Below are 72,089 nucleotides of genomic sequence, written 5' to 3'. Positions count from 1 at the left end.
AATGGATCCTATCACTACAATGGTTGGCTAACCCATGGGATTGGATGGGGTTAGGCTGGACTGATGGATCCCTAAAATGAGACTCAATTCTGTTAAGCTATGATAGCTGAAGTAAATCTCGAATAGTACTTGTTCTATGGAAAAGAATCAATGGCTGTGCCTCTTGACAACAAGGAAAAAAGCATTGGTCTCTATGATCCAAGTGCAAGTCTCTTCCAAGTTTCCTTGATTGGACCATGTGACTTACAGGCTTGGTCGGATCAGTTTGGTTAGTTAAGGCTCTTGACTACGTTAGTATAGATTTTCCTGGAGAAATCGCCCGTGCTTTCTGGGCGAGGGAAGTTTTTCCGGGTTTGGTTTTGGAAGAACCGAGGGATTAGTCTCTTGTCTGGATATCCGTGGGCAAGGCCCCGAGAGTGAGAGGCTCTGCCCTACACATGAAGTGCTACTTCCATTGCTAGCACCCCCAAATTCGTTGCACGGAGGGGGCAAGGATCTTTCAGCTTGAGTGAAACATTAGAGTGGGTAACATGAAGAGCAAAGTTATCTATGCTAAATCTCCACTATAGAGCATGCTCAGCTCTCTCAAACAAGATCGACAGTGTCTCCTCCACTCACGATCAGTGGCCCACCACATTTATTTATAGCGATCCAAGTGCGAGAACCTTCTAAGGTGGTTGAATCTTCCCTTTCCAACTTTGTTTCCATATCCCATTGAGGCTATCTTCACATGCTTGCTATTCTGCTTTATGTACAGTCCCAAGACGATGGCCTTGCCCTTCTCATATTGTTCCCATGTACGTGCTAAATTTGTCTTTCTTGCTTCCTCTTGGTGATCAAGAGTATTCCGGTGACCAGCTCCTTCTGCAAACTCCTTGCTCCTGTCACCCTTGATGTGTCGCTTTCATCAATCGGGGTGGGGTCACTAAGGTGTTAAACACCTTAGTTAAACCCTTTAAAAGATTTTGTATAATACCTTTATATACATGATAAAAAAACTACCTTGCTACCAATATTAGCCAATAAAAATATTAATCATGCCTTAATGCTACCCAAACTCAGCCATCACCAAAAACTTACCACATTAGGAAAAGTCCCAAAAATAGCCTTTGTGATGATAAATTCCTGAAATGATGAACCATTGCACCCAGTCTTCTCAAGCAGCCATTGTCAGAGTTTGCTAACCCTAGGTATCATTACCAAGGTTGCTACCATTGGGTTCAAAACATATCAATCATAGAGAGCTCTTGAAAAGGTGCATCATCATTTCTTAATCTATGATGTTCACCCACACAATGCATCAAGAACAATTCTATAAGTATACAAAATATAATGATGTACGTCAAGATACAACCTCCTCTATTTTGAAGAACAAACCAACCATTATTTCATGACACAAAAACACTAGGGTTCTATACATATATACATGTTTTTTTAGTTTATTTTTTCAGCCTCACAACGTCCTCACACAAACACAAGAGGTAAAGGACCTTGTGTCTCAATTTTGGACTACTGAGATGCATGTGTCCTCTCAATAAGAAAGACATATGTTCTCAAAGGATGGGGAGAAATACTTTTGTGTGGTATCTGGTTCATCTTATTAGTGAGCTGCCCACAGGTTTGTGTTCATGCTTTGTGAACTAGTTTAGTCATGATTCAACTTATTCTCGATGACTTCTTTTCAATGTTAATCACACTGGGTCACTATCTATTAACCTAAACATACTACCTTGTATGAGAGAGAGAGAGAAGAAGACAAAGAAAACATGCAAGGGTAGATTCAAAGAATAGCATTTAGCCAACCCTAACGAGGGTGAACTCCTCTATGTGAGGCCGCTAGGGGCTCACTCCACCACCACTTGTGTCACCCAAGTAGAGATTCACAAGCTAGGTAAAGAGAAAAGAACAAGGGAGCTATGGAAAGCTCTACCTCCACTCAATGCCAATGTGCACGCAAGAGGGATCTCGAGAGAAAGACAAGAGAAGGGAGAGGATAAGAGAAGCTATATTAAAACCATCCCCTCCATGCATACACAACAATAAAAGAAGTCATCGTTCACAACACAAGCATGCAACCATAGTCTCAAGAGAGTGAGAGAGAGATTTTATCAATAATAGCGCTTTGCGCGGTTATAAAAGGATGTTACAAGAAGCGTGACCATGCTTGAAAAATGATGTTAACTAGAGTGGTTAACATACCCCCTAGGTCCGTCCTTAGAGTGGATCTAATGGTAGTAGATCAAGTACATCCGAAAAAAGTTGCATTGGGAGGAGGTAGGATTTGGGGGGGCTCGATGGAAGGCACAGTAACTCGTCCAGAAGGTTGTCTCCACACATGTATCCACTGGATGTGCTCATAGTAGCCAAATAGATGCTTCCGTGTTGGGCCCTTGTTGATGTTGAAGGCCAAGCCTTGAGTGCCTTCAACCATGGTAATGGCTCCAATCTAGGAAGGTCTCCAACAGTGTGATGATCATATTGAAGAATCTGATTGTGGCAACCACACTGAGATCTAGCGCTTGCTCATATCTGTTGATGAACTCACATTAGGGAAATTATGAGCTCATTTTGGGGCCCTCTAAGGAGTTTCATGCTCTTTCTCTCTCTATAAATTGGGGCCACAGTGAAATTTGAGCACATCATTTCTAAAATTTTTGGAGCTGGAAGATTTAGAATGTACTCTTCAAGATCTTTCCAATGGTATATAACATGATGGGGTTCTAACATAGGATAGTGAAGCTTTCCAAAAAGCGGTTTCAAAAGTGATGATGTGGCATGTAAGGTTACATTTCAGCATCTTAAATCTTGTTTCTAGTGTATCTTGAGCATTACTACTTGATAGTTGTCAGAGATTGTATATTTGAAATCTACTCATCATAAGCTTCTCAATGATATGTCACACAGAGGGGATCTGAAATAAGATTGATAGGGCTCACCATGGCCCCACTTTTTAGAGAGAGAAAGAGTATGAAACTCCTTAGAGAGACCCAAAATAAGCTCACAATTTCCCTAATGTGTAGGCACTTGAGCATGTTGGCTTTGGTGCACGGGTTCTATGGCATTCGAGGAGCAAACCATGAAAAATTGTAAAGCAGTTTTGGGTTCTTGGCCTGCTCCTCATGGAACAGATTTCATGCCCATCAGTGATGGATCCACAGATACTCAGGGTTGATCCTGAGTTAGCACGGTGCCTTATAATATTGGTCACCCAGATATAAGGTTTGAGGAGGAATGGACGTCGCCAGGCTGGCTTCTCACCCATGAGATCAAACGTGATGGGACGAGCAGTGGTGGGTGGCTTATGGTAGCCCATAGCACTGTCAAGTTGGGTGCTTCCGGCCGCAATGCTTGGCATTGAGGTAGGGTCGTAGGATATTTAGGTCCATGCAATTAGTGACTCTGGTGATGGGTGCCACTTGGAGTTGTGGAGACCGAGTAGGATTCGTATGGCTTGCTTGAACTCCATGTAATCAAGTGGATCACACCAATTGAGAGGGTTGAGTGGAGGGATGATTTCCTCCTGTTCTTGTGGTGGTGGTGGTGGGATTTCTCCTTCTTCCAAGGGTGGGGGGGGAGGGGATTTTGGGTGGTGGTTGTGACTAGGGTGAAGGGGTGGCTGATGTTGAGGTGATGGTGGTGAGGCTTGAGGTAAGTAATGGGGGAGGCCTGGCAGATGTTGAGGGTAAAGTAGTGATGGTATTAGCTACGACTAAGTTGAGGGTTAAAGTGGTAGGTGAGAGAAGAGTTGGTGAGGGAGGTGGAGTGGGGAGATGGGGGGGTGTAAAGGATTGTGAGGGGAAGATAGTTAGTGTTATGGTGCCGGGTTGGGGTGGGGGTGGTTATGTGTTTGTTCTGGGGTTAGAGGAGATGGGAGGAGGAGGCTAATGGGGGGCAGATGAAGATGGATGGTTGTGTGCTTGTGCTGGGGTTAGAGGAACAGGGAGGAGGCTAATGGAGGGGGGAGATGAAGATGGGGCTTGGGGAGGTTGCCATCATTGTTGTTGTTGTTGTTGTTGTTGTTGATGTCATCCGAGTCAGAGTCATCAAGGCATTTGGAGTGGAAAAAGGCTTTGGCTCTATGGCTTCATCGGGGGTGAACTCCATTGGGTAGGCCACATCCGAGTCATCAAACTGCATGATACATGTGGCATGGGTAACCTCCATCTGCAAAAAACAACGTTGATATAGGATTAGGCCTTCTACTTAGTATGGTTGAAGCTCATAGCGCCTAAGGGATTTGTAAGAATCATATACAACTTCCCAACTTGTGTGGTGTAGGAATCATATACAACTTCCCAACATGTGTGGTGTAGGAATCGTAGGCCTTGAGCAGTCTTGGGGAAGGAATAAGGGTAAGGGCAGAGCCCATCTAGTACTATGAGGTCTACGGGCTCGGGTTGTTTAGTTGGCTAGTAGTATCGAAGGAGATGGGCATAGCTGATAAGGGTGTCTTAGAGAGGATGGACTGGGAAGTCAAAAAGGATGGAAGGGTGGGTGAAAGAAAATTTCCCTTGAAAGAAGAGGGCGGCTAGGAGGGAGATGCTGTGTGGCCTGGGAGTTTGGTTAGAATATAAGAAGAGGTGGGTTGGGAGAGTGGTTCATCGTGAAATATGTCATGTTGTAGTAGGTTAAGGTGGATGGTATAGAAATTTCGCTCAAGGATTTGTGAGGGGTTTTACGGAGGGATGTCTAGGACGGGAAGCTCCATAGCTATGTCCATCAATGCGTCGACCTTTCTTTTGACCGCACTAGGGGGATAGGGCCAGAGGGAGTGGCTGGGTGTTGGGTTGCATGTGCCTTCAGTGGCTTCCAATTGCACTATTTCTGATGAAGAGTCTCATGTGCAACCTCATGGTGGTGCTGGAAGTCAATGTTCATTTTGTTGAGGCTTTCTTTGGCCTGTGTTTCTCTTTGGAGGATATCTTGTGTTACGGCCTAGGTGAGGGAGAGTTCATTGAGGGCCCACTGCTCGGCCTCCTATGCTACCTATAGCTGGCTTTGGAGCTCTAAAAGGGAGGATAGGGTGCTTGCAAGTACTTTATCTTTGTCATCCACCAGGGCTTGTTGGAGGTGGATATTATTGAGGGTGGCAGCATAGAGAGCCTCTACATTTTGTTTTTCATGTGCCATCGCAAGCAACATCTATTCCTCTACCACTGTTGCTATCTCTTGTTTTGTCGATAGACACAATTGGTTATTTGAGTGATAAGTTCACGGGCCATGTGGGAGAAACCTTGGGGGCAAAGTCTGGCACTTCCCCATGTGATGCACGGACTTTCCACCACCGGTGGCATCCCTTGGGATGGATGACATGTGGTCTAATAAGACATGGTGTGAGCCCTTCCGCATTGTAATAGTGAAGTCAAACTCCATCAAGATCAGTAACCATCTGGTGATCTTCCTGTTGTGCAAGTCTTGTTTACCAGATATAGAAGAGCTTGATGGTCTGCAAAGAAGATAAATTTGGTCGCTTGAAGATAATGGTAAAACTTCTTAAGTATGTAAACCATGGCCAACCGTTCCCTCTCAGTTGTGGTATAATTTTGTTCTGCCTTGTTTAGTTGGCCGGCGATTGGCAAAGCTGATGGGGAAATCCATCTTATGTTCATTGGGTTGGGCCAGCACACAGCAAAGGCAGAGGCATCGATGTGGACATGAAAGATGATGTCCCAGTTGGGGGACCTCACAATAGGAGTACCAAGGCTTTCTTTAGGGTGGTATAAGCCTGCTGGCATTCCTCTGTCCACTCGAGTCCGTAAAGGGAGCAAGCTATATCTGCATATATGAAAATGAAAAACTGATAATAGCCAACATGTCCCATGAAGCACTGGACTCCCTTAAAGTTGGTTGGTGGGGGCAGCTCAAGAATGAGCTGGACCTTGGTATCATCAGTATATTCCTTGTTTTTGGAGACAATGTGTCCCAAGATATCTCCATGCCTAACATAGGGCCAACATTTGAGAGGGTTTAATTAAGTACGGTATAGCTTGCATCTTTCTAGAACCTTCTGTAAACATTCGCTGTGTGCTTTCCACATGGAATGAAAGGTCATCCCATAAAGACCTCAAGAAATTTCCAAAGATATTCCTTGTAGTCCATGCACATTAGATGTTGGGAGGTGCCGAGGGCATTGGTCATCCCAAAAGGCATGACATGGTATGCATAAGTTCCCCATTCAGTAGTAGCAAAGAAAGTTTTGTGTTGATCCTTGGGGTCGATCAATACCTAATTGTTGTAGCCAGAGAATCCATCCAAGAAGTTGTAGGCTTCCTTTCTTAGCGACTCGTTTGAGCATGTGCTCTGTGAAGGGTAAGGGATAGTGATCCTGTATAGTGGCGACATTGACCTTTTCGAGGTCCATGCACACTCGTACCTTTCTTTTTGGGTAGTATCACTATGGGTGATACCCATTTGTGTGCTCAATTTCATAGATGAATCGAACACTGATGAGTGGATAGATTTCTTCCTAGACCATCTTGGAGTACTTTGGATTCATAGGGTAAGACTTTGCTTGACCGGTCTCACTCCATCGACCATAGGAATGGTGTGTTTGACTACTTCGGGAGGTACACCCTTCATATCTGTATACTTCGAGGCAAAGCAATCCTAGAATTCAGTGAGTAGAGCGATGAATGCCATGCAGTCCCTTCCTCGATCAGAGGTCATCCCCAATGTATATTGGCCTGGGGTCTTTGCCTGAGCCTACCACGTTAATCTCCTTCACCTTGGCTAGACCATCATACGAGGTCCCTGGGGCTGGTCACTGTGTGACCTTTGGGTTGAGTCATATTGCACAAATCTATCAGCCATCATCTTGATGCCTTTTGAAGTGTTTAGGTACTTTTTTAGTCTCTTCTTCCCTATAATTTTCTTCTTCTATCAAATTTTGGGCTTCCTTTTCTACTAATGCTAACTTCTTGTTGCATCCTTTGTGTGTAGAGTGGAAAATCTTTTTGGGTTCGGGTTGGGGGGTCAATGGGTTCCATTGGCTTGGGGGTGGTCATGTGGACTAGGAGGAAGTTATTGGTGAGCTCCTTTTGCCAGATTTGGCTGAAGTGTTCATGTGCTTCAACCACCCATACGTATTTAAGCTAGTGGGTGTCTGAATCGGTAGGGAATACATAGCACTCTTGGCCAAGGAATCCATCGGGTTTACAAGTTCTATGTGAGCGTGTTCCTCCGTGATGGTTCCGCATTATTGGCCTTTTATGGTTCATGAGTGGCGACATTAGGCAAGTGTGTAGTGCTAAGCATGTAGAGAGACATAATATCCTACCTCTCACAAACCTAGTTCTCATGCACTTTGGAAGTATGTCCAAGGTAGCAAGGATATGCATCCAATTTTTAGAGTCCTCTGGCTCTGGAAGAGGTGCACATTCTTTGCTATCCTTTTCCTCATCTATTGTTTTATGGCACGTTTAACAGAGGTGGACTGTAGTGGATCGAGTAGTTGTTACTGAGTCTTTTGCAAAGGGTCTGGTTGCTCATGGGATGAACCTTCCACGTGCATAGGTTAATCTTTCCTCCGAATGTAGATGTGATCGGTATCCGTGTCAAGGATCATTTTTTTCCCTCATGAAGGGTCATCCAAGCATGCAGTCATATGAAACTGGCTGCCATCTGAAGTTCATTCACCACAAAGGTGTGACGGAAGGTGGTCTGAAGGATATTTTTTTTAAATCCTTCAAAAGACTAATGGGTCTAGCGGTGGCTCAATCTAGCGAGTTTAACCAATAAGATTGTGTGATCCATGGTGGCTGGTGCCCCCCATTTTTCCCAGCATTATTTGGTGACAATGCTCACTTCTGTCCCCCCATCCAAGATTGCAGTGATCTGGAAGTCGTCAAAGTTTATTGTTGGTAATGTAACATTGAGTTCATCACCTTCAAAATATTGTCCAAGTTTATTGACTTGAACTATGGGGGTGCCAGTGATCTCATGGGGTCCAATGAGTTCATCTTCCTCAATCTCATTAGAGATATCTAGCTCCACAAACTCCTTCATGCTCTCCATCCAATCTTTTAAATCCCTCCATAAGCTAGGGCTACCTTGAAGAAAGGTGACAATGGGATCTAGATCTGAGAAGAGAGGAAGGAAGAGAGACCCGCTATGTCTCTGGTATCATATGTTGTTCCTTGAGGAAGGTCCCCTTGGCTTGTTCTCAAGCTCTTATTTGTATAGAGAATTTGGATTAGGACCACTGTGTCTGTTCTTTTTAAAATGGTCATCCCCCAGGTTTTGGAGATATTCAGCTACTCAGTTTCTGTGGTTGTGTGTTTTGGCCTTTTAGGGGGTGTGCTCTAGGAGCTCTATATTATATACCTGAGTCTCTTCAGTAGGTCGCATGTTGGAGACTAAGGGGCATGGATCTAGGTAATATATTGGAGGCTCATCTTCTATCTGAGCTTTGGCAGTCCCTGACCAATTCTTCGGCACCTTTCCTTTTCCTTGATGGGATTAGGGGTATTCAGCTAGATTTTTAGGGAGATGGTTAGGGTCAATTGGCTCCTTGGCACGGGTGGCTGAAGGTAGCAGATTTTCCTCTTCTGGGTGGTTGTGCCATCTTCCGAACCACTTCTAATAACTACCTAGCTATCGCCTTTGTAGATTTTTATGGTTTTCTATCACGAGACGAGCGTCTAGTTGCACGCACTTGTTCCAAGACATTCTTTGAAGATAAAACCTTTGCATATCCCTAGTTTTTCAAGGTCAATGCCTCTATTGCAGCGTGAACTGTGGCTCTTTGTCTATTTTGCAATCTTGTCACTATGTTGAGAGGGACCGTATGGATGAAGCCATCTCTTACACTCAGCAAGTTAATGCTAGTGCTAGGATTAGCTTCATGAGCATTTCTTGTTTCCCCTGGTCTCAACGCGAAAAATCCTTATACATGTGGTCTATCCCCCCACATCCAACACATAAAGGGGTTAATGCGGAAGCACCTACAGATGTACTTGCCATCCCTTTGTTTATTGGACACTTAGCTACTTGGTGAGGTTTTACACAATGGCAACATTGCATGGGTGGTCATTTAGCCATAGTATTCATGTCCGTCCTCCTCATGGAATTGGGGCACTAAGTATACAGGGAACATTTGGTTGCCCTCCATCACATAGTGGTTTAAAATCTAGGAGGGTGGATTGTTTGGCTCCAAAGGCTCATAAGTGGGATCTTCAGCAGCTTCCCCCCCATCCCCTTCTTTGAATTTTTTTGTCAGGGTTAGCTGCTGACGAACAGGTGTGACTCGTGTTAATGGGGGTTGAGGTGGGAGTACTTGGGGTGGTAAGGGCATCTCTGGTACCCTAAGGATTCCTCTTTAGGCCACTTCCTGGCTTGCGTTGTGAAGCAAAGGTGCTAGCAAGGCCAGCTTTGGGTTTGCTTGGAAGGGCTTGAGGTAGAGCTTAGGATTGAGCATCCCTTTGCTGATAACAGTTTGTGATTTCATGATTGCCCCATATTTGGTAGTATGTGCAGTAGAGATTGGGACGGGGTCGTAGATGTGGATACTCCGTGCTAGTATGGTTAGCTTGACAAATCGGGCACCAAACTAACTCCCTCTTAGGGTACAGATGGGGTTGACCAACCCAATCCTCACCTTGGTTGGTCCTCCAGTGTTGTGTCATTTGCTACATTAATGCAGCAAGGCCTGCTATTTGACTTGTTGTCCCGAGGTGGACACCTTTCTTTTCCTCTCAGATATAATGCTAGTGGTTTTGAATGAGGTTTCATATGTACCCTTGTGGAGTTCTCGAGAATGCGTTCCCTTGAAGTTATCCTCAAAGTCCATCGCACTCCTACAGCATTTGTTGAAGGAGGTATGGGCCAAGGCATACAAAGAATTATATAGGGAGCATGTCATATAGGCCTTCCAAAAATCTCCCAATTAGCCTTTCATTAGAGAACTTGTCCTTGGCACTACAACGAGAGTGGAGATATCTTACCCTATTGATGTAATCCTGGATGGTTTCACCATTCTTTTGTTTAACATTGTGTAACTGGTCAACAAGACTCATTTGGTCCCTTGATGAGAATATCCAACCTTTAAGGCCTCTTTCAAGGCTTCAAATGTGGCCTTATCGTATGTCTTCAAAGACCTACCGTTGGCCGGCTTTGCCATCTAGGGGGAGGCCAAAGGCACTCACCTTGATTTGGTCATCCACATAGCCGAAGGCTTTGCAGATTTGATTAAACATCTATAATTGTGGTATGTGGTCTCCAGTCCAATTAAACTTAGTGATTAGTTTAGAGATGTTAGTGGGTTTGTTCTACTCTTGTCTCGTCCCTTGTACTGGTTAAGATGGCACTGGGGTGATGCCAACAGCTACCCCCTCTCTCCCTGTGGGATGTGGCTTGTCTGACTGTACATTTCCCAGGATAAAATTTTAGAGCCTCAAAGCAAGGCTTCTTTGTGAATGGTTAGGGGAGGTAGGGTCTTGCTCTAGTCCTCCTCTCTCTAGGTCAAGAGTAACTTTTCCTATGCTGGGATGATCTTCACTTACACTCTGCTATTAAACACTAGCATCATTTGGCTCCAAGCTTTGTTGTGAGATTGATGGGTCTGACCTTATGAGTGGGGGAGTGTTAGGAGAGTTTATATCGTCAAGAATAGAGGGTTGTTTTTCACCAATTTTCTTGAGCATAGGTGCATGAATGTGTGTAATAGCAGTGCTAGACCCCCCTGTGAATAGTATTTTTTTTAAAAAAGGAATGGTATGGTCGTATGCTTTCAAGATGGTATGGGCACACGCTTTGTTGAAGACACGGGTGTATGCTTCAAAAGGAACAAGCATGGTAGAGATGACATGGGCATACACTTCCCAGAAGACACGGACATGGCTATAGGAAGGAATGGACATGTGCTTATGAAAGATGAAGGAATGGGCGTACGCTCCAGAAGGTACGGGTATGGCAAAGTTGCCACACACAGGCGTGGCAGAGCAGATGGTACGGGTGTATGCTTGATGTGGGAAGGGAAGAAGGAATGGACGTAGCAAAAAAGAAGGTACGGGCATGGAAAAGTTTCCACCGGAACATATGATACATGCATATGATTTAAACGGTATGGTTGTACGCTTCTAGTTTACAGAGATTCTTAATGATGCAGGTGCTGACAGTAGCCACCAACCGACATTCCCTGACAGTGCAGTTGTACCCCTTGTTTAATGCTCTTTATGCCCAATTGATGGAGGTTATTCCCTTTTAAATTCCTTATATCTCAAAAGATATCAAAAGATTGCTTTAGAGAAGGGTACAGGCATGGTAAAGTTGCCATAGTTGTGGCACTGGGAAGGGTACGGTTCTCAAAAACCCTTACAAAGTAAAAATTTTTCCTACTCTCCTCCTTAGATTTGTGTTGATTTAGGTGCTTCCCAAATGTTTTTTTAAGTCTTTGTTTTAATGGGGGGTTAGAGCTAGCCCCTAGCTACCTAGAATTCCTAAGAAATCCTAATTAATTGAGATTAACTATATGATTAAGCTATTTGTGTAAACTTAAAAAATGTTGAACAAAAATAAAAAATTGCATGAATCTCAAGAGAAAAATCAATCACCTACTCGTGTCTCCCGCATCCGAAGACTTCGATACTCCAATGCTCCACTGATCTCCATAGCTCCGTAAACAAAATCAAGAAACAAGCAACAAGCTCATACAACATGCAACAGCCGATGGATTTACACTCCAACCAGGGCAATGTGAAGGCTCTAGCAAAATGAAGTGTATGGAGGACCTTAAGCCAAATGCTTATCCCCGCGGTAGCGGCGCTAAATATGTTAACCTAAACATACTACCTTGCACAAGAGAGGGAGACAAGAAGAGAATGAAACCATGCAAGGGTCGATTCGGAGAATAGCATTTAGCCAACCCTAATGAGGGTTAACTCCCCTATGTGAGGCTGCTAGGGGCTCACTCCACCACCACTTGTGTCACACACACCCAGCTAGAGATTCATAATCTAGGTAAAGATCAAAGCAGAAGGGAGCTATGGAAATCTCTACCTCCACTCAATGCCAATGTGCATGCAAGAGAGATCATGATAGAAATACAAAATAAGGGAGAGGAGAAGAGAAGCTAGATTAACACCATCCCCTCCATGCATACACAACAATCAAGCAAACCAACATTCAACACAAGCATACAACTATAAGCTCAAGAGTGTGTGTGTGTGTGTGTGTGTGAGAGAGAGAGAGAGAGAGAGAGAGAGCAAGACTCAATTGAGACAAATGGGATTGTCCCTTTTCATATTCCATAAGATGACTTATATACATGAGCTCACTTTTTACAATGGCTGGCCGCCACCCATTTACAATGGCTGGCCGCCACCCATTTACAATTGGGGGCCCAAAATTGGCTTTCTAGCTCTATGTACATCTAGCTCATTCCCTTGACCGGCATTACACAAGCCGTAAGCTTGGTCATCCCATATATATTTTATCAACAAGCGCTTTTCATAGTATCCTATAAATAGAAGCCTCCCCCCTTTGTAAAAGCTTAATGGTGTTTATGCATTGTTACTCTACTCCTGTCCTGAGCCATCTACATTGAATTTTTTTAATAATTGAATTGTTTTTGGCCTAATCCTCTGAATTGGTGGGTGCCCACTATTGCTTCAAACAAGAGTACAACCCTCAATCCCTCAAGCAAAAGAAGAGCTTACAAGCTCCATGTAAGCTAATTTTCTTACTTTGTTTACGAATTTTAATGAAAAATATATGGTTTTCTTGATTTTTATGTTTTGCAAATGATTGAATTAAATTCAAATGCTATGCCTTTGATGAAAAGGCCACACCCTTCTCTTCTTTACATTCCAAACTTTCTTAATCCTAGAAAGATTAACTAAGTGACTAATTAAACTCTTCCTATTGTTTACTTTCTTGAATTTAGAATATTATGTAGATTAGAGTCTATAATTCTAAATTGGGTTAATTAAGTTAAGTGAAGAAAGATAAAAACTGAGAAATGGTCAGCCATACAAAGGAGGTTATGGCCAAATTTTCCAAAATTTTGTGAAAAGGAAAGTTTGTTTTTATGTTATTCCAAAAGAGTAATTCCCACCATTTTTGCATCTAAAAGAAATATTCTAATTACTCCATGTACATATTCACCTATGAATATGCATGCACTGATATTCTTATTAAAATTTATTTCTATGCATAGAAAGATGTATAATGGATTTTTTTAATTATAAAAGTGTTATTCTTATTAAATTTGATATTCTCTTGAATTCTATGTTTAAATTCTATGAGTATTTGATAAATGAATAATTAAATACTCTAAGAGAGAAATTTCTATCGTTTTATATTCACATGGATCGTAAAGGAAAAAATCAAGAAATCAATCGAGATCGAAATATTTAGATAAATGATTAATTTATTCCTCATTGGAATTCGTAACTAGTTTAGAAATCAGTTAAGTGAATATTCAAAGAAAGAAATTCAGTAAATTGTAACTGAATTATCAAACCTTTTCGAGAAAGATAGTTCAGAAAAAATCTTATCCGACTCGAATCTTGAATATCATACTATGACCAAGACCAAACTCTTTCGTCAGTTTCGAGGAAAGAAGGTTTGACCAGTTTAAAAAAATACACTCAAAACTCCTGCCAAATCTGAAACTAAGTTTGAGACCCTTCGAATTGATCTGTGGATCAATGTTATAGAATTCGAGGAATTCTGGTATGAAATTCAGAATTCCGATCAAGAAGTTTTGGGGATACTGATTCAAGAAATACTCCTTGTATTCAAAAGAAAATCAAACTAAAAACTTGCATAGAAACCCTATTTTCTTAAAGGAATGTCTTACGCCAGAATGCTGGAGGGAGCATTTGGTATATGTTTTTCTAAGCGAAGTTTGGTTGCAACAGCTAGCGGGGAGTGTTCAAAGGACGGCTCATACGGCAAAGCCTGATGAGCCTCGATATGGTTGAAAAATGGTGCGCTTTCGGTACGATGGGCGAGGGCCGCCAACCAAGCGATCCCTGAGTGAAGTGCCAAGACACCTAAGGAGGATCCTGGAGGGTTCTGACCAGGAGATGCACGGGCTCGCGGTGCCTATGACACCCATGCGTATGTCATGGAAGATATGTATGATGGACGAAATGATTATTGTAATCTGTTTACTGGATCTCGTTTGCTGACCAATCTCAACAACGGAGAGTCCAGAGTGATACTGTTTTTTGAGAAACAAGGGATTGGATGGAATTTTTGAGTTATGACATCTGTAACCAATAACTGTTTGTCAATGGATTATTTTATATGTTAAAGTTTTAAAGAGGAGTGTGTGCATATCTGTATTCGAAAGCAAAATTTAAGAAAGGCATTCAATTATGGGTGGGTGAGTAATTGTCTGGTTCTACCGATTCCAATGGTTGAGTGGTGTCTAACCCATGGGCCAGATGGGGTTAGGCTGGAATCAGTGGAGTTTTAATAATTAAATTGAAATACGCTTAGAATTTGAGTACTTAAATAAAAACTTAAAGAATTTCTCAAATGAGTAGATCAATGGCTGTGCTTGACTTTAGTTAGGAAAAAAAGCGTTGATTTCCTCAAATGATTAGATCAATGGATGTGCGTGATTTCGATTAGGAAAAAAGCATTGATTTCTTCAAATTAAGTCAGTGATAGTTTTCCTTCTATATCTGGTTTAATTAGGTGAAGGATAGTTTAGTCTCTTGACCTCGTTAGAAAATTTATTAAGAAAATCAAAAAAGTGGAATCGTCCCTGTTTTTCGAGCAAGGAAAATTTTCCCAGTTTTGGTTTCGGAATGACCACCAGATTAGTCTCGTGTTCGAACATTCGAGGGCGAGGCCCCAAGTGGGAAACCTTGCCCCGCACAAGAGGAAGCTACTTCTGTTTCTAGCAACCGTGAATCCGGTGTGCAGAGGGGGCAGAGGGGTCTCATAGTTGGTACCAGAGCGCTGTTGTAAACTTATGAAACAACAGCAAAAATTGCCTAAAATTTTAAAGTAAATCTGGGAAATAATATTTTCACTTGTTAAGATTATGTTTGAAATGAACTTCATAAATTGAAAACTCATAAATCGAACTGGATTTTTAGATGGATACCCCAAATTTGTCTAGCATTCCTGGACTCTCCTAGAGTCAGGATATGATCGCCTTTGCCTTTGAAAATCTCATCAACTCCGCTACAACCTGAGGAAGCAGAGTGAGACTTACTCGTCACTTTGAGGATCTATACTTTCCTGATCCAATAGAGCGACATCAGCATATGTGGTTATCTGGAGGGCGAAGTATTCGCGTCAATACCAATCAACGATAGAGACTCAGACAGAATATCTCGCTAGCCATGATCTAGCTAGGAGTTATTCATTATGTACAACTCTATAATCACTCACCCCGAAATTTTAGAATTTCTTGTCGTATTTTTAGACTTCTTAGCCACTTTATTCCTAGGAGAAGAACTACAGCACCATTATCAGTGATGAATCGTGTATATCATAGCATGTCTCCATCTTAGTATCGCCTTTTTATGCGTACGCGATTGAGGCGGCGACTTTTAGAGCCAAGACGCTCTATGTATATATCAAAAACTTTTGATAATAAATGATGTTTTGTAAAAGATTCTAAATTGTTTTCGTGGTTGTGAATATTGGTTAATAAAATTATCAGAGTGAATCTTATTTTCAAGAATTATGATGGAATATTTATTTGTTTAAGAAATAAATCTCAAAAATTAAATAGTCATAAATCTGATGACAACAAAATTATCGTTTTATCAGAATCATGAGGCGCGTAGGCTGTGGTAGTAGGCAGCCGGATCCTCTTACCGATGATGAAGAGTTACATCCGGACGTTCGTAAAGCCCTGCACACCGATCCCAACCTGGTCTCTTCAAGGGTGAAGGGGAACAGTTAGGAGAAGTAGTGGAAAAATGGATCGAGGCAATGGAAGAGTATTTTGATGTAACCAGTTATAACGAGAAGAGCAAGATGACTCTCGCCAGATTGTGGAAACGGCTAGGGTCGCATGGAGGAACCATTACGAGATAAACCATCTTGACCAAAATACCCAGACCTGGTCAGATCTTAAAGCTTACCTCAGGAAGAGGTTCTGTCCTCCGGGCTTCCTAGAAACCAGAATGAATGAGTTCTTAGAACTGAAGCAGGATAGCGAGATGATTAAAGAATACCATCAAGCATTTGACCTTCTCTCAAATGTTCTCCACTTTTGGATGAAGAGAGCAGCTGATGGCTAGATTCATTCGAGGGATGAACAAGCCATTGGACACTTTAGTGAAAAATGCCAAACCAGTCTCAATGGCAGAAGCTGTCAGAATGGCAAAGGACTTTGCCAAAGCCTTTGTTGCTAAGGTCCAGCCGAAGCTTGCACCCTCAAACTTTAAAAGGTTCCAAACCTTGGGAAGTGCTTCAAACTTTCCACCCCCAGAGGCAGCAAGGCCCTGATCAGAATCAAGATGCTGGGAAATTCAGAAGTGAAGGAAGACCCTTCCCTCTGAACACTTTCTCAGGAGCCCCACCTCTTTCAAGGATTCAGAGGGATGAGCTTAGAAGTGAGAACATGTATTTTGGGTGTCAGGGTTTCGATCACCAGCTTAAATACTGCCCGGACTCCTGCCATGTCAAGAGGACAGGGAAGTCATGGACCCAAAGTAGTGTAGAGACCAGCCCCTTCGTATCAGTCAAATCAGGCCATCTCACCAAAATAAAGGCAATCCCAGGAGAACTCCAACTCAACCATGTGCCTCTATTCAGAGTAATCTCAGAACTCCCTCCCAGAACTAGGGTAACCAAAGAGAAAGAGTTTCGCCCCAATCTGCAGCAGCCAGAGCAGTTACGATAGCAGTAGTGGAAGAGGAAAGAGGTCAGATTTATGCCGCGATTGAAAACCAAGGGCCAAATTGTCAATTCTCTGTCATCCATTCTCCATCTGAGTGTATAAGGGTAAACCATTTAAGCTTTTGATTGATTCAGGCAATACTCATTCATTTATTTCCCCAGGATGCTTGCGTAAGCTAGTCTTAGAATAGAAATCAGGGAAACCTATGCAAGTTGAATTGGCCAGTGGGAAGATTCTTTTCACCCACCATGAGACAGATCGTATGGATTGGCTCCAAAAAAATCAAGCTGACATTCACTGTCACAATGGAACCATTTCCTTCTATGACCTTCACGGGAACAAAGTTCAAGGAACTGGAATTTTCGGATCCCCAAATCTGCAATTAGTAAAAGCTTCTAGGTTATTGAAAGGACTTAGAAAGAAGCAACTCATTTATGTTGTTAAAATGAATCCAGTAGACACAAAGTTAAAGGCTAAGAACCAAAATGGTTAAGTGAGTATGATGATTTATTCCCAGTAGAGCTAAGTAAGATGCCTTCGATTCGGGAAGTAGATCATGAGATAGAATTGACCCTTGGAGCTCAGCCAGTAGCCCAGCGCATGTACAAAATGCCAGTCTCTGAAGCCATTGAACTCAAGGAGCAGCTTAGGCAGCTTGAAAGATCCCTGTCCCCTCCGTGCAATGAATTCAGGGGTGCTAGCAGCAACAGAAGTAGCACTTCTTGCGTGGGGCAGGGTCCCTCACTCGGGGCCTCGCCCATGGATATCTGGACAAGAGACTAATCCCTCGGTTCTTCCAAAATCAAACCCGGAAAAACTTCCCTTGCCCGGAAAGCAAAGGCGATTCCTCCAGGATATTTTTACTCTAACGTAGTTAAGAGCCTTAACTAACTGAACTGATATGACTGAACCCGTAAGTATCATAGTTAGATCAAGGAAAAGACTTACACTTGGATCATAGAGACCAATGCTTTTTTCCTCATTGAGAGGCACAGCCGTTGATTCTTTTCCGTAGAATAATTTTTATCTGGGATTTACTTCATCTATCATACCATAACAAAATTGAAACTCAAATTTAGGGATCCATCAGCCCAGCCTAACCCCATCTAGTCCCGTGGGTTAGCCAACCACCCCAACCATTGTAGTGATGGGATCCATTTAAGAATTTGGTAAGGTTTTGTCCCAGGTACCAAGGAAGAGAGTTCCTAGGCCCCCTAGCCAGATATTCATGTAAAATTAAAACTAGTCACACCACTTACACACCCAATATGAAATTGCCTTTTTCATAGATTCAGCTATCTTTAAAACAATTATTTAATGAAACTATAATATCAGTGATCATAATGAGGAAAGATGTGATGAGATGAAAATGATGTGATTGGATTAGAATGGGAATACATATGAAATGGATGTGGATTAAATAATGTGGATTGATATGGAACAATATGGAAAGATGAGAGTTCGTTATAGAAACTGTATTTATGACCTCTTTTAAATGACTGTTTTATGTCATTTAAAATGTGGATTGATGTGGAATTACAATGTGGAAAGACGAGAGTTTGTTATAGAAACTATATTTATGACCTGTTTTAAATGACTGTTTTATGTCAAAAATGTTGGGGAAGCCTTTTGACTGTCTTGTGAATGAGGTTTTGGAGACCTATCTGATAAAGTTGCAATAGCTGAGACGGAGAGTCAACTGATGAGGACGTCTTGTGTAGCAAGGTCGGCCGAGGTCTTGACCAACCTCGGTTCGATTTAAATGGTGAGCTTTCAGTACGGTGGATGAGGTGACCTGCGAAGGATCCTAAAGAGGGTGCTGATCATACGGTGCTCGGGCTCTGAGTCGCCGAAGATACCCACACGTACGTCGTGGAAGATATTGGAACAAGGAGTAAGAGTTGTTTAAGATTTTTCCTGATCTATCTTTCTCGAAAAGGTTTGATAATTCAATTACTAATTTACTGAATTTCTTTCTTTGAATATTCACTTAACTGATTTCTAAATTAGTTACGAACTCAAATGAGGAATAGATTAATCATTTATCTGAATATTTCAATCTCGATAGATTTCCTAAATTCTCTTTTTATAATCCGTGTGAATATAAAATGATAGAAATTTCTCTCTTAGAGTACTTAATTATTCATTTATCAAATACTCATAGAATTTAAGAGAATTCTAATTTTGATATAAAAATTCTTTATGCATCTATTTATGCATAAAAATCAACTTTAGTGGGAATCACTCTTTTATTAAAAAAATCCTTTTATGCATCTATTTATGCATAAAATCAAATTTAATATGAATAACACTTTTAAAATAAAAAGAATTTTACTATGCATCTATTTATGCATAAAAATCAATTTTTATAAGAATAATGCTTTTATCATTAAAAAATTTCCTTTATGCATCTTTCTATGCATAAAAATCAAAATTTAATGAGAATAACACTTTTGTAATAAAAAAATTCCTTTATGCATCTTTCTATGCATAAAAATCAAATTTAATGAGAATAACACTTTTGTAATAAAAAAATTCCTTTATGCATCTTTCTATGCATAAAAATCAAATTTAATGAGAACAACACTTTTGTAATAAAAAATTCCTTTATGCATCTTTCTATGCATAAAAATCAAATTTAATGAGAACAACACTTTTGTAATAAAAAAAATCCTTTATGCATCTTTCTATGCATAAAAATCAAATTTAATGAGAACAACACTTTTGTAATAAAACAAATTCCTTTATGTATCTTTCTATGCATAAAAATCAAATTTAATGAGAATAACACTTTTGTAATAAAACATTTTCGGTTATGCATCTTTCTATGCATAAAAATCAAATTTAATGAGAATAACACTTTTGTAATTAAAAAAATTTCCTTTATGCATCTTTCTATCAATAAAAATCAAATTTAATGAGAATAACACCTTTGTAATTAAAAACAGGTTCCCTTATGCATCTTTCTATGCATAAAAATCAAATTTAATGAGAATAACACTTTTGTATTTAAAAAAAAACCTTTATGTATTTTTCTATGCAAATAAAAATCAAATTTAATGAGAATAACACTTTTCTAATTAAAAAAAAATCCTTTATGCATCTTTCTATACATAAAAATTAAATTTAATGAGAATAATACTTTTGTTAAAAAAATCTCCTTTATGCATCTTTCTATGTATAAAGATCAAATTTAATGAGAATAACACTTTGGTAATAAAAAAAAATTCCTTTATGCATCTTTCTATGCATAAAAATCAAATTTAATGAGAATAACAGTTTTGTAATTAAAAAAATCCCTTTATGCATCTTTCTATGCATAAAAATCAAATTTAATAAGAATAACACTTTTGTAATAAAAAAATTCCTTTATGCATCTTTCTATGCATAAAAATCAAATTTAATGAGAATAACACTTTTGTAATAAAAGAATTTCCTTTATGCATCTTTCTATGCATAAAAATCAATTTTAATTGGAATAACACTTTTGTAATAAAAAAATTCCTTTATGCATCTTTCTATGCATAAAAATCAAATTTAATGAGAATAACAGTTTTGTAATTAAAAAAATCCCTTTATGCATCTTTCTATGCATAAAAATCAAATTTAATGAGAATAATAATTTTGTAATAAAAAAATTTCCTTTATGCATCTTTCTATGCATAAAAATCAAATTTAATGAGAATAACACTTTTGTAATAAAAAAATTTCCTTTATGCATCTTTCTATGCATAAAAATCAATTTTAATTGAAATAACACTTTTGTAATAAAAAAAATTCTTTATGCATCTTTCTATGCATAAAAATCAAATTTAATGAGAATAACACTTTTGCAATTTAAAAAATTCCTTTATGCATCTTTCTATGCATAAAAATCAATTTTAATGAGAATAACACTTTTGTAATTAAAAAAATTCCTTTATGCATCTTTCTATGCATAAAAATCAAATTTAATGAGAATAACACTTTTGTAATAAAAAATATCCTTTATGCATAAAAATCAAATTTAATAATTAATATCAGTGATATCCATGCATCTGCATAGGTGAATATGTACATGGAGTAAGTAGAATATTTCTTTTAGATGCAAAAATGGTGGGAATTACTCTTTTGGAATAACATAAAATCAACTTTCTTTTTTCACAAAATTCTAGAAAATTTTACCATAACCTCCTTTGTATGGCTGACCATTTCTCATTTTTATAACTTAAATTAACCCAAATTAGATTTATAGAACTCTAAACTACATAATTTTCTAAATTCAAGAGAGTAAACAATAAGAAGAGTTTTATTAATCCTTTAGTTAATCTTTCTAGGATTGAGAAAGGTTAGAATGTAAAGGGGAGAAGGGGGGTAGCCTTTCTATCAAAGCATAGCATTTGAATTTAATTCAACATTTGTAAAACATAAAAATTAAGAAAACCATAGATTCTTCATTAAACAAGTAAGAAAATTAGCTTACATGGAGCTTGTAAGCTCTCCTTTGGCTTGAGGGATTGAGGGTTCTACTCTTGTTTTAAGCAAGAGTGGCCACCAATTCACTTTGGAGAGGATTAGGCCAAAAATAATTGAATTATTAAAAAATTCAATGTAGATGGCTCAAGACAGGAGCAGAATAACAGTGCATAAACACCATTAAGCTTTTACAAAGGGGGAGGCTTCTATTTATAGGAAAAAGTGAGTCTCTAACCAAGCAAACATATTCTAGAATTTTCCAGATCAGTTTGGTCAATTTTTGACCATTTTTGGGTTAGTTCAGCTTACTTTTTGGATCTAGTTTTGAAACAGGAGAGAGGAGAGATGAAAATATCTCATTCTATTGATTAAGAATTAGGGGTAATGATGAGAAAAATGTGCCTACTTTATGAGGGGAGATCCACACACTGAGGTGTCAAAATTTAGTTTTTTAATTGTTTTCTTTGGTCCTTAGTCCACTCTTTATCTTATGTGAGCATTTACTCATTTTTTGGGGGGGGGGGTTCTTTTATTCTTTAATTTATCTCCTCCCTAAATTTGGATTAATCTTATTGGTCCATAAGAACCTTAATTGGACCATAATCTATTTTTTTTTGAAAATCTGGACCCTTAGGCTAAGGTCCTTTATACCTATTTTCAATTAATTCCAATTGCACATTGGAAAGTTCTTTTTGAATTTTTGTTTCAAGGGAAACCATTTTAGACACTAGGAGGATTTTTATATCTAAAAATATCTCAATTTTGAATTACCTCCCTCTAGACATTTTCTCTCTCTAGGCCATAACAGGGTAAAACACGATCTTTCTTTTATTTCAGAGATGGGAATAATATAAGATCAGAAGGGGAGGTTCTTACACCTGCACACCTCAAAAGTTGGAGGGAGGAGGAATCTTACACAGCTGTTAGAACAACGGTTTGTAAGACCCAGTGTTTCACCTTGGGAAGCGCCAGTTCTCTTTCTGAAAAAGAAGGATGGAAGGTTAAGAATCTGTGTGGATTACAGAGGTCTCAATCAACTGACAGTTAAGAATAAGTATCTTATCCTCAGAATTGATGAGCTTCTGGACAGGCTAAATGGATCCCAGATCTTCACAAAGATAGATATCAAATCAGGGTATTACCAGATCAGGATTAATGATCAAGATATCCAAAACCCTCAATCCCTCAAGCCAAAGGAGAGCTTACAAGCTCCATGTAAGCTAATTTTCTTACTTTGTTTACGAATTTTAATGAAAATTCTATGGTTTTCTTGATTTTTATGTTTTGCAAATGATTAAATTAAATTCAAATGCTATGCCTTTGATAAAAAGGCCACCCCCTTCTCTTCTTTACATTCCAACCTTTCTTAATCCTAGAAAGATTAACTAAGTGATTAATTAAACTCTTCTTATTGTTTACTCTCTTGAATTTAGAAAATTATGTAGATTAGAGTTCTATAATTCTAAATTGGATTAATAATGCTAAGTGAAGAAAGATAAAAATGAGAAATGGTCAGCCATACAAAGGAGGTTATGGCAAAATTTTCTAGAATTTTGTGAAAAAGAAAGTTTGTTTTAATATTATTCCAAAAGAGTAATTCCCACCATTTTTGCATCTAAAAGAAATATTCGAATTACTCCATGTACATATTCACCTATGAATATGCATGGATATCACTGATATTCTTATTAAAATTGATTTCTATGCATAGAAAGATGCATAATGGAATTTTTTTAATTATAAAAGTGTTGTTCTTATTAAATTTGATTTCTATGCATAGAAAGATGCATAAAGGAATTTTTTTAATTATAAAAGTGTTATTCTTATTAAAATTAATTTCTATGCATAAAGAAATTTTTTTCTTATAAAAGTGTTATTCTTATTAAAATTAATTTCTATGCATAGAAAGATGCATAATGGAATTTTTTTAATTATAAAAGTGTTATTCTTGTTAAATTTGATTTCTATGCATAGAAAGATGCATAAAGGAAATTTTTTTATTATAAAAGTGTTATTCTTATTAAATTTGATTTCTATGCATAGAAAGATGCATGAAAGAATTTTTTTTATTACAAAAGTGTTATTCTTATTAAAATTGATTTTATGCATAGAAAGATGCATAAAGGGATTTTTTTATTACAAAAGTGTTATTCTTATTAAAATTGAATTTATGCATAGAAGGATGCATAAAGGATTTTTTTAATTACAAAAGTGTTATTCTTATTAAATTTGATTTTTATGCATAGAAAGATGCATAAAGGAGTTTTTTTATTATAAAAGCGTTATTCTTATAAAAATTGTTTTTTATGCATAAAGAAATTCTTTTTATTTTAAAAGTGTTATTCCTATTAAATTTGATTTTATGCATAAATAGATGCATAAAAGGATTTTTTTATTATAAAAGTGTTATTCCCATTGAAGTTGATTTTTATGCATAAATAGATGCATAATTTTTTTATATATCAAAATTAGAATTCTCTTAAATTCTATGTTTAAATTCTATGAGTATTTGATAAATGAATAATTAAATACTCTAAGAGAGAAATTTCTATCGTTTTATATTCACACAGATTGTAAAAAGAAAATTCAAGAAATCTATTTAGATCGAAATATTCAGATAAATGATTAATTTATTCCTCATTGAAATTCGTAACTAATTTAGAAATCAGTTAAGTAAATACTCAAAGAAAGAAATTCAGTAAAATAGTAACTGAATTATCAAACCTTTTCGAGAAGATAGTTCAGGAAAAATCTTATCCGACTCGAACCTTGAATCAGACTATGACCAAGACCAAACTCTTTCCTCAGTTTCGAGGAAAGAAGGTGTGACTAGTTTAGAAAAATACACTCAAAACTCCCGCCAAATCTGAAACTAAGTTTGAGACCCTTCGAATTGATTTGTGGATCAAGGTTATAGAATTCGGAGAATTTTGGTATGAAATTCAGAATTCCCATCAAGAAGTTTTGGGGATACTGATTCAAGAAATACTCCTTGTATTCAAAAGAAAATCAAATTGAAAACTTGCATAGAAATCCTATTTTCTTAAAGGACTGTCTTATGCCAGAATGCTGGAGGGAGCATTTGGTGTATGCTTTTCTAAGGAAAGTTCGGTTGCAACAGCTGGCAGGGAGTGTTCAAAGGACGGCTAACGCGGCAAAGCCTGCCCAGGTCTTGACCAACCTCGGTATGGTTGAAAAATGGTGCGCTTCCGGTACGATGGGCGAGGGCCGACGAAGCGGTCCCTGAGTGAAGTGTCGGGACACCTAAGGAGGATCCTGGAGGGTTTTGACCAGGAGATGCACGGGCTCGCGGTGCCTATGACACCCATGCGTATGCCATGGAAGATATGTATGATGGAGGAAATGATTATTGTAATCTGTTTACTGGATCTCGATTGCTGACCAGTCTTAACGGAGAGTCCAGAGTGATATTGTTTTTTGAGAAACAAGGGACTGGATGGAATTTTTGAGTTATGACATCTGTAACCAATAACTGTTTATCAATGGATTATTTTATATGTTAAAGTTTTAAAGAGGAGTGTGTGTGTATCTATATTCGAAAGAAAAAGTTAAGAAAGGCATTCAATTATGGGTGGGTGAGTAATTGTTTGGTTCTACCATTTCTAGTGGTTGGTCCATGGACCGAATAGGCTGAAATCAATGGAGTTTTAATAATTAAATTGAAATAATAGGAATACGCTTAGAATTCAAGTAGTTAAATAAAAACTTGAAGAATTTCTCAAATGAGTAGATTAATGGCTGTGCCTGACTTCGGTTAGGAAAAAAAGGTATTGTTTTTCTCAAATGATTAGATCAATGACTGTGCCTGATTTCGGTTAGGAAAAAAGCATTGATTTCTTCAAATTAAGTCAGTGATAGTTTTCCTTCTATCTGGTTTAATAAGGTGAAGGATAGTTTAGTCTCTTGACCCCGTTAGAAAATTCGTTAAGAAAATCAAAAAGGTGGAATCGTCCCCGTTTTTCGGACAAGGAAAATTTTTCCGGTTTCGGTTTCGGAATGACCACCAAATTAGTCTCGTGTCCGGACATTCGAGGGCAAGGCCCCGAGTGGGAAACCTTGCCCCACGCAAGAGGAAGCTACTTCCGCTGCTAGCAATCGGGAATCTGGTGTGCGGAGGGGGCACAGGGGTCTCACATCTGTAACATATCTGCACCCCTCTCTGAGTCTCTCTCTCTCTGTGCATAGTTCTTATAGTAGTATTGTAGTAAGCTACTATTTTGAAGCACTTTACAATGCTTTTCAATAGTATAATAGTTTATATGAGGTTAATTTAGTACAATAGTTTGTATGAGTTTCTTTATAGCTCTTTAACACTTTTGCATCTCTCTCTCTCTCTCTCTCTCTCCCCCCCATTCATTGTACATGTCTTAAATGTTATCTCCTCTAATAATTTTATGTGTATGCCTTCCTATCAAATGTCTGTATCACCTAATTTTTGTCAATGGCAGTTGTGGAAGTTAGGAGTATGACGGCATTTATTTCCTTGTTTGGACATCTTGCAGAGAGTGTAAGGGAGACTATTCGCAATGGTTATGCGGACTATTGCAGAGGAGGATGCAATTGCTGGCAGCGGAATCCATGAGAGATGATGTCTTACGCGATGGCGCTTTATTGAGGCATCTTGAACATGCTTTCTTCCTTCAGCCTGGTGAACGTTGTGAAGTCAATAGGAAACTTGAGCTCTTTGAGCACCCGCGCGTGCAGGTGCTGCTTGAGCTTTCAAAGATTACTAAAGAAAAGGGTTCAGCAGTAAGCAACTTGAGCTCTTTGAGCACCCACGCGCGCGGGTGCTCCTTGTGCTTTCAAAGATTACTAAAGAAAAGTGTTCACCAGTAGGCAACTTGAGCTCTTTGAGCAACCACGCGTGCGGGTGCTCCTTGTTGGGCTGCAGCCACACAGCAGTGCAAGGTCAGTTGTTAATGTGGTACGTATGGGACTTTCTACCTTCTGAGAGCTCAGCAGCTGCTGTCTATAGTGCTCCTACATCTCAGAGCCAACGACCTGGCGCTTCAAATTTCAATGGTTGTTGTTTTGAGGCAGTTGTTGTTGCCAGTTGTCTTGTTGTGCTAGTATTCCCACAAGCTCATCGGTCTTCTACTACAAGCGGACCCTCGATTATGCTCCTTATTGTCAAACCCTCAAGTCGCCCAATAGTAAAAGAAAGTCCTCAGCAAGTATTTTCTAATTTCAACATTAACAATAGTAAAAGCTAATAGTAATATTATTATTATTATTAAAACAAATCTTTTGATTATTAAAAAAAATATAGTTCACATGATTTTGTTGTTGATGGATGTCTTACATTTAAATCTGTCTTTATTTGATGGATGTTTTGCATTTAAAGCTGGCAGTGCCTTTATTTGATTGGTTCTAGCCTTGGCCTTAAGGATTTCTTTAAAGATATAGAGATGTGAATAATAAATGTGCACCCAGAGAGTAAAGAATGACGGGAGGTGGACATCGTGTTTTATTCTTCTTGACAAGAGGATCTCATGAAAATCATTAGACATGCCCGACTTTTTATAAAGTAGTTGTGGCTTGTTTAATGAAAGCAGCGTGGCCCCTACTCTTACCTTTCTCCTCATTTAACATCTACTTGCTTGCAACGTAAGAAGACTGTGGAAATGGAAAATGCTGAGGTTGTTATCTCATGGACTATTGGTGCACAAAACCTTAAGCTCCTACTAAGTGCCTATTTCTTGCAAAGTCAATTACCTCCAAATTTCAAGCTTGTGACATTGAATGCAATGATTCCATTTGGTAGTGAAACTACAGAAGTGGAAGCACCCTCCCTCTTAATGGAATATTGAGGGCCTACAGTATTACTTTTTGGATACTTCATTGTCAAGTAGTTATGTCATGGTACACACTATTATTGTTCTATATGTTGATAGTGAAGAGGATGTTGATCTATGCAATTGCAGAGGGAATTTTAATGATAGTGAGGACACAGAGATAGTTGACCTTGAGAGTACAACAACAATTTATTCAATCTTAAGAAATGACCTGCGACGAGTGATGATCCTATAGGAAACCTCCCTAAGGGGTCAGACGGTGACATTTTGGACTTTGAGAAGGTGGATAAAGATAGACATGTGAATATAGACAGTAGGGTTGATGATCTAAAGAAGAGGAAGGTTAGGAGTGTTTTTCCATGGATATTGGATTTTACAGGTGCCCATCGCTTGAGGAAATTGATTGATAAATCACATGGACCATATCCTGTTTGTAAGTTCCAAGGCAATATAATGGAGACATTTTGTTCAAGCTCCCACCTACGTATAACCAATGTAAAACAATGGATGGCATGGAGTAGAGATTTGATGGTCATATCTGGAATAGGGCCACAAAGAACAAACATATTTATAAATTGGACTATTCGGCTAAGCTATTTCTTGGGTTCACTGGAGTGTCATAGGGTGACATGTAAATACTATTTGAACAATAAGAAGTTCAATGATTCCGAATTTCATGGATATTTGAACAAGTAGGTAAGCAAAGTCACTTCTGACATAAGAGAATAGGACGAGAATAACATGTCATTATTGCAAGAAAGTTGTTAATTGTACCGCAACATGCAATTGTATGATCTACTATGTGCTACCTGAAGATGAAGGCATGACACACTTGGTGGTACACGTGGGCGAGCACAAACATGGGATCTAAAGTGGGACATCAAGAGCTGCTACTAAAAGGATAAGGAAACTTGTCCAGACAATTTTGACGGTGGATAGAGGGAGTGGTCCAGAGAAAATTTAGATGACTGTGGCCCGTCTAGTTTTGGACTTGCTTGTTTTGGATAACAATGGGGCTATGGGAGACACCGAGCTTAGCAATTTCTTGGAAGAGATGATGTTGTTGGTGCAAAATCAAAGGTAAATTCCTTTTTCTCTAAACTTAATTAGAAAAGACTAATGTGACATAAAAGTATAATGGATGTCATATGTATTTTTTTCTCTTGATTGTGGATTGAAGAGCATTGTGGCATGTGAGAAACATAAAGAGCCATTTATTATAGGAGATGGATTTGACTACATTATCCAATTCAAAAGAAATTGTATGTTCCCATTTTTCTATCTCATTACAAAAGAAAGTGTTTTGGATTGATATAAAGAAGAAGGTGCACAAATATGATGGAGAGTAGGTCACCAAGACTAGTGGCCCCTCTTTCTGGTCGAAAAGAACATATGATGGAAAGAAATATCTCAGTGGATGTAGTTTTGTAATCACGATGTAGAGCATACATGGGGTGCGGACAAACTTGTCATCAAGCATCCACCAAAGACGCCATCCAAATGGCTTTTTTTATCTTGGTACTAATGTCACGAAAGGGGAGCTCGCAAAAGCTAGTTTTAACTTGAAAACTACATCATTATCAACATTTTCAGAAGAACTAAGATGACAAAGTGCCCTGCATGTGGGACATAGTGACCATTCCCTTCCATCTTCTAGCAAGAGGAACCAAAAAGTGGAGGCACCTGATATCAAAAAAGAAGCCGAGAAAAGGCTTGTTATAGTCCTGATACTATGAATGCAACACTAGTGGAAGAAAAAACATTATTGGCAAGGAGTCATTAGATTTTTTGCTTGATAACAGAGACAGAGAATGGCTATGATGTGCACATCAAGGCTGAACCTTACTACACGTGTCAATATTTTTAAAGTAGATAGATGGAGCACAAACCATTTCTTAAATGCAAGCATATGTAGTATGTTTACATGAAATCAACACATGATTATTCATCAACCAACTCTCTCGGTTAGTCATGTTGCCTTCATGCTTGATCAACCTCATCTTATCAAACCAACATCAAGCCCATAGGCTAGCTAATTTACAAGTAACTATTTGGCATTTTAGTATGCCCTAAATATATTTATTGGCTTATTTTCCCGATCAAGTTTTGGGGTATTTTAGCTATACATCCCAACATATGTGAAATTTTGAGGGCTAAGTCCTAGTTTATTTATAACATTGCCTTTAATTTACATGGTTGAAAAAACATTTTTTCGAGCAATGATGACAAGTTTAACATTCTTTGTGACTTGACAATTTGCACCATTCTTATTTCTAAGATGAGCTTTAACCATTATTTGTTAAGTGACAACTTTCACTTATTTCATTTCTGATGTGACGAGTTCTAGCCATTATTTGTGAAGTGACAAGTTTTGTATGGTGAGTTGTAAACCTTCAGTATTGCTGGTTATCTATTAACGTGATGGCATGTACACAAGGTAATTTTGTACTTTGAGAATTTAGCACTATTGTCATCTCCTATGGGTGATCATATGTGAAGAAGACACATTATTGAAAAAGCTTGCAATTTTCCCATATTGGGAATAAGAGATCAAAATTAAAAACTCACATTTTTTAAACCCCCCTTGCAGCTCAATGGGCTCTATGATGCAAAATTCTATTTCGATCGTCTATGTGGATACGACAATCGGGAGTAAACAAAACAAGATTCCTCCTACTTGTGTCCACACCTAGCTCTAATTGCATGTCTGAGGAGGATTAATTGAAATGGACCATACACCTAGCTAAAGACGATACTTGGACTACTTCGAACACCATTAGGATTACTAACTTTTTTTAGTAGTTCTTATTAAAGTTAGCAGATATTCTCATCATCATACATAAATTGAAGCATCTAGAGGGATTGAAATTGACCATACATCTACAATCAACTTTGGCTAAGTTTTTGACTTGTTGAAGATCTGTTTTGGATTCTGTGAAAAAAGAGTGTTTTTTGGCATAGCCACAACTTATAAACCAAGAATCTTCAAGAATCCTTGTTAAACAAACTGAATTTAGGGTGCTAGTCCTCCTGACATTAAGGAGCATCCATGCACCTTGTTTGAGCTTGTTCTCACAACTTTCATATACTAGGTACTTTTACCATGTTTTGCTTGACTTGGATTAAATTACTATATTAGTAACCTAATTAGTCTAGGAGAGAGTCAGTAAGTTAATTCCATTTTGATTAGTGTATTGGTAACCTGATTAGTCTGGGAGAGAGTCAATAAGTTAATCCATTCTCATTAGTGTATTGGTAACCTGGTTAGTCTAAGAGAGAGTCAATAAGTTCATCCCATTTTGATCAAGAGTACCTTAGCTTCAAAAAGCACAAAAAGTAGATATTTATAGCTTCTTTATGAAGGTAGACCCCCAGTAGGACTTAGATATTATTGAACCTTAGAAAAGTTCTTGGTCTTTTACGATTAAAACAACTTTTCAAATAGAAAAAGGCTAGGGATCTTGTATTTGAACTATTATGAGTCATACAAGGCACTAGAAAATTACGTGGGTAAATTCTTATGAAATTAGAATTTTTTATTAGGTATTATCTTTTGCCTAAAATAGAGAATTTTTACATTTTCAGCGTTAGGATTTCATTTCGAGACCCAAGCTAATGAATGGACTAATTGTAGATCCATTACTTGCATAAACAAGAAATATGCAACGAGAGTATCTATAATTGATTCTTGAATCTTATGGAATTGAGCTAAGAGGAACCACCTTGTTATTAGATTGCGACTAATAAACTACTTTTGTCCCCCAAAAACAAGTCCTTCTATTAGCTATACGAGAAAACTAGCCAACATATTGAATTGTATGCTCAAAACCTAGAAAATAAAAAAACCGTTAGTGGGGGGAAGATAGTGTGACACAAAGTTGGGGTTTTGACTGCGGTCACTTCTTCTTAGAATCAAAACACACTTGTATGAAACCTCATAGCCTCCTCACCTCCCTTTCTCTCCCTAGGTTAAGATAAAGATAAACACATCAAAGGTGAGATCATAACTCATGGAAGGAAAGATGAAAGGCTTAGGAGAAACAAGAATTTCTGCCAGTCTTGCAGCTCCAAACAAGAGGGCAATTCTTTGTTGGAAGAAAATCTTCCGACTCAGATGTGAACGAGAACATACGGGGAATGTTGGTAAGGTTCATCCGTTTGAATTGGGCAATTTGGATGGAACATATTAAAGTAAAAGAATATAGCAATCACTTACAAGAGGATAAGATACATGGGATTTGCTTTTTGATAAGAGATTAGGAGGAATTAATCATTATTAAGAAGAAATAATGGCCAAAAGTCTATAAAAATAGAGATACACAGAGAATTACAATTTTAAATCGATATAGACTATACAAAATAGGATAACATAGGTACGTAGAGCTTGAAGAGAGCTTCGCGCTTAAATAAAAACTTTCAAAAACGGGCAACCGAGCGAAAAGTTATGAGCATTTTACTACAAGACTATAAAACTGCCAAAATTCGCCTAAAAGTTAGCGACTTTGGGAGAAATTCTGATCATCAATGAAGTAGAGGATTAAGAAATTAGTTACATGAGTGGAAAGAGCATATAAAGAGCTTCCTAGCCATATGATCAATTTTAGAAAACAATACCCGAGTGATGAGTAATTACCAGTTGAAATTTGGATATTAGACCACAAAAACTGCACTTCCCTCTCTTTGCATGAAACCTTAATTTTCACATAGCCTCTTGCCTTTCATCTCCTTCATGATTCAAGCTAGAGGGTAAGGGTTAACACTACTCAGCAGACAATCATAAAGATTTACCTATGGTCCCCAAAGTCTTTCCACATGCTCATTACCACTAAAACCATTGGTACCTCCAAAGGAGGGCGGCAATAAGGCAAGGGCAGAGTGGATTTTCCCAGTTGGAGTCACTCCCAAAAAGGGTGGAAAATGGCGTGTGTGTGGACTTTTGCCCTCTGAGAATGCATGCACAAAGAGGGATTATTATCCTCTACCCTTTCACGATGAGATTTTGGATCAAGTTGCAGGTCATGAGTATTCAGTGTGTGATGGATACTCTGGATACTTTCAAATCCGGATTTGTGATGAAGATCAAAGGAAAACCTCATTTATCACCCCTTGGGGAGTGTATGCCTATAGGGTGATGCTATTTGGCTTGATCAATGCACCAGCAACTTTTCAACGCTTCATGAGTCGTCAGGTATTTGCACCTTACTTGGGAAAGTTTATAAGGGTCTTTTTGGATGATTTTTGCATTTATTCAAGCCGCATGGATTACTTGAGAAAATTGAGGTTGGCCTTGCAAAGTATTGATGATGCAAAAGGGTGTCTTAATCCTAGAAAATACTGCTTGGCACACGAAGGAAGGTGGTTCTCTTGGGACATGTTATCTCAGAAGAAGGCATAGAGATGGATCCTGAGAAGGTGCAAGCAATTGTGGCCCTCCCACCACCTACCAATGTAAGGGAGGTAAGGAGGATTTCGGGAAAAACAAAGTATTACCAACGCTTTGTTGACATGTTCTCTGAGAAGATGTATCCTATAAATCTATTGACAAAGAAGAATGTTTCTTTCCAATGGGGGCCCGATCAAATTCAATCTTTTTGTTTGCTCATGGAATGCATGAGTCAAAGTCCAATTGTGCAGCCTCTTAGGTGGGGGGAGGACTTTTATGTGAACCCAAGTGTCTCATCAAATTCAATGGGTGCTATACTCTTGTAAAAGGGAGAGTGAGGGCGTATGAAACCAGTGTATTATTTAAGCCGACAACTCACTGATGCTGACGAGAGGTATGGTGAAATGGAGAAAGGTGGTTTGTCTCTTGTTTTTGCAGTGAAGAAGTTCAGGTCATACTTGTTACCTCGCCCTTTTTTCTTCCTCACATCTCAACCTTCTTTACAATTCTTGGTCCGCAAACCCAATGTGAGCTTCAAGAATTCTCTTTCTTTTTTATTACACAAAACATCACTAGGGCCTCTCTTCCAAATTTGCTTACAAGGAAGGAAGACGAAGAAGAAACAGGAATAAAGGAAGTAGTATATGAAGATTTGGAGACACCACCAACTGCTTTCACTATGCATTTTGATGGAGCCTTTAACCCTTCCAAGCAATGTGGGACTGGGGGGATAGTTTTATTTGATCGCGGTGAGAAGAAAAAGAGGTATGGGCCAAGGATAGGGAATTTCCAAAGGCTATATCAAATAATGTGGCTGAGTACAATGCATTAATTTGGGGATTAGAAGATTGCATAAAAGATGGAATTAAAGAGGTAGAGGTTAAAGGGGATTCGCAATTGGTCATCCGACAAATGAAAGGAGAATATAAGGCAAGGAGTCCTAATCTCCAAGAATTGTATAAAAGGAAAATGGAGTTAAAAGAAGCTTTTGAGTTTTGTAAATTTGTGCATGTTAACAGGAAGGATAATCAAAAGGTTGATGAATAAAACTTTGGCTTCTTTCAAAGTAGCTATTCTTGCATTAATGGATATAGGATGGCCTGAGCTCCAAGATGTTCAACACTATTTAGATACAGGATACTTCCCTCCTGGATTGAATCCTCAATAGAAGCAAAGGCTTACAAGGAAAGCTCATCCTTACACAATTCTAGGGGATGTTCTTTACAAGCAAGGTAAGGATAAGATTGTTAGGAGGGTAGTGAGCTTGGAAGAATCTAAAAGGATTATGGAATTATGTTATGAAAGTTTAGGTCACTTTGCCTCACCCACAGCACAACTTGGAGGATCCTTAACACAGGTTATTATTGGCCTCGACTCAGCAAGGATGATGTCTATGAGTGGTGCAGAAGCTATCAAGTATGCTAGGCATATGGGCATAAGCAATTGGTTCCCGGACCCTTAAACCCTATCCCAGCATATGGTCCATTTGAAAGGTGGGGATTAGATTTTGTGGGCCCACTTCCTCGTTCCTCACATGGGAAGTATTACATATTGGTGGCCACAGATTATGCAACAAGGTGGGCAGAAGCAAAGGCCATGGTCAATAATAAAGCAGTGGCTGTGGCATCCTTTCTTAGGGAATACATATGTGCGCGATTTGGGTGCCCATTAGAAATCCTTACGGATGGGGGGAGGTCTTTCAGGAATGAGTTGATTGAAGCTTTGGTGTAGAAATTAAAAATAAAGCATGCTATGTCAACTCCGTATTATCCCCAGTGTAATGGTTTAGTAGAAAAAACTAATGGACTACTTTGTGGATCTTTGTCTAAGCTAGTGGATACTATGAAGAGAAAGTGGGATGTACATTTGCAGAGGTCCTATGGGCCTATAGGACAACTCACAAACTCTCTCTTGGTTTCACACCTTTTCAGTTAGTTTATGGAATGGAGGCTATTTTGCCAATAGAATTGGAAATCACAAGCCTTTGCACATCTTTTACACGCTTGAATAATGAAGAAGAAGAACATGCCCAACGCCTAGTACAACTGGAGACCTTGGATGAGAGGCGACTTTAGGCACTTCAAAATTTGGAGGCTGCACAACAACGGCGCAAGGCAAGGCATGACACTCTCACGAAGAAGAAGAAGAAGCCAGAACTCAAGCAAGGAAGCTTAGTCATGAGGTATGATGGCTGTGTGGAGAAATGACTAGATAAGAAGCTTCTTCGACGCTGGGAAGGCTCCGTCAGGATAAAGCAAAAGTTCAAAAATAACACCTATCTTCTAGAGGATGCAAGTGGCTAGGAGGTTCCCAGACGTGCCAATGAGTACCGACTAAAGATATTTTACCCTCGAGCACCCCAAGACAAGCATGGAGGATCTCCTTGGGGGGGGGAGATGTGACACATAAAAAATTGATATCTTTCATTTTCAATTTTGTACATATTTTGATGGTTTCTCAATGGTAATAAGGCGGAAGCTTGTCCAAGAAGATTGCGGTGCCCACAATGGAATAATGGTGTGGTGATGCAGCGGCTTGGTGGCTACCCTGATAACAGCATTCTATCTTCAAATATAATGGTTTTACTTGATTTAGGGTGCACACATTGTAAATGCCACAAGTATGCTTGATAAATACTTTGGTATGGTAGATAGGCTAGTGATGTGGAAAATAAAAGTGGGTCTTCATGCTCACATGGATTTTAATTGTATTATTAAGGCTACAAGTTGGGGAGTGTGGAAGCATGTGGAGGAGTGTGTGTAGGTGCATAATTGGGAAAGATTCTTCTTGAATGCCTACATGGAAGATGAGAATTCCACCATGTGTAAGTGGGATCTCCACCTACATGCCACTTAGACTTAGCTATTATCTCATCACACTTTCAAAGTCAAAAAGTCTTCAATTTAATAATCAATAGAAGACTTAGCCTAAGAGGACAATTGATGGTGACATCTACCCTTATGTCACTGAAGAGTTGAAGATTTTTATGCTGTAATTTTGTAACAATGGAAAAGAAGGTGATTCTCTACCTATAAAAGGAGCCCTCCTCTCCCTTTCAAAAAAATGAATGAAGCCTCCTCAATTGAGCATTTTGTATCATTGCCATTCTCTTATCTTCAAACCCTTATTCAAACACTATCTTTACATGTGAATGTCTCATTTAGCATTAGCTCCTCATGCTTAGCCCAATTTTGGATCTCTTTAATGATTCATGATAAGTGGGATCTCTACTGGAAAAATAAATCCAGCTTCAAGCAAACTAGCTACCTCATTCTTAAGAACCTCTGCTTGCACTACTCCCAAACGCCTTAGCCGGTGTACCACTGGCTTACTTTGGGGCTTGAGATCAATCTTGTGCTCTACTAGGGTAACTTGGCATACTTGTGAGTAGCTGTTTGCAAAAAGGTTAGGAAATCCATCCAACATTTTTAAGTAATTCTCCCTTTCAGTACTTGCTATATGGACTCATCACACGAACAAGTTCATTCTGTTGGTGAAGACTAGTGAGGTCCACATCTCCTTTCTTGAACATGGTTGAAGAAGCTTCCCCTTCCAAGGCTCCATTGTCTTCAGGATCCCCTCGATCCCTTCCCAGGGAAAGACCAAATGCAACTCCCTCCACCTCCCCTTCTACGATGGAATCCTCGGAGCTACCACTTGTCTCCTCTTCATCGGCGGATGACTCTGACTCTGAACTTTCGAAAGTTGAAGGTTCACCTCTTACCACTTTCTTGCGCGACGACTCTTGATGTTGTAGTGGACCTTCTTATTCTCACCTTATAGAATATGATCACCTGTCTTCCACTTTTGAATTGCCTTCACTTGGCGAAGCTATGGCCCACCCAATATCAATTGGTAAGCCCTAGCATCAGGCTTTGTAGGAATGACCTGGTTCCTTCCTTTTGGAAAATTTGATCCAATTGTAATAGTAAAGCATTTGGTGACTCCACTGTCCCAAATCTCTCCTTCATTGCTTTGGTCAACCTTTCCCAATCATTCTTGGACTCCTCTGGCAAAGCCTCATGCCAAGTTAAGGCCACACCCTCCAAGAAATCTGGAAGTATTTCTGCCCTCTCCTTCATAGACCAACCCGTCAAGCGGCATGCTCGGTTAAACTCTCGGGGATAGCTCCCCGGGTCTTCTCTTTCCGATCCTTGGAACACCGAAATGTTGAACATCTTGCACCAAAAGATGAGTAGCAACAACAAAGGAAATTTACTTATTTCAAAATAACTTCTCTTTAATCATGTGGGACCTTGAGGTTAAAAAAGAATAATTCTAAGTAAAACCTGCCTGTCGTCTCCACCAAAAGATGTGACACAAAGTTGGGGTTTTGACTTCGGTCACTTCTTAGAATCAAAACACACTTGTATGAAACCTCACAACCTCCTCACCTCCCTTTCTCTCCCTAGGTTAAGATAAAGATAAACACATCAAAGGTGAGATCATAATTCATGGAAGGAAAGATGAAAGGCTTAGGAGAAGTAAGAATTTCTACCAGTCTTGCAGCTCCAAACAAGAGGGCAATTCCTTGTTGGAAGAAAATCTTCCGACTCAGGATTATGTGAACGAAAACATACGGGGAATGTTGGTAAGGTTATCCGTTCGAATTGGGCGATTTTAACGGAACATCTTAAAGTAAAAGAATATAGCAATCGCTTACAAGAGAATAAGATACATGGGATTTGCTTTTTGATAAGAGATTAGGAGGAATTAATCATTATTAAGAAGAAATTGTTGGAATATATGATCAATGTCATGGTCTAAGGTTAAGGCACACAATGAAATGTAGAAGGACCATGTAATATGAAGAGAATCCAGGTGAATGAAGGGTAAACCCCCACTTGAGATAGGCGAGTTTCAGAAGATGCTCTGGAGGCTATATTCAGGGAGCCATGTGGGGGGAGATGGCCTTGGATGCCCTTGATGATATGTAAGCAGTGATGTCACTCAACCATGTACACCTTGGCTATAAAATGGTGGCCCTCCTAATGAGAAAGACACGAATTTCTATGCTATGTGAAGCTCCTCATCATGCTGTCATTATGTTTCCTTAATCCTTGATTAAGTGCTAGTTAATTATCTTTTTGCTCATGTGACCACCATGGATTATCTTGAACCACCATAGCTCATTTATCATCCCTTGCTCACATTAAGCTTGCATTATCACTCATTATACTTTTCCCAACATGGTATCAGATTATCCTTAGGCATAGTAATTAGCCACGTTGATTAGATTTCTCATTTTTTCAAGCTTTCCATTAAAGCTCCAACTCACCCCCTGCTGGTCTTTTTCTTCATACAAGCTCTATAGTCCATCAAATCACAAGCTTTTTGATTCAAAAGAAAGCTAGCAGCCGGCTCCATCGACGCCTAGCTCCATTTGAGCTCCCATGAACTCCACGCGGCGCAATCAACTCTGCCAGCACGCTTCTGCGCAGCAAAATTCGTCAAATTAGCACCGTACGGTGAATGGTTTGCTAATTCCTCTTGTGAGCGTAACATTGATGCTATGAAGCCCTCACGTGTTGATTTTCATGAGCAATGGTCCACTGTAGCTGCTGTTTGAACTAATTTATCAGTGGTAGTACATGTTGTGTTGCAGAGAAGATTTCCAGAGATTGATGCAGCATCTTGACATGTTTGAGTGCTGAGTTTAAAGCCAACACCTTGGTTTTCACTTGGTTTAAAGCATTTTATGTTTCTCATTTGGGAAGAGCTTCATTCAATTGCTCAAAGCTCACTCTATTTTTGGGGCAGTTTTCTCTCTTTGAATTAATCACCTCCACTAATCATCATGTACTTAATAGTAATTATCTATTGAGATGACATTCTAATATGCATATTGAGTTGAATACCTCTTTGTAGTCATGCCTTCGGATGCGGAATCATCTAATGAAGCTTATATCAAGAAATCATTGAAACCCAAAAGCAAAATTAGAAAACCTAGGATGAAAATCAAGTCTAGGCCCAGTTATTATTACTATGCAAAGGCTTATGGGTTTGGGGAATTCTTGAGTAATATCATGCATCTATATGGTGAAGGGGTATTCTAGCTTTTAATACTTTGAATTGCTTAATTCCAATCATGGAGTCAACTTACATATCATCCTCTTTCATCAAGAAACTCAACGGTCATGACTTCCACACTTGGCAAGTAAAAATGAGGTTCTTACTAATGAAAGAAGGAGTTTGGGGCATAGTCAATGGTACTATACCTAAACCTGCCACACGAGAAGGAGAAGTCTCTTGGCAAACCAAGGATGAGAAAGCATTAGCTCTCATTGCCCTTGGAGTTGAAGATAGTTATATACATTACATTGGTAATGGAACATCTTCACAAATTGCTTGGAATTCACTGGATAAATCCTTTGGTGCTCAAGGCCTCCACAGCAAAATCAGTCTCAAAGTAGACTTTTACAGTCTAGAGTTCAAGGTTGATGAGACACTTGCGTCTCACATCAACACCATGAAGAGCTTGATGGCCCAGCTCGAAGCCATCAATGAACCAGTCAAGGAGAGTGATGCCATAGCCATCCTCCTAAAGTCAATGCCATCCGAGTATGATACACTCATGCCGACCTTAAAGTACATGCAGGATCCCACTTTGGAGGGAATAGAGAGTGTTCTCTTGGAAGAAGAGAAGAAGTTGAAAGGTAGGGCAATTGATCTTGTCTCAACCTAGGCATACCTTGTTCAAAAGCAAGCCGGCAAACCACTCCAATGTACACATTGTGGAAGGACAGGACATCTTGCCAAGAATTGCTACCACAAAGACAAGCCAAAGCGAATGTGCACCAAATGTGGAAAGCCAGGTCACCTCGCCGACAAATGCTACACCAACCAGGCAAATATGGCAAGCACTTCGAATGATTCCGAAGAAGCAATTCAAGCATGTAACAATGTTACTACCTCTTTTGATGAAGCAGTAGATGCAGAATGGGCTTTCTAAAGCCAACAATGTTTATGCTCTCTATTACCCAAATGTTTATGTATGGACACCTCTAACCACCGATGATGTAGGTTATGTGTTATTATGATGCCCACAATATCTCTCAGCAGGCCATGTAGCCCTCAAGGGGGGATTGATGGGGAGTTGGGTCTCCATGACCAACAAATGATGATGATGCCCATGGATATGATGATGATGATGCTATGATGATGATGGGGTATGGGAGAGGAATGTTTTCATGTAGGAATGTTTTCATGTCATGCTATTTTCTTTTCGCAATGTAGAAGCTATGCTCCCTATGAGCAATGCTAATTTCTTTTATGTACTGTAGAGCTATACTCCTTATGAGTTAAGCTTTTTCTTTCATGTAATGTTTGGATCAAGGGAGGGCAATATACCATGCCATGATCAAGGGAGGGTTTTGGAATATATGATCAATGTCATGGTCTAAGGTTAAGGCACACAATGAAATGTAAAAGGACCATGTAATATGAAGAGAATCCAAGTGAATGAAGGGTAAACCCCCACTTGAGATAGGTGAGTTTCAGAAGATGCTCTAGAGGCTATATTCTAGGGAGCCATGTGGGGGGAGATGGCCTTGGATGCCCTTGATGATATGTAAGCAGTGATGTCACTCAACCATGTACACCTTGGCTATACAATGGTGGCCCTCCTAATGAGAAAGACACGAATTTCTATGCTATGTGAAGCTCCTCATCATGCTGTCATTATGTTCCCTTAATCCTTGATTAAGTGCTAGTTAATTATCTTTTTGCTCATGTGACCACCATGGATTATCTTGAACCACCATAGCTCATTTATCATCCCTTGCTCACATTAAGCTTGCATTATCACTCATTATGCTTTTCCCAATAGAAATAATGGCCAAAATTATATAAAAATAGAGATACACAGAGAATTACAGTTTTAAATCCATATAAACTCTACAAAAGAGGATTACATAGGTACATGGAGCTTGAAGAGAGCTTCGTGCCTATATAAAAACTTTCAAAAACGAGCAACCGAGCGAAAAGTTATGAACTACAAGACTATAAAACTACCAAAATTTGCCTAAAAGTTAGCGACTTTGGGAGAAATTATGATCATCAATGAAGTAAAGGATTAAGAAATTAGTTACATGAGTGGAAAGAGCACAATAAAGGGAAATGCAATAATCAACGGTAGATGGTTAAAGAGAATTGAGATAAGTGGAGGAGTTCTTGAGTGGACCTATCGAAGAACATTGCATTGCCAGGTATTGGGTTGGGGGGGGGATTATACTTGTGTTGCCGGTGACACTTGGTCTGATGATTGCAAAATAAAGATTGCTATAAGCTACGTTAGCATTATCGGCGACGACAAAGGTAGGGAAAACACTCTTCTAGGATTGGTGGGTACACAAAGAGAGGTTCCTAGCCATATGATCAATTTTAGAAACCAATATCCAAGTGATGAGTAATTACCGGTTGAAATTTGGGTATAAAGAGCTTCCTAGCCATATGATCAATTTTAGAAACCAATATCCAAGTGATGAGTAATTACCGGTTGAAATTTGGGTATTAGACCACAAAAACTGCACTTCCCTCTCTTTGCATGAAACCTCAATTTTCACATAGCCTCTTACCTTTCATCTCCATCATGATTCAAGCTAGAGGGTAAGGGTTAACATTGCTCAGCAGACAATCGTAAAGATTTACCTATGGTCCCCAAAGTCTTTCCACATGCTCATTACCGCTAAAACCATTGGTACCTCCAAAGGAGGGCGACAATAAGGCAAGGGCTACCTTGAGAAGTCACAGGCCCACCAAGATAATAACTCCTTATCCCACTTATCATGAATCATCAAAGAGGTCCAAAATTGGGTTAAGCATGAGGAGCTAATGCTAAATGAGACATTCACATATAAAGAGAGTGTTTGAATAAGGGTTTGAAGATAAGAGAATGGCAATGACACAAAATGCTCAGTTGAGGAGGCTTCATTCATTTTTTTGAAAGGGAGAGGAGGGCTCCTTTTATAGGTGGAGAATCACCCTCTCTTCCATTGTTACAAATTACAACATAAAAATCTTCAACCCTTCAGTGACATAAGGGTAGATGTCACCATCAATTGTCCTCTTAGGCTAAGTCTTCTATTGATTATTAAATTGAAGACTTTTTGACTTTGAAAGTGTGATGAGATAATAGCCAAGTCTAAGTGGCATCATGTAGGTGGAGATCCCACTTACACATGGCGGAACTCTCCTCTTCCAGAATGCTTCCCAATTATGCACCTACACACACTCCTCCACATGCCTTCCACACTCCCCAACTTGTAGCCTTATGGTGAATATTGTATTAATAATACAATTAAAATCCATGTGATCATGAAGGCCCACTTTTATTTTCCACATCATTAGCCTGTCTACCATACCAAAGTATTTATCAAGAATACTTGTGGCATTTACAATGTGTGCACCCTAAATCAAGTAAAACCATTATATTTGAAGATAGAATGCTGTTATCAGGGTAGCCGCCAAGCCGCCGCATCACCACTTCGTTATGCCATTGTGGGCACCGCAATCTTCTTGGACAAGCTTCCACCTTATTACCATTGAGAAACCATCAAAATATGTACAAAATTGAAAATGAAAGATATCAATTTTTTATGTCACAGTAGTCTTATCGCACTTAGAGGGAACTAACTCATACAAGGGGGGAGAAAAGGGGGACAATTTGATATATAAAAGAAAGGCACACATGCACATCTTAAATTACTTAACGCAATTGTTAACCACTCTAGTTAACATTACTTTTGCATGCATGGCTACACTTATTGTACTCATATTTTGTAACCACGCTAAGCACTAAATGTAAAAGAGGCATGGGATGACCAAGATTACGGCTTGTGTAATGCTGGTCATGAGAAATAGTTGTCTATAGAGCTAGGAAGACTAGTTTTGGGCCCCCAATTATGTAAATGTGCAGTCGACCATTGTAAACTATGAGCACTTGTATATATGAAATTTATGAAATATGAAAAGGGACAATCTCTTTAGTCTCATTTGAGGTTTTTCCTCTTCTCTCTCTCTCTCATTTGAGCTTGTGGATGTATGCTTGCTTGCATGCTTAATTGTTGGTGTGTTCTTGTAGGGATGGTGATGCTCTAACCTCTCTCCCCTCCTTTGCTCTCTACCAAGTCCCTCTTGCATACATGTGGCATGAGGTGAAGGTTAAGCTTTCCATATCTCCCTCCTTCTTACTCTATACCTAGCCATTGAATCTTTACTTGTTTGACACAAGTAGAGGTGGAGTGAGACCCTAGTGGCTTCACATCGAGGAGTTAACCCTTGTTAGGGTTAGCTAAGTGCAACTCTCCGGACACTTGACCCTTGCATGTTGTATCTCTAATCTTCTCTCTCTCTCTCTCTCTCTCTCTCTCTCTCTCTCTCTCTCTCGTGTGCAATGTAGTATGTTGGGATTATCATATTTGGCACCATTGTCGGGGAATGCATTTAGCTTAGGGTCCTCCACTTTGTTCATTTTCTAGAGTCCTTGTTTGGCCTAGTTGGAGTGCAAATCCACTAGTTGGTTGCTTGATTTTGTGCTTGTTTTTTTTTGTTGATGATGATTCCATGGAGCATTGAAGGTTGATCGAGCAATGGAGCATTGAGATCTTCATCAAGCGCGCAGGAGAAGTAAGTGCTCAAACATTGCCCTTGACATTCATGCAACTCTTGATTTTTTGTTCTTATGTAATCTACCTCCAGTTGATAATGTTACACCTTACACCACTGACAATAATGTTTTGGATTACGTGACAGCTGTGCAGAATATGAAGAGTGCATACAACAAGGCAATCCAATGTTAAAGCCAAAGCTTATGTTCAAGGCGCTAATGCAGATTACCCCGTTCGATCCTACCAGCAGACTCTTCCTCTCCCAGAGGCATATTCTGGAGTCACCCCCACACAGCAACATAATGTGCTGTACTCTCTCTGGGTCACTCATCCAGAATTAGAGAATTTACTGGCATTGGCTAGAGAGGGAACATTATGGGCCAATGTCACAAAACACACAAGGATGGCAAACCCCCATGGCAAACCCCCATCTCTCAGACTCTTTGGAAATTTGCCTGGTCACTTTCATGATCAACTATTGTTACAGAAGATGGAGGAGGAAACATCCACCAGTACACACCAAAGGTGGATACACCACCATCCACACGTCTGAAGAGGCACCACAGCTACATGATTTTGGAGTGCAACCTTCATGGAGAAAGGAATTTTTAACAGTAACAGAATATAGTAGCATTTACATGAGTGCACCGCTAACATTACCAGTGGATCCACTCTACATGCCTATCAAGAGGAGGTGGACACTGCTGGAGTTTCAAGCTACAAAAGAAAGGGATTCTCATATCTGCTACAATTTTCCAATATTTAACCCAGCAACATTTTCCACTATTCAAGCACAAAGACAACAACTTCTCAATTGGATCAGAGCTTGGCGAAAAATACCAGATCTTGCAATTGTAGCTACTGTCAGGTTCATGAAATTATTAGTGGTTCTAATAGACCAACCTAGAGAACCTTATGATGGCTATGAGGCTCAGCATCTAAAGTTTAACATGAACCAAGGGCCATGAGGCAGAGGTATAATGCTATATTACCATCATCTAAGATGTCTTCCAAGTTATATGCACATAACATTTGAAGACATGATCGACATCGGGTTCTGGAAGTCCTCACGCCTTGCCATCCAACCCAAGAAAATCGATGGCCTTGCCAGACTTGCTCTCCACAATGCACCTCACAACTAGGCCAAGAACTGGCCCAAAGAGGATTTCTCACGGTACCTTAAATGCCTAACCACCCCCCAAATTGCCCACCTCAACCCCCATTTCCATGAATTGCACTAGTTCGTTAGCTAATCCTGACAAAAATCTTCGAAGAAGAGGATGAGGGGGGAAATTCCAAAAGTTTCTACCTATAAAAACCTTGAGCCAACAAGCCTTCCCTCTCAAATTCTAAGTCACTATGTTATGGAGGGAGACCAAATGTACCCTATGTACTTGGCTGCCCCAATGCCACGAGCCAGAGACATGAATACAATGGCAAAACAACCACCTATGCAGCGCTATCATTGCGTAGGGCCTCACCGAGTGGCTGAGTGTCCTATCAAGAAAGGGATGGCGAGTACCTCTGTAGGTGCTCCCGCATTAATTCCCTTATGCATTGGTGGGTGTGGAATTGACCATATGTATAAAGATTGTTCGCTAAGATCTAGAACAACAAGGAAGGCTTGTGAAGCTAATCCGAGCACTAGCATTAACCTGCTGAGTGTGAGAGATGGACTCATCCGCATAGTCCCTCTCAACATCGTATAACTAGACTACAAAACAAACAAAAAGCCATAGCTCATGCCACATCAGAGGAGGCATCAACCTCACTAGACCAGGGCCAAGCAAATGTTCCTAAAAGCACGAGAAACTAGGCACTCAAGAAAGAAAACTACAAAGATCTCGGCAAGGGAGACTACTCTGTAGTCTTCTAAAGTGGTTCGAAAGATGTCACAACAACACATGCATCAAACTCTTTGTCAAAAGAGAAGATCTGATATGCTTGGCCGCCCGATCCCAAGAACTAATTGATGCTACCCAATTCCCAAAAAAGCTTTCCAAATATCCTAACCTTGTTGAGGACAAAGAAATATTACTGGTAGCCTAAGCATTGGTCAAGTATTGCCAAGCTCAAATAGAAGACGAGCCTCCTACTTCTTACCTTGAGCCTTGTCTATTGATCTCCAATGTGAGACGTGTTCATGAAGCTCAGGTATACTCTAGAGAGCTCCCAAACATGTCACCCCCTCAGAGGCCAACAAAAGTAGCAGCTACCCCCCCACCAAAGAAGACCGGGTAGCAGAATATCTCAAAGATCTAGGGATGAATACCTTAAGACAACGAATAGAGAAATACCTATCCACATTCCATACACACATAAGAGCTTAAGATTAAGTGAGAGAAACCTTCCCCACGGAACAGCCTCTACTCCTAGTAGAGACATTGCTGGTCAATCTTCCTTCCTTTCCTCTCATATCTAGATCCCTATTGACACCTTGCTTCAAGGTAGCCCAAGCTTATGGTGGAAAGATCTAAAAAATTGGATGGAGGGACACCTAGGTGCAGGCATGCAAGAATCCATGGAGCTAGATAGATCTAATGAATTTGAGGAAGCGGAACTTATTATACCCCATGAAATAATTGGCACCCCCACCATTCGAGTCAATAAGCTTGGGAAATACTTTGAAGGAGACTAATTGAATGCAACTTTGCCGATAACCTTCGATGGCCTTCAGGTGTCACAGCAATCCTAGACGGGGAAAGTAGAGTGAGCATTGTTACAAAAACAATGATGGGAAAAATGGGGATCACCTACCATGTGTAAGATTCCTCCCTCGAGCTTTTGAGGTGTACAGGTGTAAGAACCTTCCCTTCTGATCTTATAATTATTGCCCTCTCTGAAATAAAAGAAAGATCCTATTTTAGCCTCTTTTGGCATGGAGAGGGAAAATGTCTAGAGGGAGGTAATTCAATATTGAGATATTTTTGGATATAAAAATCCTCCTAGTGTCTAAAATGGGTTCGCCTGAAATAAAAATTCAAAAAGAACTTTCCAATGTGCAATTGGAATTAATTGAAAATAGATATAAAGGACCTTAGCCTAAGGGTCCAGATTTTCAATGAAAATTAGATTATGGTCCAATTAAGGTTCCTATGGGCCAATAGGATCAATCCAAGTAAGGTTCCTATGGGCCAATAGGATCAATCCAAGTGTAGGGAGGAGATAAATTAAAGAATAAAAGAAAAACCATCGCAAAAATGAGAAAATGCTCACATAAGATGAAGAGTGGACTAAGGACCAAAGAAAAGAATTAAAAAACTGAATTTTGACACCTCAGTGTGGGGATCTCCCCTCATGAAGTAGGCGCCTTTTTCTCATCATTACCCCCAATTTTTAATCAATAAAATGAGATATTTTCATCTCTCCTCTCTCCTGTTTCAAAACTAGATCCAAAAAAATGAGATATTTTCATCTCTCCTGTTTCAAAACTAGATCCAAAAAGTAAGCTGAACTGACCAAAAAATGGTCAAAAATTGACCAAACGGATCTAGAAAATTCTAGAATCAGTTTTCTTGGTTAGAGGCTCACTTTTTCCTATAAATAGAAGCCTCCCTCTTTGTAAAAGCTTAATGGTGTTTATGCACTATTACTCTACTCCTGTCGTCCTGAGCCATCTACAATGAATTTCTTAATAATTCAATTGTTTTTGGCCTAATCCTCTCCAAAGTGAATTGGTTGCCACTATTGCTTTAAACAATAGTAGAACCCTCAATCCCTCAAGCCAAAGGAGAGCTTACAAGCTCCATGTAAGCTAAATTTCTTACTTTGTTTATAAATTTTAATGAAAAATCTATGGTTTTCTTGATTTTTATGAATTGCAGATGATTGAATTAAATTCAAATGCTATGCCTTTGATGAAAAGGCCAGTCCCTTCTCTTCTTTACATTCCAACCCTTCTTAATCCTAGAAAGATTAACTAAGTGATTAATTAAACTCTTCTTATTGTTTACTCTCTTGAATTTAGAAAATTATATAGATTAGAGTTCTATAATTCTAAATTGGGTTAATTAAGTTAATTGTAGAAAGATAAAAATGAGAAATGGTCAGCCATACAAAGAAGGTTATGGAAAAAAATTTTAAAATTTTGTGAAAAGGAAAGTTTGTTTTTATGTTATTCAAAAGAGTAATTCCCACCATTTTTGCATCTAAAAGAAATATTCTAATTACTCCATGTACATATTCACCTATGAATATGCATGGATATCACTGATATTAATTATTAAATTTGATTTCTATGCATAGAAAGATGCATAATGAAATTTTTTATTACAAAAGTGTTATTCTTATTAAATTTGATTTCTATGCATAGAAAGATGCATAATGGAATTTTTTATTACAAAAGTGTTATTCTTATTAAATTTAATTTCTATGCATAGAAAGATGCATAATGGATTTTTTTATTACAAAAGTGTTATTCTTATTAAATTTGATTTCTATGCATAGAAAGATGCATAAAGGATTTTTTTTTATTACAAAAGTGTTATTCTTATTAAATTTGATTTCTATGCATAGAAAGATGCATAATGGACCGTTCTTTGAGTGAGAGGGAGCAATTGCATAAAAACCATTAAAATTAAGCATAAATAGAAATTTATGTAGTTCTTTACTACCATTCATCAATTAACTTCAATAGCATTCAAAAACCATTCCAATTAAGCTTCTCAAGCTTGAGAGGGGTTGAGAAGAGAGAAACATTTATAGAAAAGATCAAAATTCACCATTTACCTTACAAATTGCTTGATTCTTTGTTCACGGTAGAGGCCCCCAACCAATTAATTGTTTGGTGTGCTGATGGAGTCACCAATGGAGATTGAAGAAAGAGGGAAGCTCCAATTTCTTCAATTTGGAGAGAATTTTAGAGAATAGTAAAAATTAGCATTATTTCAGCATAATTTTGGCATAGTATAATTCTCATATTTTTTTTACAAAGACTCAAGTTCTATTTATAGGAGAGGGAGGCTCTAACCAAGACCAACTGATTTCTAGAATTTTCCATATTTCAATTTGGTTGAATTTGGACTAGATTTGGACCTATTTTGGTTCCTTTTTTATTCGGTTTGATCCAAGAGAGAGAGGAGAGATAAAAATATCACATTATTTTTTAGTTTAAAACTCATTCAAGCATGTGAAGTATGCACCTCCTTGAAGGGACTCCCCTTCCTTACATATGTGTCAAAATGAAATGATTATACCCAAAATATCTCATTTTTTTAGTAATACTAATAGTTTTTTACTAATAACCCTTGTACATAGTCAACTCTTCATCTTATGTGAGCATTTACTCATTTTTGGGTATTTTCTTTTACAAATTGGATTTATCTCCTCCCCACACATGGATTGATCTTATTGGCCCATAGGAACCTTAATTTAAAATTTCAAAAAAAATCTTGACCCTCAGGATAATGCCTCTTGGAAATTTTTTTATTACAAAAGTGTTATTCTTATTAAAATTGATTTTTATGCATAGAAAGATGCATAAAGGAATTTTTTATTATAAAAGCGTTATTCTTATAAAAATTGATTTTAATGCATTAATAGATGCATAAAGAAATTCTTTTTATTTTAAAAGTGTTATTCCTATTAAATTTGATTTTATGCATAAATAGATGCATAAAAGGATTTTATTTATAAAAGTGTTATTCCCATTGAAGTTGATTTTTATGCATAAATAGATGCATAAAGAATTTTTATATCAAAATTAGAATTCTCTTAAATTCTATGTTTAAATTCTATGAGTATTTGATAAATGAATAATTAAATACTCTAACAGAGAAATTTCTATCATTTTATATTCACACGAAATTATAAAAAGAAAAATTCACGAAATCTATCAAGATCAAAATATTCAGATAAATGATTAATTTATTCCTCATTGGATTTCGTAACTAATTTAGAAATCAGTTAAGTGAATATTCAAAGAAAGAAATTCAGTAAAATAGTAACTCAATTATCAAACCTTTTCGAGAAAAATAGTTCAGGAGAAATCTTATCCGACTCGAACCTTGAATCAGCAGGCTATGACCAAGACCAACTCTTTCATCAGTTTCGAGGAAAGAAGGTGTGACCAGTTTAGAAAAATATACTCAAAACTCCCTCCAAATCTAAAACTAAGTTTGAGACCCTTCAAATTGATATGTGGATCAAGGTTATAGAATTCGAGGAATTCTAGTATGAAATTCAAAATTTAGATCAAGAAGTTTTGGGGATACTGATTCAAGAGATACTCCTTGTATTCAAAAGAAAATCAAACTGAAAACTTGCATAGAAACCTTGTTTTCTTAAAGGACTGTCTTATGCCAAAATGCTGGAGAGGGAGCAATTGGTATATGTTTTTCTAAGGGACGTTCGGTTGCAATCAGCTCTGCTGGCGGGGAGTGTTCAAAGGAGGATGGCTCATGCGGCCAAGCCTGCCCAGGTCATGACCAACCTCGGTATGGTTGAAAAATGGTGAGCCTCCGCCGATAAGAGGGGCAAGGGCCAACGAAGCGGTCCCTGAGTGAATTAATGGATGGATGGGATGTGATGTGAATAGATATGATGAGATGTGATGTGAATCAGATAGATGTGAAATGAATGAATGTGATGTGATGGATGTGAATGGATGGAGGTGATGTGATGTGAAATGGATAGATGTGATTGAATGAATGAGATGTGATGTCATGTGAATCAAAATGTGAATTAATGATATAGGATGTGAATGGATGATATGTGAATGTGAATTAATGATATAGGATGTGAATGGATGATATGTGATGAAAATGGATGTGAATGTGTATGTGAAGAATGGATGTGGATGATATGTGATGAAAATGGATGTGAATGTGTATGTGAAGAATGGATGTGGATGTGTATGTGAAGAATGGATGTAAATGTGTATGTGAAAGAATGGATGTGAATGTGTATGTGAAGAATGGATGTGGATGATATGTAATGATAATGGATGTGGATGTGTATGTGATGAAAATGGATGTGAATTATGATGTGACATGAATATATGTGGATGTGAAGTGATAGATATGATTGTATGGATAGATGTGGGTAGTCGTACATGTGAATGATTGGATGATGAATGAGATGAGATGTGTATGAATGAGATATGATGTGGATAGATGTGATGTGATGTTATGTGGGTAGAATGTATGTGATGGGATGGTGATGAGAATGAATGTGATGGATATGAATGAATGTGATGTGATGGATGTGAATGGATGGAGGTGATGTGATGTGATGTGAAATGGATGGAGGTGATGTGATGTGAAATGGAAAGATGTGAGTGAATGAGATGTGATGTGAATCGAGATGTGAATGAATGAGATGTGATGTCATGTGAATCGGGATGTGAATGAATGATATGTGATGTGAAATGGATATATGTGAGTGAATGAGATGTGATGTGAATCGAGATGTGAATGAATGAGATGTGATGTCATGTGAATCGAGATGTGAATGATATGGGATGTGAATGGATGAGATGTAATGTGATGTGAATCGGGATGTGAATGAATGAGATGTGAGGTGAAATGGATGTGCTGTGATGTGGATCGGGGTAGATATGAATGGATGAGATGTGAATGAATGTGATGTGCTGAGATGTGGATGGGTAGATGCGAGTGGATGAGATCTGATGAAGATGTGATGAGATAAAAATGATGTGGTTAGATGAGAATAAGAATACATATGAAATGGATGTGGATTAAATAATGTGGATTGATGTGGAACAATGTGGAAAGACGAGAGTTCGTTATAGAAACTGTATTTATGACCTGTTTTTAAATGACCGTTTTATGTCAAGAATGCTGGGGAAGCATTTTGACCATCTTGTGAATGAGTTCATGGAGACCTAATTGGTAAAGTTGCAACAGCTGACGGAGAGTCAACGGAGGACGTCTCGCATAACAAGATCGGCCGAGGTCTTAACCAATTCAAATGGTGAGCTTCCGGTACGATGGATGAGAGACCAAGGAAGCAGCCTATGAGTGAAGCACTAGGTGAACTGCGAACGATCCTAGAGGGTGCCAACCATATGGTGCTCGGGCTCTAGGTCACTGAAGACATCCACACGTGCGTCGAGGAAGATATATTGGATCAAGGAGTAAGAGTTGTTTTCTGAATTCGGGCATGGATCTGGTTGATTGACCTTGTTGGTCCTCAACGGATGAGTCCATGGCACTTTTATATGGATCTATTGGTTGATCTTGCTGATCTTCAATGGAGATTCCATTTTAATTTTTATAAGTGAATATATTGGAGGGTAGTATGAGCTAGGAACTATAAAAACGGCCCTTGAGTGGACAGGTGGTAAGCATTCTAGTTGCCAATGATGCCATAGGTACACCGATGAAGGAAAAATTGGAAATTAGGATTCAACCGGATATTTTGGAGAATAATGATCAGTAATACTATAGTTTCATTAAAATATTGTTTTAAAGATAGCTGAATCTGTGAAAAAGGCAATTTCATATTGGGTGTGTAAGTGGTGTGACTAGTTTTAAGTTTGCATGAATACCCGGCTAGGGGGCCTGGGAACTCTTTTCCCTGGTACCCGAGACAAAACCTAACCAAATTCTTAAATGGATCCCATCACTACAGTGGTTCGCTAACCCACGAGACTGGATCGGGTTAGGCTGGACTGATGGATCCCTAAAATGAGACTCAATTCTGTTATGGTACGATAGATGAAGTAAATCCCAGATAAAAATTGTTCTATAGAAAAGAATCAACGGCTGTGCCTCTCAATGAGAAAAAAAGTGTTGGTCTCTATGATCCAAGTGTAAGTCTTTTCCTTGATTTGACTATGGGACTTACAGGTTCGGTCGCCCGTGCATTAGTTAAGGCTCATGACTACATTAGAGTAAAAATATCCTGGAGGAATTGCTCGTTCTTTCCGGGCGAGGGAAGTTTTTCCGGGTTTGGTTTTGGAAGAACCGAGGGATTAGTCTCTTATCCGGATATACGTGGGCGAGGCCCCGAGTGAGGGACCCTAGCCCATGCAAGATGTGCTACTTCCGCTGCTAGCACCCCAGAATTTGTTGCATGCGGAGGGGACAGGGATCTTTCACCATGGATGACACCACATTTCTAGTCAAACTCGCTAATGGAGACACATCTGGACCCATTGTTCTACTGAAGGATTTAAAGATAAAGATCCTTGGAACCACGTACCGCCACACCTTTGTGGTGATAAACTTTGAAAGTCAACATGTTTCTTATGATTTCATCCTTGGACAACCATACATGAGAGAATCTAAGATGATCCACGGTTGGGATACTGGCCACATTTACATTCGAAGAAAGGATCAAACTCTAAAGATCAATCTACACACGTGGAAGGTACACCCTATGAGTGGCAAACCATTCACAGAGGATTTAGTCACAACAACCCAATCTATTGCAGTCCATCTATTTCAAACGTGGCACAAGACACCCAAAGATGAAAAGGATAGTGAGGAATGTGCACCTCTTTCAGAGCCGAAAGACTCCGAGAATTGGATACATATCCTGGCCACCCTGGACATCCTTCCTAGATGCATCTGCATGAGGTTTGCTATGGCATATGGGTAGGAGATCACATCTCTTTACTTAGCTCAGCATACCTGCCTAGCATTACCACCTAAGAACTGGAACAGGCCATTAGAGAGGAACCATCAAGGGAACAAACGCTCCCACAGGACTCACAAGCGTGATTCCTTGGGCCAGAGTGATGCCTTCCTAGACAATTCAAACACCCACTGGCTGAAGTATGGTGGGGCTGTTGAAGCACATGACCACTTAAATGATATATGGCAAAAGGAGTTCGTCAATAGCTCCCTTTTGGTCCACATGACCACCCCAAAGCCAATAGAACCCATTGAACCCACACCAAAACCAAAAAATCTTTGTCGCTCGACGCGCAAAGACGTAATAAAATGTTAGCGCTATCAGAAAAATAAGCAAAAATAAGCCAAAAGGCTAGTGGAAGAAGAAAGCGCTAAAGCCGAAAGAAACCAAACAGGTGCCCAAACATTTCAAGACCTTTGAGATAGCCGACAAATTCATCCAATATGACTCGGCCCAAAGGTCTCATAATAGAGAAAGTGAGCAAAGAGAAGGAGAGAGTGAGTGAGTGAGCGCAAAGAGAAAGAGCTGTAGGGCAAGTATGGGGCAGCCCATACAGGCTACCCAGCCCTTGGATTGTGGGCAAAAGCTGTGCACACTGAATGGGGCACTTACACATACCGTGTCACGCCCTTTGGGGGCTGACCAATTCCCCCGGCACCTTCCAACGTTTAATATGCACTGCCTACAAGGAATATCTTCAAAAATTCCTAGAGGTATTTATGGATTAGCTTTATCTCAAGTCCTCCTAAAAGGCATACCTTGATTGTTTGCATAAGGTGTTAGAAAGATGCAGGTTGTATCGCATCTCATTGAACCCACTCAAATGTCAAGTGATCCTGGGACACATTGTCTCCAGGCAGGTCTTATGCATTGTTACTCTATTCCACCTAAGCCAAGAACTGTGAATTCTTTAATAATTCACTAGTTTTTGATAACACACTAACTTTAAGGGAGTCTAACGTTTCATGGGACATGTTGGCTACTATCGGGGCGATTCATTTTCATGTACACTGATATCGCTCAACCTCTTTATGGACTCTTGATCATTTTTAAGTGGACGAAGGAATGCCAACAGACCTATACGACCCTCAAGAAAGCCTTGGCAAGTGCTCTAATTCTGAGGTCCCCCAACTAGGACATTATCTTTCATGTCCACATCAATGCCTCCACTTTTGCTGGTGGAACGGTGTGATGGCCCAACCGGGTGAATACAAGATGGATTTCCCCATCAGCTTTGCAAGTCTCCAATTCAATGATGCTTAGAGAAATTATACCACAACCAAAATAGAAGGGTTTGCCATGGTCTACACCGTTAAAAAGTTTTGTCATTATCTTCTAGCGACCAAATTCATTTTCTTTGTAGACCATCAAGCTATTATCTTTCATGTCCACATCAATGCCTCCACTTTTGCTGGTGGATGTGTGCTGGCCCAACCGGGTGAATACAAGATGGATTTCCCCATCAGCTTTGCAAGTCTCCAATTCAATGATGCTTAGAGAAATTATACCACAACCAAAATAGAAGGGTTTGCCATGGTCTACACCGTTAAAAAGTTTTGTCATTATCTTCTAGCGACCAAATTCATTTTCTTTGTAGACCATCAAGATCTTTTGTACCTGGTAAAAACAAGCCATGTACGACAGGAAGAATCACGAGGTGGCTGCTTATATTGCTTGAGATTGACTTCACCATTACAGTGAGGAAAGGCTCATAGCATGTTCTCAATCATAGACCACCTGTCACGGATCCCTAACGGTGAGCCACCCATGGTGGAAATTACATTGGACCCATCAGTCTAGTAGCTAGATACACCCAAGCTAGATATATAATTGTTGCCACAAACTATTGCACTAAGTGGGTCGAAGCTCGAGCTACCCGTAAAGCTGATGCACGATCAACTGCCAAATTCCTTTATGAATCACTCATCACCAGCTTTGGTTGCCCCCTTGAGCTTGTGAGCGATAGTGGGACACATTTCATTAATGTAGTAATCCAATTCCTCTTGCATTCTCGATCGTTCACAGAAAGTCCTCCCCCTACTACCCCCAAGCGAATGGCCAAGCTGAGAGCATGAACAAAGCTTTGTGTGCCATTCTAGAGGCCAGCCACAATGATTGGGAACAAAAGTTTCGGGCAACACTTTGGTCTAATAGAACTTCCTATAAGGTAGCAACCAATGCCACCCCCTTCAGTTTAACCTATGGTACTGAAGCAGTCATGCCAATGGAGTTCTTGGTCCCCGGCTTATGTATCACAGTACAAGAGAAGCTCACAGGAAATGTCTTAGGATGTCGCCTTTTTGAGCTTGAAAAGCTCAACGAAACACGCCTTCTAGCTGTATACACCATGATTGTCCAAAAGCTAAGGCACATAAATAGTGGTTTGATGACTAGCTAAAAGATAAACAAAGGAATGAGGGAAATATGGTCCTCCTATTCAGTACAAAGATGCACAAAAAGAAACTCAAGCTCAGAGGCTTAGGACCCTTCCTAAATAACCCCACAAGGTGTTGTTTGCATCAAGACACTTGATGGTGTCAAAATGGCTGGTTATTTCAACGGTAGTAAACTAAAACACTACTATGGCCCTCTCACTGAATCCACCTTAAGAGCCATCCACTGTAAAAAACAATGCAAAAAGCACCATGAGAATATGAAATAAGCCACCCAAAAAGAGGCCAAAGCAAGGCAAGCCAAGCTTCGGTAGAGACAAATCATGGTTAACATGGCCCACGTGGTCAACCTTGCCAGAAGAAGAATGGGAGGTGAAGCCTGCTCAGTTGTTTTGTTAGGAATGACCACCCCGACAAGCGTCATCCAAAAAGTAGCTCTTGTAGACACAGGGGCTAATTACAATTTAATGGCTCACAAAACTTGCTGTTCCCACATTCCAAGAAGTCATCCCTCCTACACCCCCCACCATCATTCCACCTTCACACCCCCACAAATCCACCCCACTCATCAAGAAGAGGCCACCCATAATTCCAACCACATCATTGCCTCTCACACCCTCCCCACCACCACCACACTCGACACAGCAACCCACTCTAACATCTCCCCAATCACACAAGCTACTAATCCACCATCGAAAATTAACCGCACTAACACTTCTAACCATACTAACATACACACAAGCACGCCTTAGGGTTTTTATCAGGGCACATCTACATTCTGGATCCCCCAACAATCCGATTCTCACCCTCATACACAGGCATCTGGAGCTCCTTCTCCCTCTCGTCGACAACAGCCAATTTGCCAACCACAAGCCTACAGGGTAGAGGATAGATGCCACCCAAACGCTCTCCATAGCCCATCTATCCTCAATCAAACCCTCAGCCATGCCAAAAACCAGCTTCCAAGTGGATTCCCAAACCTCTACTGCACGCCCAACACTTCTACGAGAGCAATCGACATATTTGGATCCCCAAATCACCCCAACCCCAGCTCCCACCTCGTGGTCTCTCAGCAGTCATCACCGACCTTTCAATGGAAACCTACGATGGCCTTCGCCCATAAAGACTGCCCAGGACAAAGGAAAGTAGAAGCTTCACAAAGCCACTCTAATCCCCATTCTGCCACCACCAACAGACCTTAACAATGATATACCCTCAACGTCGGCAACTCCTCCACCCATTCTGGCGGTAAGGCTACCTTGGAGTACTCCAAAGCCACTGTCAACCTCTTCAGTTTCAAGTACTCCTTTGTTGTCAGCCTCTACATCCCCGCCACAAGAATTGGACATCCCTACCGTGCCATCACCCAATTGGAATCGACTAGCAAATTGGGCATGTAGTCAATACAAAACCTGCAAAACGGGGTGCTAGTAGCATGGCCCATGGGTACAAAACCTGATTCAAGGTGCCCTACCAAAAAAACAATGAAGTGCCAGGACCATACCAAATATGCCATGGATGTACCATTAGCATTCTAAATTTGCCACGGCCACACCAAGTAGAACTTCAAAATTGCCCCGACCATTTCGAATATGCCATGACTACACCAACATTAAATAAAAATGCCACGACCGTTACAACTCTTGATCATCTTGCGATGACCATACCAAACCACAAAAAGAAGTGCCACAATCGTTCCATCATCACACCCATCTGCCTTGGCCATTCCGAAATTACCTAGCCTACACCGTTAAGAACTCCCAATTTGCCATGGCCGTACCATTCCCAAGACTAAATTGCCATGCCCATTCCCTTCTCACCTGTAAGATTCCTCCCCATCCCCTCAAGATGTTCAGTTTATTCCCCTGTAATCAATCCCCTTTTCAGAACAATAAAAGATCTTATTTCTACCTGTTTTGGCCTAGAGAGAGAAAATATTTTAGAGAGAGGTAATTTTGTTTTTAGATATCTTTGGATGGAAAAATATCCCTTCTTTATAAAATAAATTCCCCTGAAATAGAAGTTTAAAAAGAAATTTCTAAGGTGCATTAGAAAATAATTATAATGTGCACAAAAGACCTTAGCCTATGGGCCCTTGTTTTCAGAAAATTTTGGAATAAGGTTTAAACAAAGGTCTGACAGGCCAATGAGATTAATCCAAATGTATGGAGGAGATAAATTGAAGAATAAAAGAAACCCCCCTCCCCCCCAAAAAATGAGTAAATCTCACATAAGATGAAGAGTGGACTAAGGACCAAAGAAAAGAATTAAAAAACTGAATTTTGACACCTCAGTGTGGGGATCTCCCCTCATGAAGTAGGCGCCTTTTTCTCATCATTACCTCCAATTTTTAATCAATAAAATGAGATATTTTTATCTCTCCTGTTTTTCAAAACTAGATCCAAAAAGTAAGCTGAACTGACCCAAAAATGGTAAAAAAATTTGACCAAACTAATTTGGAAAATTCCAGAATCATTTTGCTTGGTTAGAGGCTCACTTTTTCCTATAAATAGAAGCCTCCCCCTTTGTAAAAGCTTAATGGTGTTTATGCACTGTTACTCTACTCTCCTGATCCATCTACATTGAATTTTTTAATAAATTCAATTATTTTTGGCCTAATCCTCTCCAAAGTGAATTGGTGGTCACTATTGCTTGTAAGCTAATTTTCTTACTTTGTTTACGAATTTTAATGAAAAATATATGATTTTCTTGATTTTTATGTTTTGCAAATGATTGAATTAAATTCAAATGCTATGCCTTTGATGAAAAGGCCACCCACTTCTCTTCTTACATTCCAACCTTTCTTAATTCTAGAAAGTTCAACTAAGTGATTAATTAAACTCTTCTTATTGTTTACTCTCTTGAATTTAGAAAATTGTGTAGATTAGAGTTATATAATTCTAAATTGGGTTAATTAAGTTAAGTGAAGAAAGATAAAAATGAGAATTGGTCAGCCATACAAACGAGGTTATGGCAAAATTTCCCAAAATTTTGTGAAAAAGAAAGTTTGTTTTTATGCTATTCCCAAAAGACCATTTTTGCATCTAAAATAAATATTCTAATTACTCCATGTACATATTCACCTATGAATATGCATGGATATCACTGATATTAATTATTAAATTTGATTTCTATGCATAGAAAGATGCATAATGGAATTTTTTTAAATTATAAAAGTGTTATTCTTATTAAAATTGATTTCTATGCATAGAAAGGTGCATAAAGGAATTTTTTATAAAAGTGTTATTCTTATTAAATTTGATTTTTATGCATAGAAAGATGCATAAAGGAATTTTTTTATTATAAAAGTGTTACTCTTATTAAAATTGATTTCTATGCATAGAAAGATGCATAAAGGAATTTTTTATTATAAAAGTATTATTCTTATTAAATTTGATTTCTATGCATAGAAAGATGCATAAAGGAATATTTTTTATTACAAAAGTGTTATTCTTATTAAATTTGATTTCTATGCATAGAAAGATGCATAAAGGAATATTTTTTAATTACAAAAGTGTTATTCTTATTAAATTTGATTTCTATGCATAGAAAGATGCATAAAGGAATTTTTTTAATCATAAAAACGTTATTCTTATAAAAATTGATTTTTATGCATAAATAGATGCATAAAGAAATTCTTTTTATTTTAAAAGTGTTATTCCTATTAAATTTGATTTTATGCATAAATAGATGCATAAAAAGATTTTCTTTTATATAAAAGTGTTATTCCCATTGAAGTTGATTTTTATGCATAAATAGATGCATAAAGAATTTTTATATCAAAATTAGAATTCTCTTAAATTCTATGTTTAAATTCTATGAGTATTTGATAAATGAATAATTAAATACTCTAAGAGAGAAATTTCTATCGTTTTATATTCATACGGATTGTTCAGGAAATCTATCAAGATCAAAATATTCAGATAAATGATTAATTTATTCATCATTGGAATTCGTAACTAATTTAGAAATCAGTTAAGTGAATATTCAAAGAAAGAAATTCAGTAAAATAGTAACTGAATTACCAAACCTTTTCGAGAAAGATAGTTCAGGAAAAATCTTATCCGACTCGAACCTTGAATCAGACTATGACCAAGACCAAACTCTTTTATCAGTTTCGAGGAAAGAAGGTGTGACAGTTTAGAAAAATACACTCAAAACTCCCACCAAATCTAAAACTAAGTTTGAGACCCTTCGAATTGATCTGTGGATCAAGGTTATAGAATTCGAGGAATCCTGGTATGAAATTCAGAATTCCGATCAAGAAGTTTTGGGGATACTGATTCAAGAACAAATACTCCTTATATTCAAAAGAAAATCAAACTGAAAACTTGCATAGAGACCATGTTTTCTTAAAGGACTGTCTTACGCCATAATGCTAGAGGGAGCATTTCGTATATGTTTTTCTAAGGGAAGTTCGGTTGCAACAACAACTAGCGGGGAGTGTTCAAAGGACGGCTCACGCGGCAAAGCCTTGACCAGCCTCGGTATGGTTGAAAAATGGTGCGCTTCCGGTACGATGGGTGAGGCCCGACGAAGCGGTCCCTGAGTGAAGTGCTAGGACACCTAAGGAGGATCCTGGAGGGTTCTGACCAGGAGATGCACGGGCTCGCGGTACCTATGATACCCATGCGTATGTCGTGGAAAAGATATGTATGATGGATAAAATGATTATTATAATATGTTACTACTGGATCTCGTTGCTAACCATTGGATCTCAATGGAGAGTCTAGAGTGATACTGTTTTTTTTTTAAACAAGGGACTGGATGGAATTTTTGAGTCATGACATCTGTAACCAATAATTGTTTGTCAATGGATTTTTTGATATGTTAAAGTTTTAAAGAGGAGTGTGTGCGATTCTCTATTCAAAAGCAAAAGTTAAGAAAGGCATTCAATTATGGGTGGGTGAGTAATTGTCTGGTTCTACTGATTCCAGTGGTTGGGTGGTGGCTAACCCATGGGCTCGCCCATGGGCCAGATGAAGTTAGGCTGGAATCAATGGAGGTTTAATAATTAAATTGAAATAATAGGAATACGCTTAGAATTCGAGTAGTTAAATAAAAACCTAAAGAATTTCTTAAATGAGTAGATCAATGGCTGTGCCTGACTTCGGCTAGGAAAAAAGTGTTGATTTCCTCAAATGATTAGATCAAAAGTCAATATTAGGTAATTTGGGAAAAATCTCACATTTTGGGAATCAATTACTCCATATAGTTTTGGACATATCTTAAACATAGTAACTCCAAATTTGTCGGAGATCATAGATTTAGATTCTACTCTTCAAGATCTTTCCGATGATATGTCACATGAGGGGGTTTTGTGGACAAGTTCACCATGCTCCCATTTTTCAAATGGGAATGGGATTTTTCCCAAATTATCTAATATGGTGTTTCAACGGCTATGCCTGATTTTGGTTAGGAAAAAAGCGTCGAATTCTTCAAACTAAGTCAGTGATAGTTTTCCTTCTATTTGGTTTAATTAGGTGAAGGATAGTTTAGTCTCTTGACCCCGTTATAGAAAACTCGTTTTAAGAAAATCAAAAAGGTGGAATCGTCCCCGTTTTCCAGGCACAAGGGAAATTTTCCCGTTTTTAGTTTTGGAATGACCACCAGATTAGTCTCGTGTCCGGACATTCGAGGGCGAGGCCCCGAGTGGGAAACCCTGCCCCTCGCAAGAGGAAGCTACTTCCGCTGTCTGCTATAGCAACTGAGAATCCGGTGCGCGGAGGGGGCAGAGGGGTCTCACATCACCCAAACTTTGGTATGCCCATTTTAACAATTGCCACGGCCGTGTCCTTCTGGAAATGTATAAATATGGGCCCCACCTCCTCATTTTCTCACTTTCACCTTTTTGTGTAGCCAAACTCTTGCAGTTTTTTCTCTCGAGATTTCCTATTCTCATACCCTTTCTCCGCAATGACTGCCACCTTAGACTCATCAGGGAGGTCCTCCACCACACTACCATCAAGAGGAAGCATCCAATGGGGGGGGCACTTTGAAGAGTAGTATGCCTGCCACCCCACACAGTTGTCACACTTGGGGGAAACACTCATGAAGCAAGTGGGAGACCACACAATACACTCATTGATGAAGAATAACCACAAGTTGGAGCATAAGCTACTCTACTTCACAGGACCATGTTACCAGGCAGTGGCAGCAAACCCTACGGTCAATGCTGGAGCAATTGGGACTGGGAGGCTTGCCTACACAGAGCCATGGTGGGGGCCAGACCTTTACAAAAGTATGTATTTCACTGAGACCTATGATGCAAACCTACACACAAGGGAAGTTCTGGATAATGAGGGCCATCCACAAAGGGTACAACTCAGCATGGAGCTGATCAGATATGCTTTACATCTCCCCCACTTGGACCAGCCATATGTTAGGCTCACAAATCCCCCAAGATGACCAAGGCCACATACAGAGGAAACACCACAACAAAGATGGGGTCGAGTGGGCAAACATTACTCAGGATGATCTAGTCATTCCAGCCTGAGCCCTACAGTTTCTTCTCACCACACGATGGACAAACAGATTCATCTGTGCAACATGTGCACCTTGGCCCGGGTGCACCAAGCCTTTAATGGTGGTTATTTGGGTAGAAGACTTGCACAAGGAGCTTCATGCAATATGCTCTAACCCGCACAAAAGGGAAGATGGTAGCAGTCACTTTATTGACAAAGGTGCTTTATCATGCGACCGGGTGGGAGGATTACCCCGCACCATCCAGTTGAGTGGCCCAGACACAGTGCCGATATCTATGCCCCCCCGCCACAGTCCTCTCCAAAGTCACCACCCACAAAGAGGCACCACCTGGAACCTAAAGGGCAAAGAGCAAGTACCCCCCCCCCCCCACCGCCCAATCCAAGCCCTACACAAGAAGAGCTGGCAGCTAAGGAAGCCCGCAGCCAAGGAGGAGGAGAAGAAAAAGCATAATTGTTACCAGCAAAACCTTTTCGAAACACCGCCCCCATAGCACTTTACAGATCCCCCCTCATTTCAGAGAGGCTGGACACTCCTCCCCTCATGCATCTCATGCCAACACACTCAGGCAATTTCAGGTCCAGCTAAGCATACATAGAGAGTGTACATGCATCCCATGGCGATGCGCCCAATTTTGCACTCGGCTTTTCTCACATGGCAAGAGATTTAATCACTCAGATGATGGATTGTATCTACCATCAACAAGAGGTGGACATAGTTTCACAATGTGAGATGCAGGAGAGGCAAATTTTAGAGGATTTGTACACGACCAACCTCAACAACCTCCAGTTGAATGGGCTGAGAAGGAGCAGCAGCTTCAACAAGTTATCACTAGGATTACTGAACTGCAGAATAGCTCCAACAGGCCCACGAAGCTTCTTAGAGGGCCCACCACAAACTTTCTATGGTCAAGACCATTGCTCGAGACTCCTAAGATATAGCACAAGTTGCGGAGGAGGCCCTTGCACAAACAAAGCTAGATTTTCAAAGATACAGGGAGGTCTCGGAGGATACCATCCACCACAAGATGGAGGAACACCTCGGGTGAAGCCGAAGCCAAAGTTGCATAGCCGCCACCCACTCCCGCTGCTCCTTCCTCCCCAGTGCCACAAATCACAAAGTGGATGCCCTTATGGATATAGCCACACTGAACTACCTCTTCTTGCCCTTCCCCCACATAACCCCTTCCAACTCATCGACCTCCATTACAAGAGTGTCAGGCTCAACCTACTCCAACATGACATCTTTTTGGATGAGCCCCTCTCCCACCAAACCTACACCTATCTCCTCACCAAACTCCCTCTCACCAGAGCATCTCCCTCATCCCCCCTTTTACTTCTAGGGCCTCATATCATTCACCCACCCCCATGACTTCTACAAGCTACCTCACCACCCTCTCCAAACCACACTGATTAGTTGGAGTCACCTCTTTCACTTTGGCCGACCCAGCTGATGTTAAAAACCTCTCCGCCCCGAAAGGTCTATGTCCATACCCCTACTCCTCTCAGAGGACAACCGACACCTTGAAACATCTACATGGTAGGGGATGACACGTCGTCAATGAAGTGTACCACTCCCTCCACGCTGACGCCCTTCCCCCTTATTCAGCGGGGCTAGCCTCCTTATACTATACCACAAATGTCATGAGAAAATGGAGGTCTCATGGAAGCCACATGAATATGCTAGTTTGAAAACTCACACATGGCATTCCCCATGGAATTCACCCTCAAGGAAGTGGCAGAGCTGAAACATTTTTTTGATCCCATGCACTAGCTGACTCGGCAGCAAATAATCATGACCATGATAGCAATGATGTAGGCGATGACGGCTACAGTAGCCTCCCACCTCCACCCCCACCATCCTCATTACCCCCACATCCCCCTCCACCCCTAGCTCTTCTCACCTAAGCACCAGCACTCAACCACTACCACCCCCACCCCCCAAACCTCTTCTCCCCCCCAATTCATTTTCCTACCCCACCTCCCTCACCCAGTCCACCCTCACCACACTCCTGGTCATTGCAGTTGGGAATGCACACTGCATTCCATGACATCCCATCCACCTCAACCAAGCCCCCACCCCTCTTTGATGCCCACCTTGCCATGGGAGCCTCCACATCAACAACCCCTCCACCCTCGTCTCACTGACAAATCACCCCTCCCACCCAACCCTCCAAGAAGGTGATGTTCTATCATCGCCACCATTGGAGCACGAGGAGGTCGACCCTCCACTTAACCCTCTCGACTAGCGGGACCCCTTGATCACACAGAGTTTGAGCAGGCAATATCTATCCTACTCAGTCGACAGCTCCAAGCCACGCCCATCACCCGCATAATGGATCTCATTGACATCAACGTCTTTCATCCATACCTTGAGGCCAAACAATGGTGGCGAAAGCACCCCTCAGACAGCGCAAAGGATACCACCGGCCACCCGTCCACTACTCGCCCCATCACGTTGTTCGAACTCATGGGCGAGCAGCTGGTCTGGAGGCACCCTTTTCTACTCAAACCCTTTATCTTGGAAACATACTACAAGGCACCTCAAGCACGCCGCATCAGCCAAGACTACCTACCCATAAGGAGATGACGGACATGGAATCTATTCCACGAGGAGTAGAAGAAGAACCCGAAGCTGCCATTCAATTTTTTGTGCTTTGCTCCTCTAACGCCGCAGTAGCCATGCACTGAAGATGCAATGGTCAAGTGCTTCAACGAGTTCATCCGTTGATATAATCAAGTCCTAGACCCATCCGTTATTGTGATGATCAGATTGTTCAACTTGATCATCGCATTGCTAGAGTCCTTTCCAGATTGGGGACCATTACCATGAGAAGATCATGCAAGATAGATTCTTTGGCCCTATAGCTACCCTACTTATGTAAGAAAGCAAAACTCCACAAGAGTTGAACCGAGTTCAAGGGTACAGCCTGGATGATGGAATTATGTATTATAATCGCAGGTTATGCATTCCCAATGATGAGGGAACTAAGGGTCAAATTCTGAATGAAGCCCATGACAGCCTTATTGCAGGACATCCAGGTTTCATCAAAACCTACATGTCTGTGAAGAAAAGCTTCTTTTGGCCTGGTCTAAAAAAGGATGTACTTAATCATGTACGTCAATGTCTGACCTGTCACAGAAAGTCAAGGCCGAGAGAGTAAAAATGCCTTGGAAGTTACATCCATTAGACATCCCCTAGATGAAGTGGGAATATATCAGTATGGATTTTATTACTAGATTACCTTCGGTGCAATTAGGTTACAACTCCATCTTCGTGGTAGTTAATAGACTAACCAAAGTTGCCCATCTGATTCCACTCAAAGAAACCTACACTGCAGTGGATGTGGCCAGAGTGTTTCTCAAGGAAATCTTCAGATTGCATGGCCTACCCAGGAGAATAGTAAGTGATTGAGATCCCAAGTTCACGTCAAGATTCTGGACTGCATTTTTGGAAGGAGTAGGAACTTTCTTGGATCTCAGCATAGCTTACCACCCCGAGACCGATGGTCAAACTAAAAGGGTGAACCAAGTAATCGAAGATATACTTTGGTCATGCTGTGGTAGGGAACCCAAGAAGTGGCTAAGCTATCTGCACCTAGTCGAGTTCGCCTACAATGCTTCTTATCACCGAAGTATCGAGATGAGCCCTTTTAAAGCTCTGTATGGACAAGATTGCTTAACCCCATTAACTTGGTCTGTCGACCCATTGATTAGGGTCGAGATGTCCAAATATATGATTAACAACATGGAGCAGCAAATGCAGTCAATTCGTAAAGATATAAAAGCTGCCCAGGATAGACAGAAGCAGTATGTAGATAAGAAGAGGACAGACAGAGAATTCGAAGAAGCAGATATGGTCTTCATTCGAGTACCCTCAAAAAGAAGTTCTCTATCTCTTGGGAAGTATAAGAAGTTATCCCCCAGGTATTGTGGGCCATATCTGATTACAAAGAAAGTATGTGACTTAGCCTACAAGCTTCTTCTGCCTCCTCATCTCAAAGTACATAATGTATTTCATGTCAGCCTTCTTAAAAAGTATGTACCAAGCCCGAATCATGTGCTTAATGATGATGATGATGAAATCTTAACTTCTTCAACTCAAGGGCAGATGAAACTCCAACCTAAAGAAATCCTTGAAGTTCGAGAAAAGGTTCTCAGGAATAGAATTCTGAAAGAATTATTGGTTAAATGGAAGTTCTATCCTTTTGAAGATGCCACTCGGGAAAAAGAAGCCGAGCTGTTGTGCGAGACGACCCCATGTTTGCAAGATGAGGACATCTCGCGTTTTTCAAGTGGGAGAGAATGTGAGATTCCTCCCCAGCCCCTCAAGATGTCCAGTATCTTCCCTTGTTATCAATTCCCTCTTCAGAATAATAAAAGATCTTGTTTCTACCTATTTGGCTTAGAGAGAGAAAATATTCTAGAGAGAGATTATTTAGATTTTATATATTTTTGGATGGCAAAATATCTCTTATTAAAAAAAATTCCCCCAAAACAGAAGTTCAAAAAGATTTTCAGAAGGTGCATTAGAAAGAAATTATAATCTGTTCAAAAGGCCTTATCCTAAGGGTCCAAATTTTCTAAAAATTTTAAATTAAGGTTCTGAGGGGCCAATTAGATTCATCCAAATGTATGGAGTAGATAAATTGAAGAAATAAAGAAAATCCCCTCAAAAATGAGCAAATACTCACATAAGATGAAGAGTGGACTAAGGACCAAAGGAAATACTAAAAAAATAAATTTTTGACACCTCGGAGTAGGGATTCCCCCTCATGAAGGAGGCACCTATTTCACATGTGTGGAGTTTTAAATTCTCAAATATTGAGATATTTCATCTCTCCTCTCTCCTAATTCAAGTCTAGTTCCAAAAAGTAAGCTAAACTGACCCAAAAATGGTCAAAAATTGACCAAACTGATCTGAAAAATTCTAGAATCAGTTTGCTTGGTTAGAAGCTCACTTTTTCCTATAAATAGAAGCCTCCTCCTTTGTAGAAGCTTAATAGTGTTTTATGCACTGTTATTCTACTTCACTCCAGAGCCAAAAACAGTGAATTTATTGATAATTCATTAGTTTTTGACCTTTCCCTCTTCAAAAGAATTGGTGGCCACTCTTGTTGCAAACAAGAGTAGATCCCTCAAACCATCAAGCCAAAGGAAAGCTCACAAAAATTCAAGTAAGCTAGAAATCTTACTTTTTCTTTATTCCCTTTAATGGTTTTCTAAATTTTATTTTCTTTAAAATGAAAAAATGATGTTATGCCTTGTTGGAAAGGCTTTCCCCCTCTCTTCATTCTTAAATTCAGCCTTTCTTTATCCTAGATAAGTAATCAAATTGTTAGAATTAAACTTTTCATATTGTTTCTCTTTTAAAAGTGAAATTTGATTAGTTTAGAATACTTTAAACCATTTGGGATAAATTTTAAGTAACTTGAGGATAGAAAAAAATTGAAAAATGGTCAGCCATACAAAGGAGGTTATGGCGAAATTTTCTTAAATCTTGTGAAATAATTTTTATCTTTTATTATTCAAAAAGAGTAATCCCTCCACCATTTGTGTATTCTAAAAGTGTTATTTTCATTCTAGACATAGAAAAATGCATAGTAGAAATATTTTTATTATAAAAGTGTTATTTTCATTAAAATTTAAATTCTATGCATAGAAAGATGCATATTGGTTTTTTTTAAATAAAAGAGTGATTTTCATTAGATTTAAATTCTATGCATAGAAAGATGCATATTGGTTATTTTTATTATTATAAAAGAGTGATTTTCATTAGATTTAAATTCTATGCATAGAAAGATGCGTATTGGTTATTTTTTTTATAATAGAGTGATTTTCATTGGATTTAAATTCTATGCATAGAAAGATGCATATTGGTTATTTTTTTATTATAAAAGAGTGATTTTCATTAGATTTAAATTCTATGCATAGAAAGATGCACATTGGTTATTTTTTTATTATAAAAGAGTGATTTTCATTAGATTTAAATTCTATGCATAGAAAGATGCATATTGGATATTTTTTATTATAAAAGTATGATTTTCATAAGAATTAAATTCTTTGCATAGAAAGATGCACATTGGAAAAAAAAATATTATAAAAGTGTTACTGTCATCAATATTGATTTTTATGCATAAAATGATGCATAAAAGAATTTTTTTATTATAAAAGTGTTACTATTTTGATTTTTATGCATAAAGAATTTTTTAATTATAAAAGTGTTACTTTCACCAATATTGATTTTTATGCATAAAAGAATTTTTTTATTCTAAAAGTGTTTCTTTTATCAAAATTGATTTTTTTACATAAATAGATGCATAAAAGGATTTTCTTTTATATAAAAGTGTTATTTCCATAGAAGTTGGATTTTATGCATAAATAGATGCATACAAAATTTTTATATCAAAATAAGAGTTCTCTTTAATCCTATGTTTAAATCCCATGAATATTGGTAAATGAATAAGTAAATACTCTATGAGAGAAACTTCTACCGTTTCATATTCTCTAGGATGGTAATGAGAAAATTCAAAAAAACTATCGAAGTTAGAATTTTAGATAAATGATTAATTTATTCCTCATAGGAATTCATGATTAGTTTTAAATTCAGTTAAGCAAAATACTCAATGATTGAAATTCAGTAAAGTAGTAATTGAAATATTACCCTTCGAGAAAGTTAGTTCAGGGAGAACCTTTCCAGACTCTCAAACCCTGAATCAGACTATGACCAAGACTTAATCTCCTTTTGTTAGTTTCAAGAAAAGACGATGTGACCAGTTCAGAAAAATTCACTCAAATCACCCACCGAATCTAAAATCAAGTTAAGACCCTTAATTCTGATCTGATGATCAAGGTTACAAAATTCAGGAAATTTTGTTGGAATTTTAGACCTGTGATCTAGAATTATTGGGATACGGATTTAAGATATACCCATTGTATTCAAAAGAAAATCAAAACTGAAAACTTGCATAGAACCCCTATTTTCTTAAAGGACTGTCTTACGCCAAAATGCTAGAGGGAGCATTTGGTATATGTGTTTTTCTAAGGGAAGTTCAGTTGCAACAGCTGGCGGGGAGTGTTCAAAGGATGGCACACGAGGCAAAAACCTGCCCAGGTCTTGACCAGCCTGGGTATGGTGAAAAATGGTGTGCTTCCGATACGATGGGCGAGGGCCGACGAAGCGGTCCCTGAGTGAAGTGCCAGGACACCTAAGGAGAATCTTGGAGGGTTCTAACTAGGCGATACACGGGCTCGCGGTGCTTAGGACATCCATGCGTATGTCGTGGAAGATATATATATGTATGATGACGAGAAAATTACTATAATCTGTTACTGGATCTCGTTGCTGACCTACTGGTCTCAACAGAGAGTCAGAGTGATACTGTTTTGTGAGATACAAGGATTGAATGGAAATTTTGAGTTGTAACCAATAATTGTTTGTCAATGGATTGTTTTAAAAGTTAAAGTTTAAAGAGGAGTGTGTGCGTATGTGTATTCTAAAGCAAAAGTTAAGAAGGCATTCAATTATGGGTGGGTGAGTACTTGTCTGGTTCTACCAATTCCAGTGGTTGGGCAGTGGCTAAAATTGATTAATAGGAATATGTTTAGAACTCGAGTAGTTAAATAAAAGCCTGAAGACTTCTCTAATGAATAGATCAATGGCTGTGCATGATTCAATTAGGAAAAAAGCGTTGATCCCTTCAAGTTAAGTCTGTAATAGTTTCCCTTCTATCTGGTTTGTTTAGATGAAGGTTAGTTCAGTATCTTGACCTCGTTAGAAAAATTCGTTAAGAAATTCAAAATGGTGGAATCGTCCCCGTTTTTCGGGCATGGGAAATTTTCCCGGTTTCGATTTTCGGAATGACCACCAGCTTAGTCTCGTGCGCCCAGACATTCGAGGGCGAGGCCCCGAGTGGGAAACTCTACCCCGCGCAGCATGAGGGAGCTGCTTCCGCTTCTGCCAACTATCGGGAACCCGGTGTGCGGAGGAGGGGGCAGCGGGATCCCACAGATTAGAACCTTTCTCCCTTTTAAAAGAAATAGAGTTCTCCTGAATTCTTTGGTTCACCTTATTTCTATCTCATAAGATAACCTAATATTTTTTAAGGTCTCATACTTCACCTCTTTTCAAGAGAGTACTTTTACTCTCTTATACTAGAGCATGCTTATAATCATAAAAGAAATCTTGTTTAAAGATTTCTAACTTTTCCTTTTAAATCAAATCTAAACAAGTCTTTAGCTTAGAATAAGTTTTTTTTATATAAGTATTTCAATTAGAGAAACACTTCCTTAATAGAGGAATATTACTTCCTCGTTCATGTGGCCTTAAACTCCCTTTCTACCATCCCTGTAAGTGTCATTACACCATACAGATTTGATTAAACTTTATATTACCCTTAGAACAATGAGGTTGGCTTTAACACCTTCTTCTAAGATGAATAGTTTATTCTGGTTGATGATAAACATGAGGACAAACCAATATGATTACGTCCACCAACTTTGCATATGTCCTTGATCAAAGGCTTGGAGACTTTTCATTGCTCTTTTTTACTTCTTGAGTGTCATGATCACTCAGAAGCTTTACATGGTTACCCCATCAACCCTTTTTCTAGTGAATTATAAGGTTCCTTGTAGCATGTCTACCATTATGGAATCCATAGCCACTCATAATAATGTCTCTCATTGATATGGTCAACTTTTCTTTTCACAAATAAGTACATGTCATTACTTTCTTTTATAATCACATACTCATACCTTAATAATGTGGCCAAAGCAAACATCACTTTACTATATCACCACCATGAGAATTTATAGTCTTTCCTCTTTTGCAAGGTTTTAGACTCTTATTTATAGATAGATAGGCCGCTTTTACCACGCATTAACTATCTTTACCAGGCATTAACGATCTTTTCCACTTTTGACCCTTCTTTAAGTGATTCCTTTAAACCACTATCTTTTTAAGTGATACCCTTTTATCACTAGCAAAAACTGCCTTTTCCTATTTGAGAGTGTTAACTATTGCGGTTAACATGACCTTTTGCATGGTGGCTACTACGTCCCTTTTGTAGCTTATCTTTTTGTAACCGCGCAATGCGTTGATTCTATATGAGACATGGGATGACCGAGCTTACGGCATGTGTAATGTGGATCGTCAGGAATTGATGTACATAGAGCTAGTAAAACTAGGAAGACTAGCTTTGGGGCCCCATTTGTCATTGGGTGACCAGGCATTGTAAATATGAGCTCATGTATATGAGACATTTTATGAAATATGAAAGGGGACAATCCCATTTGTCTCACTTGAGTTTGCCTTCTCTCTCTCTTTCTCTCATTTAAGCTTATGGTTGCTTGCTTGCTTGTGGGGTTGCTTGCTTGCTTTGATTGTTGGTGTATGTGAGTAGGAATGGTAATGTTGTCCTCTCTCTCCTCTACCTCCTCCTTGCTATCTACCATGTCTTATTTGCATACTAGTGGCATGAGGTAGAGGCTGAGCTCTCCGTAGTTCCTTCCCTCTTGCTCTATATTTAGCATTGGATCTCTTCTTGGGTGACACAAGGAGAGTGTGGAGTGAGCCCCTAGCGGCTTTACATCATATAGTTAACCCTCTTAGGATTAGCCAAGTGCTATTCACCGAATTCGACTCTCGCATGCATCTTTCTCTTTTCTCTTCTCTTGTTTATGCTAGTATGTTATTCCTTAGCATCTTTGGCGCCGCTGTCGGGGAAGAAAATCTACCACAGCCGTTCCTTCCATCTACAGTCTATATCTGGTAAGATCTCCTACTTAAAAGTGACAAAGGCATTAAAAATATAATAAATGCATTTAATTGGGCATGATTTGCATTGAAGTGCACTCAATCTAGGGGTATATTATATTGTCAAAGGATATTCAGGGAGGCTGTCAGACCTACAGCCAATTAAATTCTAAAAATTCCCAGTTCTAACAGTGCCACGTCCGTTCCCTTCTCATTTGAAGAGAACTCCCGCTCTTGCTCTCAATTGCAACTGCCACGGGCATTTCACATATGCCACATGCACGTCTTTTTCTCTGACCCCTAAATTTGCAAGTGAATGCCCGTTCCTTCTCACCAGAATTGAATGTCCGTTCCACTCAATTTTTTGTGGCTTACTTGCCACTCCCATTCCATTTTGGACCAAATTTTGAACGCTCGTTCCCTTCACATTTTGAAAGCGAACATCCATTCCACATAGCACTAAACTTCAAACGCCCATTCCAGTCTGATCTGAAGCAAATACCCATTCCATCCTTCAACTCTGAAGTGCACATCTATGCCAATCATGAAGCAAACATTTGTTCCTTCTCCCCCCTGAGAAGCGAATGCCCATTCCCTTCACATTCCAAAGCGAATGCCCGTTCCCTTCACATTCCAAAGCGAACATCCGTTCCTTCTCCCCTGAGAAGCAAACGCATGTTCCCTTTACATTTTGAAAGCGTACATCCATTTGCTCCCAAGCGTACGATAGTTCCATTTCAAAAATAATCATTAAAATTTATTTTAAAAAAATCATTTTTCTTAAAG

Source organism: Cibotium barometz, chromosome 32 (assembly GCF_041138505.1).
Source record: "Cibotium barometz isolate CiBa-2024 chromosome 32, ASM4113850v1, whole genome shotgun sequence".
NCBI classification, from domain to species: Eukaryota; Viridiplantae; Streptophyta; class Polypodiopsida; order Cyatheales; family Cibotiaceae; genus Cibotium; species Cibotium barometz.
This window is presented reverse-complemented; position numbering follows the sequence as displayed.